The sequence below is a fragment of the Zea mays genome, chromosome 6 (genome assembly GCF_902167145.1).
Source record: "Zea mays cultivar B73 chromosome 6, Zm-B73-REFERENCE-NAM-5.0, whole genome shotgun sequence".
NCBI classification, from domain to species: domain Eukaryota; kingdom Viridiplantae; phylum Streptophyta; class Magnoliopsida; order Poales; family Poaceae; genus Zea; species Zea mays.
This window is the reverse complement of record NC_050101.1, coordinates 65,174,892-65,246,980: the sequence shown is the minus strand read 5'-3', so window position 1 is coordinate 65,246,980 and position 72,089 is coordinate 65,174,892. Positions and strand designations below refer to the sequence as shown.

The following is a 72,089-nucleotide window of genomic DNA, read 5'->3' as shown; positions in this document are numbered from 1 at the left end:
CGCCCTCACGGTGAATGGCGAACACGCCGGTGATAGCCGCTCGGCCACGTCACCGGTGCGAATTACCGAGGGAAAGCGCGGCCACAGTGTCTCGGACCTATCTGCGGCGTGATCTTTTCACCGGCGAGCTCAATCCACAGACCAGAAGCACGAATTGTGGCGAGCAGCACTAATCATAGCGAAGGGTCACCGGCGGCGAGATACTCTGAGCTGGCGATCTGATTAGTATATTGTACCATCGCGCATCCAATTCAGTTAGTCTGACAGAGCATACTTGGGTTCAATTTGCTCTAGATTTTATATAGTGACTAGATCAACTCTTTGTTACAAAGTTCTAGCCCTTTAATCTAGCTACAATCTTGCTATAGTAATCATAGCCAAACAATGACTGGATCATGGTCAAATCCAAGTTCAAAGATTGCCCAATCTCACTGTTAGTCTGAATTCTGACCTAGGGCAGTCTGACAGCCCGACTTTGGGCTCATTTTACTCCAAATTTTGCATGTGACCAAGGCTTAATCCTTATAGCAAAGTTGTTCTCCTTACATAGCTCTACAAATTTGATGTGCTGACTAAGGGCAAAATCCTTATAGTTTTGAAAGTACAGGGCTTCAAAGTTGATCCCATTCACTGAAATTCAGACTTAGTCTTATAAAAGGAATTGAATGGATTTTTGCAAATAAGCCCAATTCACACCTTTTGGCTTGTAAATCTTCAAACATGTGAACCATTTGACATGAGGTACCCTATTTCCATGATTTTTGCACTTAGGTCCAAAATGTGCATATTTTGCACATAACCTCCTAGGGTTTCTATTTGGGGTTTTCCAGGGGTCTATTTAGGGTTTTTGGTACTTCTAGGCTTTGGATACCACTTAAGTCCATTAATGGTGACATTTTATGATCATTACTAATAAGTTTTGAAGTTTTCTCTTGTTTAGGCTTTGTTTATTCTTTTAGGCCCAGTTTAGGGTTAAGTACCCTACTCCAGGGTTTTACCCATAACATGTCACATCAATACATCTCATTTGAAATTTTTGCCTAGTGAATGCATTCTAAGTGTAACAATCACATGATATGCTAATGCTTATGATGTTATGCTCAAATTTTAGTGGCAGTAACACCAGGGGTGTTACATCCTTCCCCCCATAAAAGAATCTCGTCCCGAGATTAAAAGTCCTAGGGCAAGTAATGGAAAAGTAAACACGACATATTTTTATTTCCTTCTTTCTTGTACAAGGTAGGGGTGTCGGGGTTTATTCCTCCTTTATAACAATTGTACATATCTCATAATTTACATGAAGCTAAAAAGTCTGGGAAATTCTTTTCTAGAAAATCTTGAGTTTCCCAAGTAGCTTCATCTTCTATGTGTCGGTTCCATTGTATCTTGTAAAACTTGAGAGTTTTCCTTTGGGTAATCCTGTCCTTTTGATCCAAGACTCGAATAGGATGTTCGGAATATGTCAAGTCTGGTTCTAAGGCAACATCCGTTACTTCAATAGTTCGATCTGGAACCCGAAGACACTTCTTCAATTGAGATACGTGGAACACATTATGCACCGCAGACAATGTTTCGGGTATTGGAGTCGGTATGCCACCAGTCCATATCTTTCAAGAATAGGAAAAGGACCAATGTACCAGGGTGCAAGCTTCCTGTTTACCCCGAAATGAGATACACCCTTCATTGGTGAGACTTTCAGGTAAACATAATCTTCAACTTGAAAGTGCAAGGGTTGATGTCGCTTGTCTGCATAACTCTTCTATCGAGCTTGGGCTTCTTTCAAATTATGAGTTATTTGTTCAACTTTCTCTTCTGTTTTATTTACCATATCAGGCCTAAAAAACTTCTTTCACCTGGTTCAGACCAGTTTAACGGAGTACGACACCGCCGTCCATACAAAGCTTCAAAGGGTTCCATTTTGATACTCTCTTGATAGCTATTATTGTATGAGAACTCCGCTAATGGTAAACAATCATCCCATTTCTGCGGAAATTCTAGAACACATGCTCGCAACATATCTTCAAGTATCTAATTTACTCTCTCAGTCTGTCCACTAGTTTGGGGATGATAGGCCGAACTGTGGAGCAATTTAGTACCCCAAGGATTTGTGAAGTTCTTCCCAGAATTTGGATATGAATTGAGGTCCACGATCCGACACTATGGTCTTTGGAACACCGTGCAAACTGAGAATGTGAGCAATGTATAGTTCCGCATATGCGATTACTGGATACTTTACTTTGACTAGGAGAAAGTGGGTGATCTTTGTAAGTCGATCAATGATAACCTAGATGGAATCATACCCTTTTGTTGTCCTGGGTAACCCCATAATGAAGTCCATACTAATATCCTCTCATTTCCATGTTGGTATAGGTAAAGACTGCAATGGGCCAGCAGTCTTCATATGTATGGCCTTGACACGTCTGCAAGTGTCGCATTTTGCCACATAGCGTGCAATTTCAATCTTCATTTTCGTCCACCAATAATGCTGCTTTAGATCATGATACATCTTAGTGCTTCCTGGATGAATAGAATAGCGACTAAGATGTGCTTCATCTAAAATTTGCTGGCGGATCTCATCATTCTTGGGCACAACTATGCGGTTGTTAAACCATACAACACCTTGATCATCTCTTATGAAGCAGTTGGCTTTACCGGCCTCTATTTTCTCATGAATGTGTTTTATACCCTCATCATTTCTTTGGGCATCAATTATTCTTTGCAGAAGAATTGACTCAAGTTTCAAGTGATTTGAAGTTCCATGCTGAATCATTCCCAGGTTCAACTTCTCCATTTCTTGGCATAACGTAATGTCAGAAGTCTTCATTGTAAGACAATGATAGGGAGCCTTGCGACTTAGTGCATCTGCCACTACATTAGCTTTGCCTGGGTGATAGTGAATCTCCAATTCATAATCCTTAATCAGATCGAGCCATCTCCTCTGCCTCATATTCAACTCTGACTAGGTAAAGATGTATTTCAAGCTTTTATGATCTGTATAAATATGATAGATATTCCCCAGCAGATAATGACGCCATATTTTCAGGGCATGAACCACATCAGCTAATTCCAGGTCATGAGTTGGATAATGTTCTTCATGCCGGCGTAACTGCCTTGAAGCGTATGCTACCACTCGGCCCTCTTGCATTAGAACCGAGCCTAGACCACTACCTAACGCGTCACAATACACATCAAAGGGCTTTTCAATGTCCGGTTGAGCTAATATCGGAGTAGTGGTCAATAATACTTTCAGCTGCTCAAAGGCTTCATTACATCTTGAAGACCAATTAAATTTAATATCATTCTTCAATAAACTTGTGATTGGCTTCACAAGCTTGGAAAAATCTAGACTAAATCTGTTGGGTCTATGCTTCGTCGCCGAAGGTCTTATAGAAGGAAGTGATCCTCGGATGAAGCTGTTTGTATAAGATAGCCGAAGGTTCCTCTTCGTAAAGCTTCGGCATTGCAAACCGACTTAAAGATAGAATGACCTTTTAGTCCATAAAGGTCTGAGTCAATGTTGTAAGTTTTTATAAGGGGCATACTTGTAATTCCTCACAGGCTGCGTCCTGTGCCTATAAATAGTGAACAGTATTCCGTTACTATTCACGCATTCTGGTATTCGCAATTGCATCTCTCGGAATACAACCTTTGCCAAGGCATAGGTATCATTGTATTTATTGATTCAATATATTAAGTGAATATAATATGATACATCTGCGATTCATTCATCCATTTCATACCTTTTATTTTACATTATTTTATAATGTTTGTTGAAAGTTTATTATGAAGGTTCAACTTCGTAATAATACTCTCGTTAACCTTCGTCCAAGACACATTATCCTCAAAGGAATAATACTTCACGGACGAAGGACAGTATCATTTAACATTTTATGTTGCCTTGTTCTTAATTCATAGCATTTGAGAACAAGTCCCCAACATTGGCGCCCACCTCCGGTGAACTCACTTCCACTTTTTGAGCTGATGGCTTCGTTCAACGACCAAGCTGGAGCTGCTTCGGACCCGAAGCTGGTGCTCCCGATCACAGGCAGCTCGTCCTCAGAGCCAGCTAACAAGAAACAGAAGAAGGAAGCACAGAGAAGGGTACAGCATGTTGGGGTGCAAGGACCCTTCATCAAGTCAAGATGGTCTCACATTCCTATTACCTTCTCCCAAGAGGACCTTCACCTCAAAGATTACCCACACAACGATGCCATGGTTATCTCTTGTGTTATCAAAGGATTTCTGGTCCATAATGTCTTGGTTGACACAGGCAGTGCAGCTGACATCATATTTGCTAAGGCCTTCAGACAAATGCAAGAGCCAGAAGATAAGATTCATGATGCTACACATCCTCTCTGTGGCTTCGGAGGAAGACAGATCGTAGCATTGGGTAAGATCACCATGTCAGTAACCTTCGGGTTCATCAACAACACTAGAACTGAGCAAGTTGTGTTTGACATTGTTGACATGGAATACCCTTACAATGCAATTATTGGTCGTGGTACTCTCAATGCCTTCGAAGCAATCCTTCATCCTGCCTATCTTTGCATGAAGATACCTTCGGATCAGGGACCCATTGCTATCCATGGAAGTCAGGAAGCTGCAAGAAGAGCCGAAGGTAATTGGACTGACTCAAAAGCAATCCATAATATAGATGGAGCTGAAGCTTGTGAACAGTACAAATTCAGAAGGGAGAAAGCAGCTTCAGCAGACCAGCCGAAGCCCATGCTCTTATGTGAGGACATAGCAGAGCAGAAGGTGCTGTTAGGCTCTCAGTTGTCCAAAGAGCAGGAGAAAACCTTGATAAGATTTTTGTTCAATAACAAGGATGTTTTTGCATGGTCAGCCAATGATCTCTGCGGAGTTAATAGAGATGTTATCGAGCACTCGCTCAATGTCGATCCATCCTTCAGACCCAGAAAGCAAAGGCTTCGGAAAATGTCAGATGATAAGGCCGAAGGTGCTCGCAACGAAGTCAAAAGACTCCTTAGTGCAGGAGTTATCAGAGAAGTGAAGTACCCAGAATGGCTAGCTAACACTGTTATGGTAAAAAAGGCCAATGGCAAGTGGCGAATGTGCATCGATTTTACAGATCTTAACAAAGCTTGCCCGAAGGATGAATTCCCACTACCAAGGATAGATTCTCTAGTTGATGCAGCAGCTTCTTCAGAGCTCATGAGTCTGTTAGACTGTTATTCAGGCTATCACCAAATTTGGATGAAGAAGGAAGATGAGCCGAAAACTAGCTTCATAACTCCAAGTGGCACATATTGCTATCTTCGGATGCCTGAGGGGCTCAAAAATGCTGGAGGAAGTTTCAGCAGAATGACTGCGAAGGTTCTCCAGTCTCAGATAGGCAGAAATGTGCTAACTTATGTTGATGACATCATTGTAAAAAGCACGAAGCAGGAGAATCATATTGCTGATCTGCAGGAGACCTTCGCCAATTTCAGGCAGGCTGGCTTAAAGTTAAATCCAGAAAAATGTGTCTTCGGAGTGAAGAAGGGGAAATTTCTTGGATGCTTGGTTTCAACAAAGGGAATTGAAGCTAATCCAAGTAAAATTGAGGCTATACTTCGGATGGAGCCACCAACTACAAAGAAGGGGGCTCAAAGATTGACAGGGAGATTGGCATCTCTCAATAGATTCATATCTAGATCAGCAGAGAGAAACTTACCATTCTTCGAAGTGCTGAAGTCAGCCGAAGTCTTTCAATGGGGACCAATCCAGCAGAAGGCTTTCGAAGAACTCAAACAGTATTTAATAGATCTAACAACATTGACTCCACCAATGCCAGGGGCTCCTTTGTTATTATATGTGGCAGCTTCGCACTCAGCGGTAAGTGCAGCGCTTGTCCAGGAGAAGCTTGATGGTCAAGTCAAGAGGCAGGCCCCAATATATTTTGTTTCCAAGGTCCTTAGTTTATCAAAGAAAAATTATACAGAGTTGGAGAAGGTACTGTATGCTGTCTTGATGGCCTCCAGGAAGCTTCGGCACTATTTCCAAGCTTACAACATAATTGTTCCTTCTTCACAACCTCTGAAGGATATTATGAGGAACCGAGAAGCTACTGGAAGGATTGGAAAATGGGCTGCAGAGCTCAATGAATTTTGTATTGAATATGTTCACAGATCTTCGATTCAGTCCCAGGCATTGGCAGACTTCATTGCTGACTGGACGCCAGGGGCTCAGGAGGAGGAAACGAATAAAGACAATGAAGCCTGGACAGTGTTTTGTGATGGATCCTGGGGAACCTTCGGAGCAGGAGCGGCTGCTGTGGTGGTTTCACCTTCCAAAATCAAAACTTGTTATGCGGCAAAGCTTGATTTTAATTGCACAAATAACATTGCTGAGTACGAAGCATTGATTCTAGGTCTTCGGAAGTTAAAAGCAATGGGAATCAGAAGGGCCATACTTAAAACTGATTCCCAGGTTGTTTCGGGTCATATTGACAGGAGTTGCAAGGCTAAGGATCCGAAGCTTGAAAAATATCTGGATATGGTTCGAAGAGTCGAAGCTTCCTTCGAAGGGTTTTCTGTCAAGAATATTCCTCGAGGACAAAATGAGCATGCTGATCTGCTAGCTAAGTCAGCAGCACAGGGGCTGCCTTTACCTTCGGATGTGTTCTTCGAAACAATAAAAGCACCTTCGGTGGAACTTCTTGAAAGAGCAGTTCTTAATATATCTCCTGTTTTTAGCGAAGATTGGAGAACCGAGATCATCTCCTACCTTCAGGGTAAATTTCTTTCAGATGACGAAGCTTATAACAAGAGGATAGAAGCAAGAGCTCGTCCATATGTCATGATAGAAGGGGAGTTGTACAAACATGGAGTTTGTGCTCCGCTGCTCAAATGTTTATCCAGAACCGAAGGTATAGAGTTAATGAAAGAAATACATGCAGGCCTGTGTGGATCTCACATCGAATCTAGGCCGTTACTTGGAAAAGTTTTCCGTCAAGGGTTTTACTGGCCGAAGGCAGCTTCGGATGCAGCAGAATTGGTTCAAAAGTGCGAAGGTTGTCAGAAATGTGCAAGAGATCAAAAACAACCTTCGTCCTTAACACAGCTCATACAACCCACTTGGCCATTGCAAAGGTGGGGCCTTGACTTGTTAGGTCCGTTACCACCGGCCCAAGGGAACCTGAGGTATGTTGTAGTAGCTGTGGAATATTTTTCTAAATGGATTGAGGCGAAGCCTTTAGCCACAATAACTTCGGCTACCGTCCAAAAGTTTTTCTGGCAAAATATTGTTTGCCGTTTCGGGGTGCCAAAGGCTATCACTGTGGACAATGGAACACAGTTTGACTCCGAAGCTTTCAGGGATTTCTGTGACCAAATTGGTACGAAGATCCATTTTGCATCAGTTAGGCACCCGGAGTCAAATGGACTCGTTGAAAGAGCCAACGGCATTATAATGACAGGAATAATGAAGTTAATCTTCAATCAACCCAGAGGAAAATGGCCAGATCAGTTAACCAAAGTGGTGTGGAGCCACAACATGACAACATCAAGGTCTACAGGCTTCACTCCATTCAAGTTGTTATTCGGTGACGAAGCAATAACTCCAGAGGAAGCTAAAACCGGATCAATAAGGATAGTAGCTTCGGCAGAATCAGATTCCGAAACTGCTTATTCTATAGAAAAAGATGCTTTAGAGGGGATCAGACTGCAAGCCGTGGAGAATATCAATAAATATCAAGCTGAAACAGTCAAATGGCGGGATAGAAAGGTTCGGCTAAAAAATATTGAGCCAGGGCACTTGGTGCTTCGGAGGGTGGCCAACCCGAAAACAGTGGGCAAATTGCAGTTGAAATGGGACGGGCCTTTCTTAGTAGCATCTTCGTCGAGACCTGGTTCATACAGATTGAAAGATATGGACGGCAATGACATTCCTAGATCTTGGAATGCGGATGAGCTTCGGCGATATTATGTATAATTCGATGTAATTTTTCATATTTTTTTATTTTTTCTTTCATGGCACCCTTTTCCTTTCCAAAGGGGGAGAAAGGTTTTTAATGGGGCCAGCATATGTAATTTCCTTTTTTAGTCTTATAAGAGCAAAATCCCCCAAAGAATGTAAATGTAAAAGCTGAGAGTGCACCATCGAGTGCCCAAAAGTAAAGACGAAGAAGCTCCAAAGACGTTCCTAAGGGAATGCAGAGCTTACAGCGAAAAGTCAACGCTGATTCCGCCAAAAGTAAAGGCGAAGAAGCTCCAAAGACGTTCCTAAGGGAATGCAGAGCTTACAGCGAAAAGTCAACGCTGATTCCGCCAAAAGTAAAGGCGAAGAAGCTCCAAAGTCGTTCCTAAGGGAATGCAGAGCTGAGGTGTGATTGTTTTTAAGAAAATAATGGCTATGAATATGGTTTCGGATACGTGTTTGGCCATTCATTTGCACATCACATTACATCATAGCATTTGCATTCATAAACATTCATCTAGGCATATGTAGGATAATCATCTTCATCGCATAAAATGGTTGCTTCGGCAAGAAGAGAAAAAAGAAAGGGAAAAATTTCTATGAAGGAGAGCTTCGGAGAAAAGGAAAATGTTGTTTTCTATGCTTCGTTGCGTACGAAAAGAAGGGAAGGTGTTTTTTCGCCTTCGGCTCAAAAAAGGAAATTTCGTCCACATCAAAGCATTTCTCATACATCAGTGAAAGGTTAAGGATATATTACAAGGTATGAACAGCATACATTAAAAACAAGTTTTGTTTACATTTACAAAAGTTATCTCAAAAGTTTTTCAAGTACTGTCTGCAGCCTACTATCTAAATCTCCAAGGAGCTTCGGCTTCGGCGTTATTTTTGATCATCAGCTTCGGCTTCGTCATCCTACATGAATAAGGTCGTTGGAAGTCAGAATCAAGTTTACAAGAAAAGGTAAGCACAAGGTATGATTTCTTACTGGATCAAGGTGGCTACGAGCTTCGTCTCCAGCTTTCTCTCGACCACCTTTTGTCCATATCATTTTTACAAATCGATTCGAGATGCTTCGGGCGAGATCAGGGATGTCATCCAGGATTGATGGTGACAAAGTAAAATTTGGTCTATTGACAATTTTCCCATGATCACAGCCAGCCTTCATGAAGGCTGCAGCAGTCCCTCGAGAAGCCACCCAGGCACAGAAGTCACCATGCCCAGCTATGACTTCGTCGAGCTCGTCAATCTCCCCCTCAATGTGTTCGAAGGTTTTTGGTAGATCTTCAGCTGAGGGGGTAAATTTTTCGCTGCTAGCTCCAACCGAGTAAAAAATCTTTCTTAGTCGTTGAATGCACTTGTTGCTAAATTCCAGGCATTTTTCTTGAAGATTTGTCAGTAGTTTTCTCAAATCCAAATTTTGCTGAGCTTCGGCTTCAAGTTTTGCATTGAGATCTTGTTTTTCTCGTTCGAACTGCTCAGACTGGCGGAGAAGCTTCGTGTTCAGTTCTGATATTTTTGCTTCAGCTTCCGCCAGTAAACCTTCGGCTGCCTGGAGCTCAAAGTTCTTTTTCTCAAAAGCATCTGATTGCTCCTTTATTTTGTTTTCCAAATTTCCAATTATAACTTCATGCTTTTTATCTTCAAGATCTTGCTGCATTTGCAAGGCTTTGCTCAATAGCATACTCTACACAAACACAACCTTCGTCAGACATGTTTTTATTAGAAGCAATAAAAGTTAAGGGACAAGTCATTTACCTTGAAGTTGGAGTAGAATAAACTACCAACGACATGTTGTCGTCGGTAGCGGCTGATGTCTGTTTCTAGCTTCGGGAATCCAATACTCTTGGACAAAGTACTGATAACTTTGGCCCCTGTTTGGTCTCGAATACACTCTAATTTCTCATCATCAACGCCTCCGAAGAGGAGTGCCCCAGGTTTGTATCCACAGGATTGGGCATACTCTTTAAGCTCTTCTATTTCAGTTTTTGTTAGATGTTCTCCAACTAAGTTTTGGAACGCGAAGGCTTCGTTTTCTGAAGCTTCATCAGCAATTTCTTTTCCTTTCTTTGGCGCTGCGGTCACGGCCTCTTCCGCAGCAGTGGTAGCTTCTTCTGCAGCCATGTCTAGTAACATTTGGTCAATATGTTCAATTGTGCTCTCCAAATTCAAATCTTCAGCTGAGGTAACTTCGGCGGCTGCGGCCTCCGAAGGTGCAATTTCAATATCTGCCCCCTCTGCTGCCGCTCGTGTTTTTTGGGCCGAAGCTCTTGGCGGCGTTTTGTCAATTACCTCTGTCACGGTAATGATTCTTTGTTTCTTTGCCTTGATTGTTTTCCTCGATTTCTCGGGCTCCTTGTCCTTCTGAAAAAACTTTGTCAGTTGTGGACCCAGTGGACTTAGCTTCGCAGGTAAGGATTCAGTCATTACCTTCAGAATTTCCTCAACAACAGCAGCAGAAGGTGATGCGGGGGTTTCTTCTGCTTCGGATATTTGTTGCTTCGGAGAAGAAGCTTTCCTTTTCTTTGAAATTTTCTTCTTTATTGGCTCTTTTTCACCTTCATCCAAGGCTTCAGTTCCCCTTTTCCTTTTTTGGCCTCCGGCACCTTTGTTCAGATCTTCGTAGTCTGGGTACTCGAAACCCAAGGCGTCCAATACTCGATTTAGCCTTCGTTTCGGTCGGGTGCCGAAGGCTGCGGTCATCAATTGATCCTCCTTTTTTGAATAATTGCCAAGTATCTCGTTGCACATCACTTCAATCATATCCAGCCACTCTTGGCAAGGAGTCTTAAAGTATTTCTTAAATTTGAAGTAGTAAGGCAAACGTACAAGTTCACCTTTTTTCTTCTCCTCCTTCAGCTTCGGCATTTCCCACTCTTTTACACTAGGAAAAACCTTGAAAGCCAAGAATTCCTGGACCAGGTCCCTTGTACTGATATTCTCTGCAATTATTTTGAATTCATACATTGCTTTTTGAGTCGGACCCTCTGGTAACATGTGACACTGGGGGCGGGTTTCTCCGAAGGTCAGTTCAAGTGGACTTTGCACAAGCTTTTCTTTATCATCATCAACCCTAACATAGAACCATTCCGATTTCCACCCGGCTGCCCATTTGCTTCGGTAGCTGATCACAGGATACTTCGTAGTTTTCCGATAAGCAAAATTGTAGCAACCAAAATTGTCATGTAATCCATCCTTTCTAGCCTTTGTCTGATAGTGCAGTTCGTGAACTCGGCAAAAGCTGTCCGCAAACGGTTCTACCGCCTGGCTTCGGAGTGCCCAGATATAAACACTAAGCCTAACGATAGCGTTAGGGGTTAGCTGGTGAAAATAGATTCCGAAATTCTTCAGTATCTCTGCAATAATCCCATGAAGGGGGAATCTTAATCCAGCCTTTAGGAAGCTTTTAAAAATAACAATTTCATCTTTCTCCGGCTTTGGGGTAGTCTCTTCTCCCCCGAAGCGTAATAGCTTCTTTTGATTTTCAGTAAAATAGCCTGACTTTACCATCTTGGACAGATCAGCCTTCGAAACAGTAGATTTCCCGAAGTCCAAATGGCTGGGTTTGCTTGGTGTGGCAAGGTGATAATCGTCTTCGGGGTCAGTTTCCTCAGCATCTTCTCCTTCTGCTTCAGCGATTGCTTGTTCTGCATCATCAATAGGAATCTTTTCCGAAGTCACTAACCCGGATCGTTGCATGGCTTCGGAGATAGGGACAGTCTCTGAAGCTTCCGTTTCGTCCCCCTCACGTTCAACCCTGGCAGTAGAGCGGATTCTGGCCATTTAACTATGAACTTGTGAAACTCTAATACTTTTCTCCTCCGAAGCAGGCTTCAAGATGGAGCTTCGTTCGATTCTAACAAACAAGCTTCGGTGACGGTTAAAAATTTTGGCAGCAAAACAGTGCAAATAGCAGTAAATGCTGTGGTAACTTCACACCTACTCGTCTGTTTATATAGTGCCGCAGGTAAGAAGGCGAAGCGCCAGAAGTTTTACACCAGGCGGACACCCGCTCACACTCGCTGTACGGTGGACCGCAGAGACCGAACAGTAACTCTGCAAGGTGGGGGCCGCTACGCGCAGGGAAATTGAATCGTTTCTCGACAACGAGCTCAGGGAAGGTGTTTTTGAGACCTTCGGCGCTCCGAAGCTTAAGAAACTTTTTTTTTCACGGATCAAGCTCGTTACGAAAAACGATCTAGCACCGCGAAAGGGGCTACTGTTGGGTCTATGCTTCGTCGCCGAAGGTCTTATAGAAGGAAGTGATTCTCGGATGAAGCTGTTTGTATAAGATAGCCGAAGGTTCCTCTTCGTAAAGCTTCGGCATTGCAAACCGACTTAAAGATAGAATGACCTTTTAGTCCATAAAGGTCTGAGTCAATGTTGTAAGTTTTTATAAGGGGCATACTTGTAATTCCTCACAGGCTGCGTCCTGTGCCTATAAATAGTGAACAGTATTCCGTTACTGTTCACGCATTCTGGTATTCGCAATTGCATCTCTCGGAATACAACCTTTGCCAAGGCATAGGTATCATTGTATTTATTGATTCAATATATTAAGTGAATATAATATGATACATCTGCGATTCATTCATCCATTTCATACCTTTTATTTTACATTATTTTATAATGTTTGTTGAAAGTTTATTACGAAGGTTCAACTTCGTAATAATACTCTCGTTAACCTTCGTCCAAGACACATTATCCTCAAAGGAATAATACTTCACGGACGAAGGACAGTATCATTTAACATTTTATGTTGCCTTGTTCTTAATTCATAGCATTTGAGAACAAGTCCCCAACAAAATCGGTGATAATAACCAGCCAGTCCAAGGAAACTTCGGACTTGATGTACAGTGGTAGGGGGTTTCCACTCCAAAATATCCTTGACCTTGCTGGGATCCACTGCAATCCCGTTAGCAGACAACACGTGTCCCAAAAATTGGATCTCCTCCAGCCAAAATGCGTATTTACTAAATTTAGCATATAGTTGATGCTCCCTTAAGCGCGTTAACACGATCCGCAAATGCCGAGCATGCTCCTCTTCATTCTTGGAATATATCAAGATATCATCAATGAACACCACCACGGATTTATCCAACTCAGGCATGAATACCGAGTTCATAAGATATGTGAAGTGGGCAGGAGCATTTCTTAGTCCGAAAGACATAACCAGATATTCAAATAATCCATACCGTGTAGTGAATGCGGTCTTGGGTATATCTTCGGGTCGGATATGGATCTGATGGTAACCCGACCTGAGGTCAATCTTGGAAAATACCCGAGCTCCGGTTAGCTGATCGAAAAAGATATCAATCCGGGGAAGAGGGTACTTATTCTTGATTGTGACCTCATTAAGGGGTCTATAATCCACGCACATCTGAAGTGTTTGGTCCTTCTTCTTGACAAAGATGGTTGGACAACCCCAAGGCGATGAGCTTGGTCGAATGAATCCCTTTTCTAGGAGATCTTGTAATTGTGTCTTGAGCTCTGCCAACTCATTCGGAGGCATTCGGTACGACCTTCTAGAAATAGGAGCCATACCGGGCTTCAATTCAATAACAAGTTCTACATCTCTCTCTGGAGGCAATCCAGGCAGATCTTCCAGAAAGGCATCCAGGAATTCACATACTACCGGAATATCTTGGATCTCCAGCATGATGGCTTCATATACTCTGCCAAATGGTTTAGTTGTAGTAGCTATGGGAATGGACAAGAGAACCTCTTCTTGGCCATAGCTCAACCTGATGGTTCTCAGATCAGTGTTGAGGATAGCTTTGTGTTGGGCTAACCAATTCATGCCCAAAATTACATCTATATCTTGGCCTTTTAGAACAATCATATTTGTGGGAAAGTCTCGTTCAGCCAATGTTACGGGCACATGGAAAGCCACTTCTTTAGTGAATATTTGTCCCCCAGGCGAATGAATTATAAACCCTTCCCTTGATTCATTGTATGGAATGCAATGTTGCTCCACAAACTTCTTGCTTATGAATGTATGTGAAGCACCAGAATCAAAAAGAATAACTGCAGGGTGATTGGCCACGAGAAACGTACCCATCATGACCGGTTCTCCTTCCGGCGTCGTGGCCACTTGCGTATAATAAATCCGCTCAGTTTTCTTCATATTTTTGCCCGTTGTATTGTTTGTCGCATTTCCCTTGCCTTGATTGGAACTTCCCGGGTTCTGCTGATTATTGGAGTTGTTCCGCTTCGGATATGGGCAGTCTTTGATGAAGTGTCCAGACTTCCCACAATTAAAGCAACCAGTAGACAAACTCGGAAGTGCAGGGAAACGAGTACCAGGGGCACTCGGGTTATTTGTTGGGGTGGAGGCAGTGGTAGGGCGGATAAAGACAGGTTGTTTAAAGGGGTAGGAGGGTGGACATGGTGAAGAACGATTTTGATTAAAAGGTCGGATCACCAACCTTTGTCGCTTCTCAGGCCCCTGGTTGGACCTGTCACCTCCATAGCCCTTTGACTTGCCCAGGCCTACATATTTAGCTTCAACTACGAGCGCCGTGCTGACAGCCCTGCTATAGGAGAGATCGAGGCAGGTGCCATTTTCTGCTGCAGCCGATCATTAAGGCCCCTCATAAAACAATTTCTCTTCTTCAGATCAGTGTTGACCTGATCAATGGCATACTAGGACAAATGGTTGAACTTGTTGAGATATTGTGTAACAGTATCTCCACCTTGTTTAAGCTTCATAAATTCTTCTTGTTTCATATGGAGCACCCCTTCTAGAATGTAGTGCTCCCGAAATGCCAACCTAAATTCGTCCTAGGTAATTTGATGGCCAGCAGGCTGAATAGCCACATAATTTCCCCACCAGGTGCTGGCAGGGCCTCATAACTGTTGCACCGCAAATAAGGGCTTCTGAGTCCCCGTGCATCGGAGAAGCCCAAACTTCTGCTCAATAACCCGAATCCATTCATCCGCTTCAAGGGGATCTTCAGCCTTGACGAACAGTGGGGGACGCGTTTCTGAGAAATCCAAATATGAAGTTTCGCGGGGTCCTTGCGGATAAGCTCGCCCGCCTTGCTGTTGCAGTTGCTGTCCCGCCATTTCGCGAAGAAAACGGGTGTTATTGGCTGTTGCATTGACTAAGGCAGCAATAGCCTCAGCCAAGGTTGGGGGTACTGGTGGCGGGTTAGGAGTAGTTTCCCTCCCACGGGAGGTTCCCGCACCATCCTGTCCACGAGTCCTGGACGGCATCTGAGGCAAAGAACATTTGGAAAATATAATATGCCAAAGCACACCATCCATTTTACATTACTTAAAAGGTAATGATACAGACTCGAATTTACAATAGGACCACACTACTTATTATACATTATCATATCTAAACTACACTACTCTAGTTTCTTATCACTTTTGGTAGCTTCACTGTCGGGTGTAGGAGTCCATTCATCAGCTAGGTTCATTGAAGGAGGGGGCCTGAAAAGGTCCAGTTCCCCACCAAGGGCTTCACTCGCTGTTCCAGAAGGTCCGGCTCCCATTCCGATAGGATCAGCAGGTATGTCAGGGTGCAGTCGCGAATACAATACATGAACTTCCTCATGTAGTGTATTACAGTACACCTGCAAGTTGTCCACGGCTGTGCTAAGCTCTTCCACACGGGCTCGAGCTTTGGTTTCCTTGGCCCAAGCAAGTGAACGTGAGTTAACAGCCCAATCGAGTGCTAAATCTCGTTCAGCAAGTTGGTCTTGCAGATGTCGGATGTCAGTTCTTAACTCGTTTATTCGCTGACCATCCTCGACCCACACATTATTCCTGTGACGAAGCTCCGTTCGAAGCTGCTCTACCTGAGCTTCCAGATATCCGATGGGATCATTGCTACCACTACTACTATCCTCATGCCTTGGAGCTAGTTGATGGCGAGGCACTCCAATTGGTCCAGTAGACTTGCGCGCGGTTTTCCTTGTGCGCGGCGGCATATCTCCATAAGGGGGAAAATCTTATTAGTATAGTTTTTATCATGATGCATGCATAATTACAGAATCAACCTTAGTTGATTCACAACCTTCTATACATTGCACTCTACTATCTGGTCTTAAAAATAAGTACTTCAGAAGGTAGTTAGATAAGAAGGAAAGAAATTTTCTAGATAAGTCTTTGAAAATTCTTTTTGAAAATGCCTCATAACATTTGCAGAGATGGGCTTCACTCCGATACCAGCTATGACGGAACCTCCCAAGTCGCTAGGCCCACCTACAGTTGTCCTTGTCCAACGGACCTCAGACAACCCTGTAGGTGCCTTGATCACTTGACAAGTTCGGTATCTGTATTCCTTACCTTGCCCAAGAGCGTTTCACCCGTCACGCGGACATTACAATACATCGGAGGTACGAGAATGCGGAAGCAGTTACAATAACTTACTTTATTTTAAAGTAAGAAAGAGTAGTATTATTACAGACCAGGGCAAATATAGGAGTGCAGGATTAATATTATTACATAACCTAGGAGGCAAAAACCCCTCCCGATAAATAGTAAAAAGTTTTTCTTAAAGGAGGACACTTCCTCCCGCGGCTTCAGTCTTGATTTTCTTCTTTAGGCACCACCTTGGAACAGAAGCAACAAAAATTTGCTGCTTCTTCACCTCAAACAACATGGGACAAAGCCCTGAGTACGAAGTGTACTTTCGCAAGTCTTACCCGTCAAAATAAAAGACTCTCAAGGATATGCTGGCCTTTAGGAGTCAAGGTATGGCTTATCAATAATCAAAGACGTTGTTTGCAGAAATGCTTACTAATAGTGGATCCTTAAAAGTCCAGTTTTATCAGCAAGTTAAGTCATTACCTGAGTTCTAGCGTTCTTTCTACCCTAGTTCAAGCACTTGGCCTATACTAGCCAATTTCTTTTCAACCCTTCTTATTCACTAGAATGCTACGTGTAGGGCAGTGACCAAGTCTTCATGTCTGCGAAGTTACGGCGATCTGAATTGATTATACTCAGCTGAGGATCTCCGATCACACGACATATGTAGCACTTAACCTTGCATATGTCAACTCACCACCGGGGTTCTTAAGACCAGATCAGGTTCACGCCAACCGAGAGCACAGATACACCACCGTCCTCCAGCCTCTTGCCACGGAGGGTACACGCTACTCTCGCCATCTCTCCACTCCCATTGCGTGTTATCTTATTCTAGTACTACCCCTCTTACTACGGGGCGTTTACCTAGCCAACACTTAGATCCGGCTCTACCCAAACTTTTTTGGTTCACCCCAACATTACCCACTTGTCCGACTGTTGCTAAGCAGTTTTGGGATACCAAACGGACCTCCCCAGATGGTAATCTTAAAGTGGCCAATTTACCCTCTTTTGCAATCAGTTTCGCTACAGCACCTGCTGCTCTAGCTAATTGCCCACCCCTTCCACGTGTAGTCTGCCCGAGGCAAAGCGTACCCATGATGAGGCATGTGACCAGTTAAAGGGTCCTCGATCATCAAGCCTACATCGAAAAGGTCCTTAATTGACTCAGACGTAGACACTACACCGAGACTCTCTTCTCGTGCAAGTCACCCGCCCGGTCTCAGCTTTATCATTTCAAACCCAAAGTTTGGTACCTGACAGAGGTACATCTTTTCCGATGTTGAACCCATCATGGCCATGATGGATCCACCATCAAGTTTTTATTTTTGAAAACACCCACCCACTTGAAGCATCATCTTTTGTCAAAACAAAACATTTTGTTTTTCTAGAGCAAAACTAAGCATAAGAAAAATCTTTTTTGTAACATAGGGGATTAAGGAGAAGAAATCAAATTCAAGGAAGGAAATGCAACAACTGGTTTAGCACACAAATCCTATCACCTAATGCATCAAGCAAGTGAGAAAGATTTTAAAATAGCAAGGAGGTGGCAAATGCACCGAGGCTTGCCTTGTGTGATAGGTGAATCAGGCTCTGCTCCACAGATATCAAAGTAAAAGCAGTTTCCTGCCCGAGGTTCTTCAGGTGGTGGTGTAGTCCTCGCTTCTTCAACTTCTATCTCTTCCTCGTTTTCTATAAATAGCCACATATAATCATGAATGCTCATGTAATGTTCATGAAAATGCAAAGATAATAAAAGTATATTATCTAATGTCTTGAATATAACTTTCCTTCACAAGTCTCTGGGAAACTAGGTTTTTGGAGTCTATAGTGAAGTTCATAGGGTAGGGACTAGGGTTTTGGGTTCTAAACACCAAACATGGTCCAAATCATACTAAATTTTACCTAGGGCTTCTAAATAATATTTAAAGCTTATCTAAAAAGTTTGGTGATTTTTAGAATTATTGATTACTCTCTAAAATTCCAGAAGTATGGTTTTTGGCTGTTTTAAATGTCCCATAATTCCCTATTGGAACTAAAAATCATGAAACTATTTTTATTAAATACTATAAAAAAATCAGGAGCCTAGCAAAATTGGTCTGGTATTTTTAGCATTTTTCTGTACTTTCTTATGGATTTCTAAAGCTTCTTGGAAAAAGAAAAAGAAAAACTTCTAACAGTGCTGGGCCAAAACTGACCCAATCAGCCCAACCAAAATAGAATACGGGGACGCACCCGCGCGCGCGCCCGCGCTGGCAGATTTACACAGAGGCCCCGATGATTTGGATAACTGGTTAAGGGGTCGCGGTGCTATTTCCATGTCTCACTGACACTTGCAAATACACCCCCGCACTTTGATTTCTTCACATCCCGCAGTCCACGATGTCGCACGACGGAGAACCGAGCCTCTGCGAGCCTGGACTGGTCAGGACACGCGATGACCGGTGCTCTACTTCGGCTGAGACCTAATTCAAGCCCAAACAAGAGTTTCCCCTCAATTAATTTTAGTAACGGATCTCTAACTCGCCCTGTCCATGGTGACAGCGGGCACAATGGACAGCACGACGTGTTCTCGATGATCTAAGAGGTCCTAGCCTAATTGGCGGGGTCGGGGAGCATCAGGGACACACAAGGACACTGAAACGAAAGAGCAGAGGGCATGAACGGACCTGGAGTAGGATGACCACGGCGAGGTTGTAAGGTGCGGAATTTTGGACTGAATTGGGGGAAAACCGAAATTGGGGCTTGCTGGTGAGCAATTGGGGGCACAGCTTGGTGGATCAGTGCTTGATTACACCACAGACCCATCGGTGTGCTCAATTTATAATGTGCTTGAGCGGTGTTGTTTAATTTGGACGAATTGCGCTAGCAGCCGAGAGGGGAATGAGTCATGGCGGCAATCTACCGTGGCAATCGCAGAGCGACTGAACTACGGCGGTCACTGGATGGTCACAACAGCTCATGCCGACGCGATAAACTTCCTATGGCGTGGCGCCCTCACGGTGAATAGCGAACACGCCGGTGATAGCCGCTCGGCCACGTCGCCGGTGCGAATGACCGAGGGACAGCGTGGCCACAGTGTCCCGGACCTATCCGCGGCGTGATCTTTTCACCGGCGAGCTCAATCCACAGACCAGAAGCACGAATCGTGGCGAGCAGCACCAATCACGGCGAAGGGTCACCGGCGGCGAGATACTCTGAGCTGGCGATCTGATCAGTATACTGTACCATCGCGCAGCCAATTCAGTTAGTCTGACAAAGCATACTTGGGGTCAATTTGCTCCAGATTTTATGTAGTGACTGGATCAACTCTCTGTTACAAAGTTCTAGCCCTTTAATCCAGCTACAATCTTGCTATAGTAATCATAGCCAAACAATGACTGGATCATAGTCAAATCCAAGTTCAAAGATTGCCCAATCTCACTGTTAGTCTGAATTTAGACCTAGGGCAGTATGACAGCCCGACTTTGGGCTCATTTTACTCCAAATTTTGCATGTGACCAAGGCTTAATCCCTATAGCAAAGTTGTTCTCCTTACATATCTCTACAAATTTGATGTGCTGACCAAGGGCAAAATCCTTATAGTTTTGAAGGTACAGGGCTTCAAAGTTGATCCCATTCACTGAAATTCAGACTTAGTCTTATAAAAGGAATTGAAAGGCTTTTTGCAAATAAGCCCAATTCACACCTTTTGGCTTGTAAATCTTCAAACATGTGAACCATTTGGCATGAGGTACCCTATTTCCATGATTTTTGCACTTAGGTCCAAAATATGCACATTTTGCACATAACCCCCTAGGGTTTCTATTTGGGGTTTTCCAGGGGTCTATTTAGGGTTTTTGGTACTTCTAGGCTTTGGATACCACTTAAGTCCATTAATGGTGACATTTTATGATCATTACTAATAAGTTTTGAAGTTTTCTATTGTTTAGGCTTTGTTTATTCTTTTAGGCCTAGTTTAGGGTTAAGTACCCTACTCCAGGGTTTTACCCATAACATGTCACATCAATACATCTCATTTGAAATTTTTGCCTAGTGAATGCATTATAAGTGTAACAATCACATGATATGCTAATGCTTATGATGTTATGCTCAAATTTTAGTGGCAGTAACACTAGGGGTGTTACAAATTCTGACGGGTTTGATGTACCATCGTACTTCTCCGGCAGGTGTGGCCGGAACTTGGGTGGCCAAGTCGCCGCGCGGAGATGATCCGCTAGTGCGGCACAGCCCACGCCAACCAAAGGGACACCTGCCTGGATTCGGGCGCCCCTTGCAGTGAAGTCTTGGTCGAGGATGCGACCCTCGAAGTTTTGCCGGCGCTCACACGCCCTCTCCAGAGAGACTCGAGCATCCTTGCCCGCATGCCTGCGGTTGAGCTCTGCCCGCAGGTCGTTAGTCCGAGCACCCTTCACTGAGGGTGAGCGCACAGATGCCGACGCCTCGCGTTGATGCCGGAATGATCGAGGCCTAGACCTGGCCGAGCCAGGATGGGCCATGCCGAGGAGACGGTCGACATCTTCGTGCCACTACCTCATGGCCCCCGGCAAGGCCGTGGAGCTTGGAGGGTTACGTAGCAACTCCCTGGCTGTAGACAATGCCCCACCAGGAGCAGCCCCCGACGGAGCTCTGGATGACTGCGCGGGCGTGTGCTGCTGCGCAGCATGCATAGCAGCAGCACCAGGCGCAGGGCGGTAAGAGCCTCATGGCACGGAAGATGCTGCCCCTTCCTCCATCAGAAAGTCCTCGGGAGACAAGTCGCGGTGTTCGACGATCTGAACCATCGTGTCGAGGAAGAAAACAGGAGAAAAACCTAAAGCCAGATCCCCTACCTGGCGCGCCAAATGTCGGAGGGAAATCCTCCGGCTAGGTGGATGCACCCGCCCTAATCCTAAGATGAGGAGGGGGCCTAAGCGCTTGCCTGTTTGGTGAATTTCGCAGGAACACAAGAACACTCAATGGTTTATAGTGGTTCAGGCCGCTGGAGCGTAATACACTACCTCCACTGTCTTTAAGTTGTATTGAGTGTGTCCCTTGTAACGTTGTGTCCCCTCCCTTTTATAGTTTAAGGGGGGTACATACAAGGATGTTGAGCTCCGACATGCGGGCCCAGGAGCATAATGGAAGGAATACATTATGTGAATAATTAATGCTGACAGCACACATGAGTAGAGGCGTATAGGTGGAGCCGTTCAGATTCCATCCGCCTTAGTAACACATGAGTAATCAGCGGGAGTCATGATGACTGCAGTCCATGCAGTATTGATAGGCAGTGACCCTTTTCCTGGTAACGCGGGAGTAATGGTGAGTCATTGTCCTTGCTATGGTAACGTGTGAGTAACAGCACGACCCACACAACATGGACTGGGCGCGTCGCCTGTCACTAGAATGGACAGACGCACGTCTTATCCATAATAAATGCAAAGAAGCACGTAGCCCAGAGGCTTTATGTCACGCTCCGCCCGTTGGCTTACGCCGCGCGCAGTAGGCCACGTGGCAGCATCAGGTCTCCGCCTGGGCGGGGAGCAGGAGTGTATGTGATAAGGTCCGGATCCCACCAGATCAGGTCTGGACACGTGGACGGCCTAGACCCCATACAGGGGGTTCGGATCCCATTCCAGTGGTCCGGTTCGTACACGTGGAGGTCCTGGACCAAACTTGGAGGCCCGGACCGTATATACAGGAGTCCGGCACCTTCCCATGGGGGTCCAGACTCACTGGTGATACCTTAGAGTATGTCACTTTCTTTGGACACGTGGCGGCACCAGACTCGCCCATGTGGTGGGGTCAGGTGCTGTTGCTGGCCCAGAGTAGTCGCCCGAGGCTAGGGCGAGTCATGGTCTGGTCCCACATACGGCTCTTTAACCACGTGACTAAAAATAGCCGCGTGGGTACTGCGTCTTTATACAGTAGTAAGGGGTACCCTAGTTTCAGGGTACCAACATGCTACTTTTTGTTATTTGGACCATGTGGTTTTGGCGCCAGCAAATAAGTGAGCACTTTTGATCTTTAGATTAGGGCTGATTTTTGACTTAGAGAAAATGGATTGTTCTAGGGTGCTCTCCACTTGGGGGCTTGATTTGGGGTTTTTGTAGGACCTTTTTGTAATACCTCCCTTACTATAATTTGTATATATATTAATGTACTTCAACTTTGGTAAAGGGTTCAAGCCATGAATTGATCATTTGCTTAGTTTTCCCCTTAATCCAATGTTTGGGGGTTTAATGGTTCAAGAGGGGAAATTAGGGTTTGAGCATCTTTTTCCAAGGTGGAGACACATGAAAAGCTAGGGTATTCCTTTTTCTCATGATCCTTACTTAATTAAGCCATGGTTCTAAAGCTTGGGTGCCTTCTCTTTCCACTTAAACCCATGTGATAATAGGCCATAGGTGCATATATTGAACCAGGGCCTTGGATAACACCTGGGGTGTTACATCCCTCCCCCCTTAAAGGATTCTCGTCCCGAGATTGGGTAGGGAACCTTTAGAGGGTGCTAAGAAGGTGCGTGCTTGCGCGGTGTGGTTTGTTTTGTCAAGGTTCTCTAGTAAACTTCTCTTTGTATGTCATCCTCTTTGCAACTTCAGAAGGAAGCCCTTCTAGATTTGGTTTCACAACTTACTCAGTTCTTATTAACTATATTTCTCTTATACTTAGATTCAAATGGCAGGTGGGGGTGTTTTGGGATCCGATTTACGTACCGATCTCCTGGGGCAGAAAATCGGGATAGTGCGAGCGCAGAAATTCCTCAGCTTCCCAAGTAGCTTCTTCTTCTGAATGGTGGCTCCACTGGATTTTATACATTTGGATTGACTTTGCTTGAGTTGACCTTTCCTTACGATCCAATATTCTGACAGGGTGCTCTTGATATGACAAGTCTGGTTCTATCTCCAATTCAGGTTCTGGTAGCACTTTTGTTGGTAAGCGAACACACTTCTTTAGCTAAGATACATGGAACACATCATGAATTGCTGACATATGAGGTGGTAGCTTTACTTTGTATGCTATGGGTCCACAAGTCTCCTTGATCTCATAGGGCCCAATATAGCGAGGAGCTAATTTGCCCTTGATCCCAAATCTCTGAACACCTTTGGTGGGTGACACTTTGAGATAAACATGATCTCCCACTTCGAATTGTAGAGGCTTCCTCCTTTTATCATGATAGCTCTTTTGCCTGGCCTGAGCAGCTTCCAAGTTCTTCTTAATGACTCGGACTTTATCCTCAGCTTCAAGCACTAGGTCAGGTCCAAATATCGCCCTTTCTCCAGCTTGTGACCAATTTAGCGGTGTTCTACACCTTCGTCCATACAAGGCCTCGAAAGGTGCCATCTTTAGGCTAGATTGGTAACTGTTATTGTAAGAGAATTCTGCCAGAGAAAGACACTTATCCCAATTCTTGCCATAGTGTAACACACACGCTTTCAACATGTCCTCAAGAATCTGATTTACTCTTTCTGTCTGACCATCCGTTTGAGGATGATATGCTGAGCTTCTAATCACGATTGTTCCAAGTGACTTTTGTAGCTGCTCCCAGAAACGTGCTACAAACAGTGCCCCTCTATCCGACACGATAGTCCTCGAGATCCCATGCAAACGCACTATTTGGTCAATATAGATTTCTGTGTATTTTTCTGTCTTGTGGGTGGTATGCACAGGCAAGAAATGATATGTCTTGGTTAGCCTATCCATAATGACCCAAATGGAATCGTGGTGCTGGCAGGTGTTTGGCAACCCCACGAGAAAGTCCATGCAAATGTCCTCCCACTTCCAAGACGGGATGGGGTGAGGTTGTAAGGTACATGCTACCTTTAAATGACTAGCTTTGATTCTTTGGCAAGTGTCGCACTCGGATATGTACTTAGCAATCTCTCTCTTCATCTGGGTCCACCAATATAAGGATCTGAGTTCATGATACATCTTGTTACTTCCGGGGTGCATGGAAAATTTGGAGAGGTGAGCTTCATCCAAAATCTTCTTCCTAAGTTCTGGATCTTTGGGAACAACCAATCAATCTTCGAACCATAAAATACCCCTGCTGTCTTGACGAAAGCATTTATACTTATCCACCTTTTGATTGAGCATTTCCTTAATGACTTGAACACCCTTGTCACCAATTTGTGTCATGATTATCTGCTCTTGTAAGGTTGGCTCAACTGAGATATAATCCAAGGCACCCGGGGAAACCACTTCCATATTCAGCTTGCGCAACTCGTCGCACAAAGCGGCGACCTTTGAGTCTATGGTTAAACAGTTGCACTGGGCTTTCGACTCAAGGCATCTGCCACAACATTTGCCTTGCTAGGATGGTAATGTACCTCTAGGTCATAATCCTTGATCAATTTTAACCATCTCCTCTGCCTCATGTTAAGATCAGCCTAAGTGAAAATATACTTGAGACTCTTGTGGTCAGTATAAATATTACAATGAGCTCCCATTAGGTAATGTCTCCATATTTTCAGAGCATGAACTACCGCTGCTAACTCCAGATCATGTGTGGGGTAATTCTGCTCATGAGGCCTAAGTGCTCTAGATGCGTAGGCAATAACTCGGTTGTCTTGCATCAAAACACAACTTAGTCCAGTGCCCGAGGCATCGCAATACACATCAAATGATTTGGTGTTGTCAGGCTGTGCTAGCACGAGTGCTGTTGTCAGATGCTGCCTTAATGTGTGAAAGGCATCTTCACATTTTTGACTCCAATCAAATTTTACTCCTTTCTTCAACAATTCAGTCACTGGTTTAGCAATCCTAGAGAAATCCAGAATGAATCGCTGATAATATCCTGCCAAACCCAGGAAACTCTGAATCAGCCGAACGGTTGTAGGAGGATTCCAATCCATCACTTCTTGTACTTTCTCAGGGCCAATTGCTATCCCATCCTGAGAAATGGTGTGTCCCAAGAACTTGATTTCCCTTAGCCAGAAATCACATTTGGAGAATTTGGCGTACAAGCGATGATCTTGCAGTCGCTGAAGTACGGTGTGCAAGTGCTTTGTATGCTCGTCTTCACTTTTCGAATATACCAGGATATCATCAATGAAGATCACCACAAATTTGTCCAACTCTAGCATAAATACTGAGTTCATCATATACATGAAGTATGTCGGCGCATTGGTCAGCCCGAAAGACATCACCAAGTACTCATAAAGCCCGTATCTGGTAGAGAAAGTCGTCTTTGGAATATCACTGGCCCTGATCTTGATTTTGTGATAGCCAGAGCAGAGATCTATCTTGGAAATTACCTTGGCTTCAACCAACTGATCAAACAAAACATCAATACGAGATAAAGGATACTTGTTCTTAATAGTCACCGCATTGAGAGGGCGGTAATCGACACACATCCTTAAGCTCTCATCCTTCTTCTTTACGAACAAGGATAGACATCCCCATGGTGAAGTACTTGGGCGAATGAACCCCTTGTCCAAAAATTCTTGTAACTGCTTCTTCAGCTCTACCAACTCCACTGGAGGCATCCTATAGGGTCTCTTTGATATAGGAGCAGTCTCGGGTTGCAGCTCTATGGCAAACTCTATGTCTCTATCGGGTGGCATCCCGGGCAGCTCGTCTGGGAAAACATCAGGGTACTCACAGACTACTGGAATCCTCTCCACAGGTGATTTTACCTTGGTGAAGGCACAAGAGCGGGTACAGCCTTGGTTAGGTAGGTACAAGGTGATTTCTCCGCAAATTGGTGAGTGTATTTCAATGGCTTTTGCTGCGACATCAATCAAAACATGATGCCGTGATAGCCACTCTGTTCCCAAGATGATGTCCACACTCTCCAATCCCATAATAAGGAGGGTGGTTCCGACTATGATACTACCCAATCTTATTGGTACTTGTCGGTTTAGTTGATAGGTGGCAACTCTACCTCCTGGTGTTGCAATCATAATAGCCCCCTTTGTGTGGTGAAAAGGTAGCTGACACTTGGCACTAAAATTTGCACTGATGAAGTTGTGTGATGCACCAGAATAAAAAAGAATGACTGCAGGAAAAATCAAAACAGAAAAGATACCAGTCATGACGGGTGCTCCCTCCGGAATGTCAGCCAATGTGGTGAAGTTCAGCCCGCCTTGCCTTACTTGCACCTTCTGCCTCTTGCCTTGGTTCTGATTTGCATTATGCCCCTACCTCTGCTGGTTCCTAGGACAAGTCTTGGCATAATGTCCGGTGTTGCCACAAGTGAAACACCTGTTATCATTGCCCTGACGGTACTGCTGTTGTGGCTGGTTGCTATTCCTCTGAGCTAGGAGTTGAGAGCGGTTGGGTGCTTGTTGCTGCTGCTGCTGTGGTCGGATCACCCATCGCCCCTGCTGCTGCTGAGGTCCTCTGTTCTGAGTATCGGACACTATTCTGAAGCGCTGAGGCTGAGCTGACGGTCCTGCCATAGGGGTCTTCCTCTTCTTCTCTACCTGACGAGTTGTTATGCAGTCCTCCTGGGAGATGGCCATATTGACTAACTCATTGTAGTTGTTAGCCCTGACTGTGTTGAGACGATCATGGAGCTTAGTGCTGAGGCCCCTCCTGAATCTATCTCTCTTCTTCTCATCAGTGTCAGCATGGTAGCCTGCATACTAACACAGATCATTGAAAGCTTGGGCATACTGCAGCACGGTACGACTCCCCTGAGTGAGTGCCAGAAACTCATTGAGCTTGTGGTCCATGATGCCTGCTGGTATGTGATGCCCTCAGAATGCTGCTTTGAACTCTCCCCACTCAACCACGTGGTGAGCTAGTTGTATGGCGAGGAAATGGTCCCACCATGTCCGAGCGGGCCCACGAAGCTACTGGGCGGCGAAACGGAGCTTGGTCGCATCTGAACAATCTCCATTAAGCAGTGGGAACTTTGATTCCACCACCCTGAGCCAAACATCGGCATCGAGTGGATCTTCCGCCCTGGTGAACAATGGCGGCTGAGTGCTGAGAAACTCCTGGTAGGTGGCCGCTGCCGGGGCACGCTGGTGGTGATCACCACCACCATAGTGCTGAGGCGGTGGCTGATGCTGAGCGAGCTGCCGCAGAATCTCATTTTGCTAAGCCATCAACTCCTGCATGGTAGGAGGCTGCGGCGGAGGTGGAGGAATGCACTCGTTCTGTCCAAGGTGCAAAAGCTAAGCTAGTTTCGAGGAGTTCTACTGCTACACACTTCTACCCTAACCCTAGAATCTAATGAGCAAACGAGGCAACACTAGACTCAGGGGAAGGTGGTCTTCCTGAGCCAGCAGTGTCTAAGCTAGATGCAGGCTCCGGCTCCTCTCCTCCCTCGATATCTACGTACTCATCAGCCCCTTCTGCCTCCATGTCCTCAATCTCTTGATGGTGCAGATCCAAATGTTGGTTGGCTTCCTCAAGCTGTTGCTGGGTGGTCTGGAGCTGGTCTTCCAAAACCTCAATAGTATTCTCCCTGGCTTCCACCTGATCCTCGAGCTCTTGTATGTGGTTGGCCATCTGCTCCACCTAGAGATCCTTCTCCACCAGCTTAGTGGACAAGTCTACCACAAGGTCCTCCCAGTTATCTAGAGTGATCTTGGTAGACTCCACTAGGCCCATAAGCTGGGACATCGCCTCACCTCGCAAGGCCTGCAGACGATACAGAACACTCATGCACCGAACCGTCAGGTGAGCGGTATGCCCAGGGTAGAGAGCCCACACATCCTTGGCGTGCTCAAACCAATCCTTCCACATTGGGTCGTCCTCCTTTTCAATGGGGAACAAGCCAATGGGGTGGGTTGACAGCTCCAAGGGGTGGAATCCACAGAAGGTCGTCAGCACGTGCAGAGTCGTGGACTCAATAGTATCATCGCCCCTGAAACCGAAAGACTCTGAGTCCAAGGAACACCAGCCTGGCTATAGGGGATGAGGCTCCAAGGTCATCCTCACCCTACAACGAGGTACCCGGTGCTCCTCGAACAGCTGCACCACGTACTGGGGAGGCGTAGCGTAACCTGCTCCCTGCAGTACCTCCCACAAAATGCGGGGAAAGCCCTCTCGTGCAAGACCGTCTGTGTGGGAATGTGTGTTTCCTCCGTCTGTGGGTACGTGGGAAGTCATCTGTGCAAGGGCAAGTGTAAGAGAAAGAAAAAGAATCCCAAAAATAAAAGGAGCTAGTGCAAAAGATTAGGAAATTTCCACGGGCTTGGCTTTTCTAGGGTTAAGTTGAAATCTTTGCTATATATTTTAAATCTTGTTATGGATGTTTCTTTATTTATACATCTTACTGTTGGTAATGACATTTTACTAAGATGACAGATTTTAAAAAGGATGCATGTATGCTCATCCTAAGCGTCCTCACATCAAACATGGGGTACAGAATATCCCTATTTATATCGTAGTAGCCTGTAAGGCATTTTCAATTAGCAACCTAGCTACCCATCTAGTATCCTAAGGCTTCACGTCCTAGGTCTATCCGTATCGTCCTAACAGCTATCCAACTTGGTTTCTAATCAAGTTTTACCTTTGTAAAAGGTCGAAAATTATGATTTATTGATTTCTCTAAGGTGGTACAAGCTCCGATACCAGCTGTGGCGGAACCACCCGAATCATTCCAACTTAAGTGTCTAAGTCCTGCCTTAAAGGCTAGACCACACTTAAATAGGAATAAATCATCAGTCCCTTGGATCTAGTCCGATGAGGCCACTAATAGGATCAAGTACCACATACTCACTCGAAGGTGAGGGATAGAGGAAATACAATAAAGCATAAACCATAAGTTAAAGAGGTACTTAATGTTATTACATCATCATCGGAGTTTTGCAAAAGTAATAACCATTGTTCTCAGTGCAACGGAAATTAACTAACGGTAAATAAAAGGGAGGATGGGGAAGCCTGGCCCATCACTCCTCATGCTCCTCTCCTGCTGAGGTAGTGTCCCACTCGATTGTCCAGCCTGGTGGCAGGATGGACGGCCAAGTCACTCTAGCAACCATATCCTCCAGAGAACCTATAAAAATTATGCCACAAGCAAGGCTGAGTATACTAATACTCAGTTAGCTCCTCTCCGTTGTACACTTGCGTTGGGCACGAATCATAGCGGCGGGCGCGAATCCGGGCGCACGGCTCACTGGTGGCGAGGTTCTCTGAACCTGGGATATTTGTAAAGCATTATACCATCAGATTCCTTATTCAGAGCGCCTGACAGCCAGAATTGTAGTGCCCAGATTTCGGATTTTTGTGTGAGAAACTTACTAATCTATCTGTAACAAACTTGTAGCTCTATTATACCATCTACAATTCTGTTATAGGGATCTTGCTCATTTGCATATCCCCTTGAGCAAGAATCGAGCCCAAAGTTCCTCAGAACTAACTGCCACTCAGTATTCAGTCTCAGGGTGGTATGATAGCCAGACTTTAGGGCTAGTTATCTCCACTTTTTGTATGTCAATAATGCTTAATCACTTAAGCAAAGTTCTACTCCTAAAATAGCTCTACAAGTTTGATGTGTTGACCCTAGGCAAATTCCTTGTATTTTAAAAAATACAAAGCTCCAAAGTCAGCCCTATTCAACTGATTTTAGACTTAGGCATATGGAGTGCAGAAGGGGCTTTTTGCACTTAAGTCCAAATCTCATCTTTTGACTTGGAAATCCTCAAATGTGTGAAGCATATGATTTGAGGTGCCCTAATACCTTGGTTTTTGCACCTTCGTCCAAAAGTGCACCAATTTTACACTTAGCCCCCTAGGGTTTTAATTTAGGGGTTTTCAGGGGTCTTTTTAGGGTTTTTGGCACTTTTAGGGTTTGGATGCCACTCAAGTCCATTAAATGTGATATCTTATGATCATTTCTAATGAGTTTTGAAGTTTTCTCATGCTTGGGATTTATTGTCACTCCTAACCCTAGTTTAGGGTTAAGTACCCTACCCTAGGGTTTCACACATAACAAGTCACACCAATACAACTTATTTGAAATTTTTGCCTAGTGAATGCACTCTAAGTGTAACAAACACATGATATGCTAATGCTCATGATGTTATGCTCAAATTTTAGTGACAGTAACACCAGGGGTGTTACAAATGGATTGGTAGAAAGAGCAAATGGAATCATAATAATAGGAATAATGAAGTCAATCTTCAACCAACCCAAAGGAAAGTGGCTAGACGAATTAATAAAAGTAGTGTGGAACCACAATGCTGCTGCATCAAAGTCAACAGACTTACCCCTTTCAAACTTCTGTTCGGTGACGAAGCAATAACACCAGAAGAAGCAAGAACGGGTTCAAAAAGAACTCAAGCTTCGACAGAGGACGAAGGTGATTGCCAAATAACAAAAGACACCATAGAAGGGACCAGACTACAAGAAATAGAGAACATCAATAAATACCAGGCCGAAACAATCAAATGTCATGATAGAAAAGTAAGATTGAATAATATCAAGCCAGGTCATTTGGTGCTTCGAAGGGTGGCTAACCCTGATACAGTGGAAAAGCTTCAGCTCAAGTGGGAGGGTCCCTTTTTGGTGGTATCTTCGTCAAGACCCGGGTCCTATAGACTTAAAGACATGGACGATAATGACATAGTGAAAGTCGCCTAGAGGGGGGTGAATAGGCGTAATCTGAAATTTACAACTTAAAACACAAACTACAAGTCGGGGTTAGCGTTAGAACTTAAATCGAGTCCGGGAGAGAGGGGAAAAGCAAATCAACCAAGAAATAAAGCGGATCAACACAGTGATTTGTTTTACCGAGGTTCGGTTCTAAAGAACCTAGTCCCCGTTGAGGTGGTCACAAAGACCGGGTCTCTTTCAACCCTTTCCCTCTCTCAAACGGTCACTTAGACCGAGTGAGCTTTCTCCTTAATCAAACATGTCACTTAGACCCCGCAAGAACCGCCACACACTTAGGTGTCTCTTGCTTTGATTACAAGTCACTTGGAAACAAGAATGAGGAAGGAAGAAAGCGATCCAAGCACAAGAGCACAAAAGAACACGAACAAACACTCTCTCAAGTCACTAGGTGGTTGGAGTGAATTTGGGACTTGGAGAGGCTTTGATCTTTTGATTTTGTGTCTAGGAGTGAATGCACTAGCTCTTGTATTGAATGAAAACTTCAGAAGACTTAGATGCTTGGAGTTGTGGTGGTTGGAGGTATTTATAGCCCTCAACCACCAACAAGCTATTGGGAAAGGCTGTTGTCGATGGGCGCACTGGACAGTCCGGTGTGCCACCGGACAGGCACTGTAGGCTGTCCGGTGTACCGCCACGTCACCCAACCATTAGGGTTCTGATGAGAATATAACCCGCATAGATATGACCATGTTAATGGCTCCTGCTACAAAGACATTGAGGAACAAAGAAGTTGATTGGGGACCAAGTAATGATATTTCCAACAAAGCAAGCACATCATCAAATTTAAAGATATACTTGGGTGAGGAGCATACACTAGAGTCGAGGACAACTCTATTACAAGAAGGGGAGGATGAGGAGGACATCACTGCCATCAATACACCACACCAGCGACCCCTTCACCATTTAATCATGGACTAGTGAAACGAGTCCGTGCACGTAAATTTAATTATCAGGTGAACTTGTTCCTTGTTGTTGAAGCTAATCATTCCTTAAATGAGGTACTAATACCTTGTGATTACTTTATTATGCTAAGGTGTTTGGGAGGTGAACCATCTAGAATTTGAGAAGGCAACAAGGCAATAAAAGCTGCTCCACTTGAGGGGATTTCGAAACTACAACAAGTGCAAGTTTAAGAGGGCATATCTTTCAGCTCCCAAAGTTGTTTAATGCAAATAAGCACTTGTTGGAAAGGTCTCTTTGTCTACTTTCTAGTAGATCAAGAGTCAAGGAGAGAACGCATCCAAGGCGTCCAATAACGGCCGAGACAACTTCATGACTCCACCAGTCCGAGTGATTTTGTAACTGCAAGCACTAAATTAAATGGAGCATATCTTTCAACTCCCAAGGTTGTTTAAAGCAAATAAGCACTTGTTGTAAAGGTCTCTTCATCTACTTTCTAGTGGATGAAGAATCAATGAGAGATCAGACACTAAGCATCTAGAAACTGCCGAGTGAACTCTTGCTCTACCCAAGTCAATTTCGTAACTGCAGCATGCACCAAATTAAATGGAGCATAACTTTCCACTCCCAAGGTTGTTTAGTGCAAATAACTACTTGTTGGAAAGCTATCTTCGTCTACTTTTAGGTGCATCAAGACTCAATGACAGAAACCAAATGAGGCGTCCAGAAACTGCCGAGAGAGTTTCGTTCTCCATTAGAACTCCTTTCTATTCCTCTATTTAAGCAACTAGCAGCCACCAAAGAACTTGGGTTTTTGTTTGATGTAAGTTTAGCCTTTGCTACTTCCTTGTAAACGCATGTGTCGGCTAGACCACCCGGATACTTGAAACAAAACCCCAACTCTATCAGATCCGTGAGCGTCTGCTTTTTATCTTGTTCTTGCTAGTTCTCGATTGCTTGCAGGTTCAAGGCTGTTCTTGGCACGACAAGAGCGGCAACAATAGGAGCCGGTGTAACTATCGCTAAGGCGCAACACCCTTGTGGTTGTTGTAGTCGGATAGCACAACGTTGACCTCCACCCCAAATCGTAGTTATCAGGAGACGGTGTACCTGTCGCTCAAGGCGCCACACCATCTTGGTTGTGGTAGTCAGGCAGCCAACGTCGTTCTCCAACAAGTTTTCCACCTCCATCATCTCTCATCGAAAGATCGGGCACCCTTCTACCTGTTGGGTTTATCAAGTGGTATCAAATTTCAGGTTGCTCGGTGAGAGAACTCAATCTTCCTTGTTTTATTTACCTACAGTCCACTTTTGCCCAAAGATATATTTAGATCAGAAATTCACCTAAAAACAGTTTGAGCCTTTGCTTTACTACTTAGTTTTCGACTTGTTGAATTCACGGTTGCTGCATTTGGGTCGAGTTGCTGGTCTAAAGTTTTCTTACCGCTAGAGTTTTAAGTTCGCGCCACCTTGTTTCAATCACCAGTTTAGACCTCTTGCTGCAATTCAACCAAAAAGAAGAGAAAGCAAAAGGCGAGTGCATAAAAAAGCCGCACTAATCAGCAAAACAAAAAAAAGACACGTGCAAAAAAAGAGAGAGAGAAAAACCAGTTCTGAATTTGGTAAATAAAATTTGTAAGTGCAACAAAACAAAAGGCAGTTTGTGTGCCTTCTTTTTATAGTTTCAGAAATCATATTGTTGTTCTCAGCTTTTGGTGATACTATTTGTGTAACGGCTCGCGTCTCTATTACGGTTTGGACTAGGACCAGCACAACACCATTGTAGAACGTTTATTCAACTTGTTGTGGCTAATGTGGTACTAACTATTCCTTGGAACTATTGAAATTGCAACTACCTATGAATCCACAAAATTTTCTACAACACCACCAGGTTGTGCTAGCTGCCACCGTTGTTGTTGTTCTTGCTGTTTGTCGGCACCTTCTGTATTGTGTGGTGAGAATTTGTAAGAACTTGCTTAACCAGTTTGAGAATGAGAGATTACAACAATGATTCCTAGTAGTTTATAGGAGCAAAGATATTTTTATTGTTTTCTTGTCTTTACTAAACATGGCAGGTGATATGGAGATTTTTGAGCCAACCGAACATTATATTCAAGGCATCATTCGACACTTGCCTTCATATACCGGTAAATTCAATCCTCATGCATACATTGATTGGGAGCTAAAGGTAGATAAGGAATTTGATAAGCATGATCTATCTCAAAAACAAAAGATTTATACTGCCTCTAATTTGTTAACTGGGCACGCATTGATGGAATGGAAATATATTTGTAGGCACAACAAAGTTCCACAATCTTGGGAAGACTTCAAACTTCATTTTAGAGATGCATTCATTCCTGCATACTATGCTAATCATTTGCTTTCTAAATTAGACACCTTAAAGCAGGGTGCTAGGACTGTGAAAGATTATTATTATGATTTTAAAATTTGTACCATGTTTGCTCGTTTAGATGAATGCATGGAAGATGTAATGACTAGGTTCATGAAAGGACTCAATTCTGAAATTCAGACTATAGTCATGCATGAAGCATACAAACACATTTCTCACTTGTTTTTGCTTGCATGTAAAGCTGAAAATGAGATTCTATTATACAATTATACAAGCACTGAACATGTGAGCCATAGTTCCTCTTTTGCATCTGCTCTACATGCTGATCAAGAACACAAAATAATGAAACAAGTTGTTGTTTTTCCATCATCACAAGAAGAATTGATTGCTGACACTTGTGATAGTGAAGATTTGTGGGATAATGATTCACATGTACTAAGACAACAGCTAGTAAATGAACATGTTACATCTGTTATTGAACCAAACATTTTGGCTAAAAAGGAACATGTAATTTGTATTGCAAACGAAACTGAAGAAATAAATTTGCTCTCTTCTTTAAATATTTGGGGCTATATTGAGTTTGATGATCTTTTTGAGCTCGGTAATTTGGAAAATGTTTTATTTGCTAGATCAACTATACCTTGTCCTTCTCATGTTATATTTTATATTGCTGGCAAGTACAACAACATAGGACAATTTCTTGTGCATAGAATTTCTATTTCATCTAGATATGTTGTTTCTTCACTTTGTGCAAATAAGATATTGGTATGTTCTCAAGAAGAAAATAATCTCTTGTTTCCATGTACTTTAGTAGAAGTTTCAGGTTTATATTTGAAAGACATCAATAAAAGCTTAGTCATCAACATCAATCATGATGCAAAACCGAGGACGGTTTGCTGTCAAGAAGGGGAGAATGATGAGAACATAACCCGCACAGATATGACCATGTTAATGGCTCCTGCTACAAAGACATTGAGGAACAAAGAAGTTGATTGGGGACCAAGTAATGATATTTCCAACATTTCCAACAAAGCAAGCACATCATCAAATTTAAAGATATACTTGGGTGAGGAGCATACACTAGAGTCGAGGACAACTCTATTACAAGAAGGGGAGGATGATGAGGACATCACTGCCATCAATACACCACACCAGCGACCCCCTTCACCATTTAATCATGGACCAGTGAAACGAGTCCGTGCACGTAAATTTAATTATCAGGTGAACTCGTTCCTTGTTGTTGAAGCTAATCATTCCTTAAATGAGGTACTAATACCTTGTGATTACTTTATTATGCTAAGGTGTTTGGGAGGTGAACCATCTAGAATTTGAGAAGGCAACAAGGCAATAAAAGCTGCTCCACTTGAGGGGATTTCGAAACTACAACAAGTGCAAGTTTAAGAGGGCATATCTTTCAGCTCCCAAAGTTGTTTAATGCAAATAAGCACTTGTTGGAAAGGTCTCTTTGTCTACTTTCTAGTAGATCAAGAGTCAAGGAGAGAACGCATCCAAGACGTCCAGGAACGGCCGAGACAACTTCATGACTCCACCAGCCCGAGTGATTTCATAACTGCAAGCACTAAATTAAATGGAGCATATCTTTCAACTCCCAAGGTTGTTTAAAGCAAATAAGCACTTGTTGGAAAGGTCTCTTCGTCTACTTTCTAGTGGATCAAGAATCAACGAGAGATCAGACACTAAGCGTCCAGAAACTGCCGAGTGAACTCTTGCTCTACCCAAGTCAATTTCGTAACTACACCATGCACCAAATTAAATGGAGCATAACTTTCCACTCCCAAGGTTGTTTAGTGCAAATAACTACTTGTTGGAAAGCTCTCTTCGTCTACTTTCAGGTGCATCAAGAATCAATGACAGAAACCAAATGAGGCGTCCAGAAACTGTCTAGAGAGTTTCGTTCTCCATTAGAACTCCTTTCTATTCCTCTATTTAAGCAACTAGCAGCCACCAAAGAACTTGGGTTTTTGTTTGATGTAAGTTTAGCCTTTGCTACTTCCTTGTAAATGCGTGTGTCGGCTAGACCACCCGGATACTTGAAACAAAACCCCAACTCTATCAGATCCCGTGAGCGTCTGCTTTTTATCTTGTTCTTGCTTGTTCTCGATTGCTTGCAGGTTCAAGGTTGTTCTTGGCACGGCAAAAGCGGCAACAACAGGAGCCGATGTAACTATCGCTAAGGCGCAACACCCTTGTGGTTGTTGTAGTCGGATAGCACAACGTTGACCTCCACCCCAAATCGTAGTTATCAGGAGACAGTGTACCTATCGCTCAAGGCGCGACACCATCTTGGTTGTGGTAGTCGGGCAGCCAACGTCGTTCTCCAACAAGTTTTCCACCTCCATCATCTCTCATCGAAAGATCGGGCACCCTTCTACCCGTTGGGTTTATCAGGTTCGAGAGCAGTCTACCATTGGAGGCTTTGTACTCTTGCGGCACCGGACAATCCAGTGCCACACCGGATACTATCTGGTGCCCCTCTGACTTCTGCTCTGACTTCTGCCGCGCACTGTTTACGCTGTCAGCCCTTTTGCAATCAACCGTTGCGTGCAGATAGTCGTTGCCCGCTGACTCACCGGACAGTCCGGTGGCACACCGGATAGTCCGGTGAATTATAGCGGAGCGCGCCTGGAGAAACCCGAGAGTGGTTGGTTTGAGGTGTATGGTCCTGGTGCACCGGACACTGTCCGGTGGCACACCAGATAGTCCGGTGTGCCATTCCTCAGCACACTTCGGTTTCTTTTGCTCCTTTGTATTTGATCCCTAACTTGAATATTTATTGGTTTATGTTGAACCTTTATGCACCTGTAGAACATATATTCTAGAGCAAACTAATTAGTCCATATATTTGTGTTGGGCATTCAACAACCAAAATTAATTGTGGGAAATGGTTAACCCTATTTCCCTTTCAATCTCCCCCTTTTTGTGACTGATGCCAACACAAACCAAAGCAAATATATAAAGTGCAAAAATGAACTAGTTTGCATAAGGTAAGTGCATAGGTTACTTAGAATTAAACCAATTGATAATCTTACTAGATATGAATGGATTGCTTTCTTTTATTTAATGTTTTAGACCACATTTGCACCACTTGTTTTGTTTTTGCAAATCGTTTTGGAAAATCTTTTCAAAGTATTTTGCAAATAGTCAAAGGTATATGAATAAGATTGCAAGAAGCATTTTCAAGATTTTGAAATTTCTCCCCTGTTTCAAATGCTTTTCCTTTGACTAAACAAAACTCCCCCTGAATGAAATTCTCCTCTTAGTTTTCAAGAGGGTTTTAATGGATACTAATTTTGAAAATCTTCCTTTAATCATATCAATTAGATACCAATTTGAAATATACCAATTTAAAAATTTTCAAAACATAATTAAAATTAGGTGGTGGTGCGGTTCTTTTGCTTTGGGCTTAATAATTTCTCCCCCTTTGGCATTAATCGCCAAAAACGGAGACTTTGAGAGCCCTTTATACTTTCTCCCCATTAGTACAAGTAGATAAAAGTGAATATTATACCAATTGAGAGTGATGTGGAGGGACGGCGAAATGATATCGTTAGAGTGGAGTGGAAGCCTTGTCTTCGCTGAAGACTCCATTTCCCTTTCAATCTACGACTTAGTATAGAAATATACTTGAAAGCACATTAGTCGTAGTCTTGGTACAAGAATAATAAGAGATATGCATTTGTACCAAAGTGAAAGAGATATGATCAAAGGTATATAAATGAGCTATGTGTGCAATGTTTCAATCAAAATTCCGAGAATCAAGAATATTTAGCTCATTCCTAAGTTTGCTAAAGGTTTTCTCATCTAATGGCTTGGTAAAGATATCGGCTAATTGTTCTTTGGTGCTAACATAAGCAATTTCGATATCCCCCTTTGTTGGTGATCTCTCAAAAAGTGGTACCGAATGTCTATGTGCTTAGTGCGGCTGTGTTCAACGGGATTATCCGCCATGCGGATTGCACCCTCATTGTCGCATAGGAGAGGGACTTTGCTCAATTTGTAGCCATTGTCCCTAAGAGTTTGCCTCATCCAAAGTAATTGCGCACAACAATGGCCTGCGGCAATATACTCGGCTTCGGCGGTAGAAAGAGCTACAGAGTTTTGTTTCTTTGAAGCCCATGACATCAGGGATCTCTCCAGAAACTAACAAGTCCCGATGTGCTCTTCCTATCAATTTTGCACCCTGCCCAATCGGCATCGGAATATCCTATTAAATCAAAAGTGGATCCCTTGGGGTACCAAAGTACAAACTTAGGAGTGTAAACTAAATATCTCATGATTCTTTTTACGGCCCTAAGGTGAACTTTCTTAGGATTGGCTTGGAACCTTGCACACATGCATACAAAAAGCATAATATCTGGTCGAGATGCACATAGATAGAGTAAAGATCCTATCATCGGCCGGTATACCTTTTGATCTACGGACTTACCTCCCGTGTCGAGGTCGAGATGCCCATTTGTTCCCATGGGTGTCTTGATGGGCTTGGCATCCTTCATTCCAAACTTGTTAAGTATGTATTGAATGTACTTTGTTTAGTTGATGAAGGTGCCGTCTTGGAGTTGCTTGACTTGAAATCCTAGGAAATACTTCAACTCCCCCATCATAGACATCTCAAATTTTTGTATCATGATCCTACTAAACTCTTCACAAGTGGATTTGTTAGTAGACCCAAATATGATATCATCAACATAAATTTGGCATACAAACAAATCTTTTGCAATAGTTTTAGTAAAGAGTGTAGGATCGGCTTTTCCGACTTTGAAGCCATTAGTGATAAGAAAATCTCGCAGGCATTCATACCATGCTCTTGGGGCTTGCTTGAGCCCATAAAGCGCCTTTGAGAGTTTATACACATGGTTAGGGTACACACTATCTTCAAAGCCGGGAGGTTGCATAACATAGACCTCTTCCTTGATAGGTCCATTGAGGAAGGTACTTTTCACGTCCATTTGATAAAGCTTAAAGCCATGGTAAGTAGCATAGGCAAGTAATATACGAATTGACTCAAGCCTAGCTACGGGTGCATAAGTTTCACCAAAGTCCAAACCTTCGACTTGTAAATAACCTTTGGCCACAAGTCGGGCTTTATTCCTTGTCACCACACCATGCTCATCTTGCTTGTTGCGGAATACCCACTTGGTACCTACAACATTTTGGTTAGGACGTGGAACTAAATGCCATACCTCATTCCTCGTGAAGTTGTTGAGTTGCTCTTGCATAGCCAACACCCAATACGAATCTCTTAGTGCATCCTCCACCTTGTATGGCTCAATAGAGGACACAAAAGAGTAATGTTCACAGAAATGTGCAACTCGAGATCTAGTGGTTACCCCCTTATGAATGTCACCAAGGATGGAGTTGATAGGGTGATCTCGTTGAATTGCTTGGTGGACTCTTGGGTGTGGCGGTCTTTGACCCTGAATTTCTTGATCATCTTCCTTATCTTCATTTTCTTCATCTCCCCCTTGGTCATTGTCCTCCTCTTGAGGTGGCTCATCCTCTTGATCTTCATTTTCATCTTGAGCCTGATCCTCATCTTGAGTTGGTGGAGATTCCTTAGGACACACATCCCTAATGGACATGTTCCTTAGCACGATGCACAGAGCCTCTTCATCATCTAGTTCATCAAGATCAACTTGCTCCACTTGGGGGCCATTAGTATCATCAAACACAATGTCACAAGAAACCTCAACTAATCCAGTGGATTTGTTGAAGACTCTATATGCCCTTGTGTTTGAGTCATATCCTAGTAAAAAGCCTTCTACAGCCTTAGGAGCAAATTTAGATTTTCTACCTCTTTTAACAAGAATAAAACATTTGCTACCAAAGACTCTAAAATATGAAACATTGGGCTTTTCACCGGTTAGGAGTTCATATGATGTCTTCTTGAGGATTCGGTGAAGGTAGAGCTGGTTGATGGAGTAGCAAGCAGTGTTGATTGCCTCAGCCCAAAACCGGTCCGGAGTCTTGTACTCATCAAGAATGGTCCTTGCCATGTCCAGTAGAGTTCTATTCTTCCTCTCCACTACACCATTTTGTTGAGGTGTGTAGGGAGAAGAGAACTCATGCTTGATGCCCTCGTCCTCAAGAAAGACTTCAATTGTGAATTCTTGAACTTCGTCCCATTATCGCTTCTTATCTTTTTGATCCTTAATCCGAACTCATTTTGAGCCCGTCGCAAGAATCCATTTAAGGTCTCTTGGGTTTGTGATTTTTCCTGCAAAAAGAATACCCAAGTGAAGCGAGAATAATCATCCACAATAACAAGACAGTACTTACTCCCGTCGATGCTTATGTAAGCGATCGAGCCAAATAAATCCATGTGGACTAGCTCGAGTGGCCTGTTAGTCGTCATGATGTTCTTGTGTGGATGATGAGAGCCAACTTGCTTTCCTGCTTGACATGCGCTACAGACCCTGTCTTTCTCAAAATGAACATTTGTTAGTCCCAAAATGTGTTCTCCCTTTAGAAGCTTGTGAAGATTCTTCATTCCAACATGGGCTAGTCGACAATGCCAGAGCCAACCCATATTGGTCTTAGCAATCAAACAAGTGTTGAGTTCAGTTGTGTTCTCATTAAAATCAACTAAATATAGCTGACCCTCTAACACTCCCTTAAATGCTATTGAATCTTCACTTCTTCTAAAGACAGTAACACCTACATCTATAAAAAGACTGTTGTAGCCCATTTTGCATAATTGAAAAACAGAAAGCAAATTGTAATCTAAAGAATCTACAAGAAAAACATTGGAAATAGAATGGTTAGGTGATATAGCAATTTTACCAAGTTCTTTGACGAAACCTTGATTTCCATCCCCAAATGTGATAGCTCGTTGGGGATCTTCGTTTTTCTCGTAGGAGAAGAACATCCTTTTCTCCCCTGTCATGTGGTTTGTGCATCCGCTATCTATTATCCAACTTGAGCCCCCAGATGCATAAACCTGCAAAATAATTTAGGCCTTGTTCTTAGGCACCCAAATAGTCTTGGGTCCTTTGATGTTAGAAACAAGCACCTTGGGTACCCAAATACAAGTCTTTGACCTCTTGTGTTTGCCCCCAACATATTTGGCAACTACTTTGCCTGATTTATTAGTAAGCACATATGAAGCATCAAAAGTTTTGAATGAAATTTTATGATCATTTGATGCAGCAGGAGTTTTCTTTTTAGGCATTTTAACATGTGTAGAATGCCTAGAGCTAGAAGCCTCATTTTTATACATGAAAGCATGATGAGAAACAGTGTGAGGTTTTCTAGCATGAATTCTCCTAATTTTGTGCTCGGGATAACTAACAGGATATAAAATATAGCCTTCATTATCCTGAACCATGGGTGTCTTGCCCTTTACAAAATTAGACAATCTTTTAGGGGCATTAAGCTTGACATTGCTTCCCTGTTGGAAACCAATGCCATCCTTAATGCCAGGGCGTCTCCCATTATAGATCATGCTTCTAGCAAATTTAAACTTTTCATTTTTAATTTCATGCTCATTAATTTTAGCAGTTAATTGAGCTATATGATCATTTTGTTGTTTAATAAGAGCAACGTGATCATTTATAGCATCAACATTAACATCTCTACATCTAATACAAATAGTAACATGATCAACAGTAGATGTAGAGGATTTGCAAACATTTAATTCTTCTATCTTAGATTTTAACATGGCGTTTTCATTTCTAAGACAGGAAATAGAATCATTGCAAACATTTAAAATTTTAACCTTAGAAATCAAACTAGCATTTTCAGTCCTAAGGCTAGAAATTGATTCATTCAATTTATCAATCTTAGCATTTAAACTAGCGTTTTCACTTCTAAGATTGGTAATTGAATCATGGCAAATACTAAGCTCTTTAGTCAGATTTTCACATTTCTCTACTTCCTGAGCATAAGCATTTTTCACTTTAACATGTTTTTTATTTTCTTTAATAAGGAATTCCTCTTGGTTGTCCAAGAGTTCATCCTTCTCATGAATGGCTCCTATCAATTCATTCAATTTTTCTTTTTGATCCATGTTGAGGTTAGCAAAAAGAGTAACTAAATCATCTTCGTCTTCACTAGAACTACCCGCATCACTAGATGTTGTGTACTTGGGGTGGTTCTAGATTGTACCTTCTTTTTGTCGTCCTTCGCCATGAAACACTTGTGGCCGACGTTGGGGAAGAGGAGGCCCTTATTGATGGCAATATTGGCGGTGTCCTCGTTGGAGGAGGAGTCGGTGGAGCTCTCATCGGAGTCCCATTCCCGACACACGTGGGCAGCGCCGCGCTTCCTCTTGTAGTATTTCTTCTTCTCCTTCTTCTTCCCCTTCTTGTCGTCATCCCTGTCACTTTCACTAGACATAGGACATTTTGCAATAAAATGATCGGGCTTACCACATTTATAGCACACCCTTTTGGAGCGGGGTTTGTAGTCCTTCCCCCTCCTATGATTGAGGATTTGGCGAAAGCTCTTGATGATGAGCGCCATTTCCTCGTTGTCAAGCTTGGAGGCGTTGATTGAAAGCCTACTTGGTGTAGACTCCCACTTCTCTTCTTCCGTCGCCTTGAATGCGACAGGTTGCACCTCGGGTGTAGAGGTGGCGCCTTGCTCCAAGTTGACAATGTGTTTGGAGTCTTTGATCATTAGCTCAAAGCTTACAAACTTTCCAATAACCTCCTCGGGAGACATTAGCTTGTATCTAGGATCCCCACGTATTAATTGAACTTGAGTAGGATTACAAAATACAAGGGATCTAAGAATAACTTTGACCATTTCATGGTCATCCCATTTTGTGCTCCCGAGGTTGCGCACTTGGTTGACCAAGGTCTTGAGCCGGTTGTACATCGCTTGTGGCTCCTCTCCCTTGTTGAGGACGAATCGACCGAGTTCTCCCTCGATCGTTTCGCGCTTGGTGATCTTGGTCACCTCGTCCCCTTCGTGCGTTGTCTTGAGCACATCCCAAATTTCTTTAGCGCTCTTTAACCCTTCACCTTATTATACTCCTCTCGACATAAGGAAGCGAGGAGTATAGTTGTGGCTTGGGAGTTAAAGTGCCTAATTTGGGCGACCTCGTCCGAGTCGTAGCCTTCGTCCCCCACCTTAGGTACCTGCGCTCCAAACTCAACAATGTCCCAAATGCTTGCGTGGAGTGAGGTTAGGTGATGCCTCATTTTATCACTCCACAAACAATAATCTTCACCATCAAAATATGGTGGTTTGCCTAAGGGAACAGAAAGTAAAGGAGCGCGCTTTGAAATACGGGGATAACGAAGTGCCATCTTACTATACTTCTTACGCTCATGGCGATTAGAAGCGACGGACGAGTCGGAGCTTGAAGAAGTGGAGGGTGACGAAGAGTCGGTCTCGTAGTAGACCACCTTCTCCATCTTCTTCTTCTTGTCACCCTTCTGATGAGTCTTGTTGGAGGAAGAGGATTCATCGTTATGCTTGTGGCCGGACTCTCTCGAAAGAGTTCTCCCCAAGCTTGTGGGCTTGTCGCCAGTCACGATCTCCCTCTTGGCGTGTTCTCTCGACATCACTTCGAGTTGTTAGACTCTTAATGAAGTACCGGGCTTTGATACCAATTGAAAGTTGCCTAAAGGGGAGTGAATAGGCGTAATCTGAAATCTACAACTTAAAACACAAACTACAAGCTAGGGTTAGCGTTAGAACTTAAATCGAGTCCGGGAGAGAGGGGGAAAAGCAAATCAACCAAGAAATAAAGCGGATGAACACGGTGATTTGTTTTACCGAGGTTCGGTTCTAAAGAACCTAGTCCCCGTTGAGGTGGTCACAAAGACCGAGTCTCTTTCAACCCTTTCCCTCTCTCAAATGGTCACTTAGACCAAGTGAGCTTTCTCCTTAATCATACAGGTCACTTAGACCTCGCAAGGACCACCACACACTTAGATGTCTCTTGCTTTGATTACAAGTCACTTGGAAACAAGAATGAGGAAGGAAGAAAGCGATCCAAACACAAGAGCGCAAAAGAACACGAACAAACACTCTCTCAAGTCACTAGGTGGTTGGAATGAATTTGGGGCTTGGAGAGGCTTTGATTTTTTGATTTTGTGTCTAAGAGTGAATGCACTAGCTCTTGTATGAATGAAAACTTCAGAAGACTTGGATGCTTGGAGTTGTGGTGGTTGGGGGGTATTTATAGCCCTCAACCACCAACAAGCCGTTGGGAAAGGCTGCTGTCGATGGGCGCACCGGACATGCATTGTAGGTTGTCCGGTGCGCCGTCACGTCACCCAATCGTTAGGGTTCGGGAGCAGTCGACCGTTGGAGGCTTTGTCCTCTTGCGACACCAGACAGTCTGGTGCCACACCGGACACTGTCTGGTGTCTGTCTGACTTCTGCTCTGACTTCTGCCGCGCACTGTTTGCGTTGTCAGCCCTTTTGCAGTCGACTGTTGCGTGCAGATAGTCGTTGTCCGCTGACTCACCGGACAGTCCGGTGGCACACCGGACAGTTCGGTGAATTATAGCAGAGCGCGCCCGGAGAAACCCGAGAGTGGCTGGTTTGAGGTGTACGGTCCTGGTGCACCGGACACTGTCCGGTGCGCCATTCCTCAGCACACTTCGGTTTCTTTTGCTCCTTTGTATCTGATCCCTAACTTGAATATTTATTGGTTTGTGTTGAACCTTTATGCACCTGTAGAACATATATTCTAGAGCAAACTAGTTAGTCCATATATTTGTGTTGGGCATTCAACCACCAAAATTAATTGTGGAAAACGGTTAACCATATTTCCCCTTCACATACCTAGGTCTTGGAATGCGGATGAGCTTCCACGATATTATGTGTAAACAATGTAATTTTCTTATTTTTTTTCCCTATGGCACCATTTTCCTTTCAAGAGGGGAGAAAGGTTTTTAATGGTGCCATAGGTTGTAATTTTTATTTTTTGTTCAACCCTCTGCAATACAAGGGCCAAATTCTCCCACATGTAAAATGTAACATCAGGATTTGCACCATCTAGTGCAAGAGATCATGGAGAAGCTCAAAAGTCGTCCATAAGGGGATGCAGAGCTAAAATGCCACCTAAATCAAAGGTGAAGAAGCTCAAAAGTCACCCCTAAGGGGATGCAGAGCTTAAATGCCACCTAAGTCAAAGGTGAAGAAGCTCCAAAGTCGTTCCTAAGGGTATGCAGAGCTTAGCTCAAAAGTCGTTCATAATGGGATGCAGAGCTGAAATGCCACCTAAGTAAAAGGTGAAGAGACTCCAAAGTCGTTCCTAAGGGGATGCAGAGTCTGGGTGTGTTCTTGGCATACATTTGCATATTTCATCACATCATCTTTTGCATTCATACAGACATTCATTAGACATTTGTAGGATCATCATCATGACATAAAGCACAGACATTAACAGGAAAGATAGAAGATGCCTGTCTCCAGTGACAAAATGCTTCGTTGAAAGTGAAGTTGCTTCATCTCAGAAAAACTTCATGGTGTATGGAGGTACTTCGTCTTTAATAAAAAAATGCTTCGATGTGAACGAAAAGAAGGGAAGGTGTTTTTCGCCTTCAGCTCAAAAGATTGCAAGCATGGGTTTCGTCCACAACAAAGCAATTCATACAGGAGCGAAAAGGTAAAGTTATATTACAAGGTTTTCACAAATAAGTACAATATTTTGTTCAACTGACAATTACAATTTTTTTCCAAAAGATGCAAAGAATTCCTAAGTCCTCTACATATAGTTCTAGGATCTTCAGTCCTTCGGAATAGGCTTCGGCTTAACGACTTTCGGCACCATCATCCTGCAGAAAGATGAAGGTATAAAGTAATCATAAATATAATAATGGAAAACCAAGGTAGAGAAGACAAAGGTAAAAGTTTCATACCGAGTTTAGCAGTTTCCGTGCTTCATCCCCGGCCAGTTCACGCTCGCCCCTTGCCCAAATTTGGGTAATGAATCTGTTCCCTATGCTTCGGGCTTCAGCTGGAATGTCAACCAAATCTGATGTTGAAAGATTAAAAGTTGGCTTATTAACAGTTTTGGCGTGGTTGCACCCAGCCTTCATAAATGCCACAGTTGTGCCGCGTGAAGCCACCAGGGCACAGAAATCTTCGTGCCGGGTTATAACTTCATCAAGGGCTTCAACTTCATTTTCAATATGTCCGAAGGTCCCGGGGATATCTTCGGCCGAAGGAATAATCTCTTTAGAAGTAGCTCAAACCGAGTTAAATATTCCCTTCACGATTAATGCACCGAGCGGCAAAGTCGGAGCACTTGTTCCGAAGGGTCTCAATAGCTTCGTGCAGCTTCGTATTTCTTTTAGCTTCGGCTTCGACCTTTGCTTTAAGCTCCTTTGTCTCGTGGTCAAAGTGCTGTGAACTTTCATTCAAAATTGTTCGAGCTTCGTCTAGCTCCTCACTCAGCTTATTATTCTGAGATCGTGCTTCTGCGAGGGAGCCTTCGGCTGATTGCAGCAGGATGTCTTTTTCCTTTAAAGAAGTTTCAAGTTCCTTGATTTTATCCTCTAAGCCTTTAATTATAACTTTGTTTCTTCTATCCTCATTATCTTGCTGCATTTTTAAGGCCTTGCTTAATAACATTCTCTGCAAAACAAGTTAGAGTTAGAACACTCAATCACTACAAAGGTAATAAAAAATCTGGACAAAAGTCTCACCTTGATGTTGGAATAAAATAGGCTACCGACAATATGTTGACGTCAGTAAAAACTGATGTCGGTCTCCAACTTCGGGAATCCAACGCTCTTGGATAGGGTGCCGACTATCTTCGCCCCAACGCGGTCCCAAATGCATCCTAAGATTTCCTCATCGGCCCCGCCAAAGAGCATGGACCCCGGTTCGTAACCACAAGATACATCAAATTCTTTTAATTCTAACTTATCCTCCTCAGAAAGTTCTTGGTCGCCCAGGTGCCGAAGATCAAAATCTTTTTCGTCCAAAGGGGTATTATCAATTCTCTTTCCTTTATCTGGCACTACGGCCATGTTTTCCTCTGCAACCACATCTGCAACCACATCTGATATAAGCCTGTCAACTTCTGACATTGTGGCTGCAAGTTCTTCAGCTTTGGCTTTGCCAACATCTTCGGCATCCGCAGGAATTGGTGCTTTCGTCGCCGAAGCTGAAGGCGGCGTTTGCTCAATTGCTTGCATTACATTCATAATTCACCGTTTCTTTTGCCCTTCAATCTTCTCTTCTGTGGCTGAAGGCGTTTCTGTCCTCTGTAAAAGTTTTGTCAGTTCCAATCCGAGAGGACTTAGCAGCTTGAATGGCGGAGATTCAGTCATTACCTTCAAAATTTCGACCACTTCGACAGCAAACGGCGACGGAGGGATTTTCTTTGCTGCTTCGTCTTCCTTCGGTTCAGTAGAGGGTATCTGGTCAAGCTTTCACTTCTTAGAAATTGTCGCCTTCAGCTCTAGCGTTGTTTTTACTTTCTTCAGAGCCTTTTCATCTTCTTTTACGGACCAGGCAGCTTGCCTGCTTAGGATGCTAACAACCCTCTTTCTTTTCACACCCTGACCCCTTCATCAAGCTTCTCATAATCTGGGTATTCGAGGTTCAGTGCATCCATTACTCGATTCATCCTTCGTTTTGGCCGAGTACCGAAGGCAGCAGTCATTAGCTGGTCCTCCTTCTTTGTATAATTGCCAAGAATCTCATTGCACATTGTCTCGATCATTTCTAGCCACTCATTGCATGGTTTCTTGAACTGTTTCTCAAATTTGAATCGATAAGGAGCCGAACAAGCTCATACTTTTTCCCCCTTCCTTTTTCTTTAGCATCCCCCAGCCGCTAGAGGTTGGAAACATTCTATTCGCCAAGTATTCCTGCACTAAATCCCTAGTGCTAATCTCGGTAGCTACCACTCTAAATTCAACTTCGGCCAGCTGGCATGGGAGCCAAGTTGCATGTGGCATAAGGACCTTGTCATTCCAAAGTTTAATATCATTGGACTCATGACCATAGTCATCAGTTTCTCCCTCTTCTTCTCATCAGCTTTGATATAGAACCACTCACTTGTCCACCCAGTCGGCCACTTGGTATGGTAGCCGATTACCGGGGCTTTGGTATCCTTTCGATACGCAAAATTATAGCAACCAAAGTTCTTGTGAAGGCCATCCGCTCTGGCCTTCGTTTGGTAGTGCAACTCATGCACCCGACAGAAAGCTTCGGCATTAGCGCTCATGCCCTAGCTTCGAAGAGCCCATATATAAACACTGAGTCTGACGATGACATTTGGTGTTAATTGATGAAGATATATCTCAAAATTCTTTAGAACTTCTCCTATCATGTCATATAAAGGGAACCGAAGCCCTGCCCTAAAGAAGCTCTTGAAAACAACAACTTCGTCCTCTTTTGGCTCCGGAACCACTTCCTCCCCAGCAAAGCGCACAAGTTTGCTCTCAGCTTCTCCAAAATAACCCAGCTTCTTCATCATAATCATGTCCTCTGCCATCACAGTAGATTTTCCAAATTCGACGTGGCTTGGCTTCGACGGGCTCACAATACTATAGTCTTCCCCAACTTCATCATCACTCCCATCTTTAGCCACAATCTGCTCAGCTTCAGCATCTTCATCTTCGGAAATAGCTTTTTCTGTTATCACTAGACCTGATCGTCTCATCATTTCTGAAATCGATGATGTCTCTGTTGTCTCAGCATCATCCCCCTTGCGGGTAGGACTGGGCGTTCGGGTTTACCCGAAATTTTGGGTCGGGCTTTTCGGGTTTTTTATATTTCGGGTTTTCAACAGTTGAACCCGTACTCGTACCCGAAATTTCGGGTACCCGCAATTTCGGGTACCCGTAAATTCGGGTTTGGGTTTGGGTAAAATTCGGGTACCCGCTATTATAAATCATACACAATACTTATCCGTTATTATTACAAAAATCACATGGTCTGCTCGACTGTAGGATCACACTGGCTTGTACTTTAGTACTTCACAGTTCACACTTCAGTATTTTATCACCAAAGTCATAAACAACATCACAAACAACATTACAGCAACCAGCAGCTGTAGGCCTGCTCGGGCACTGGCTATCTGGCTCACTGCTCAGACTTCAGCACTTCACAACTTCATGAGGTCTGTAGCTCCAAGGTAGCAACTAGCAAGGCTGGGACCTGAGATTAACGAGCCGTGGAGGCTTGACGCCTTGACGGTAACTGGACGCGTGACTGGTGTGTCGCGTGGCTGACCGCCAGGGAGGCTGGGACTAGCTGGCCCGCCTGGCCGGCTGGTGGCTGCGCCCCTGCGCCTGACGCCCTCCTGCAGAGGACTGGTTGGTGCGCGAGCGTGACTGCGCGGTGCCGTGCTGCGCCTGCAGTCGCCTGGTCGGCTGCGCCTGCCGCCTGGGATAGCCGGAGTGCTGGATAGGGATTAGGGACTCACGGTCAGGGAGCCAGGGTTGTGTAGTAGGCTATCAACTAGGCCGTGGCCCGTGGGTTGTGCCGCAGTTAGGCTAGCGGCTAGCGCTTGGCCAGGCACGTGCTGACTAATTTCGGGTAGAATGGGTACTTCGGGTACCGCGGGTTAATACCTGATTAAGCCCGAACTTAGTTCGGGTATTTAGTTTCGTTACCCATTAGAGCTGTTCGGGTAACGGGTCTCGGGCTAAACGGGTACGGGTTCGGGTATTTTGGGTAACGGGCTTCGGGCTCGGGTTTTATGCCCAGTCCTACTTGCGGGACACACTAGCGGTGAATCTAACTCAAGCCATCTCAAGTTTTGCGATTCCTTAAGCCGAAGTTGATTTCGAATGATGAAGCACATATTTGCATGGAACAATCCGGAAAAGCTTCGGCTTTGGTTAAAATTTTTAACAGCGCAACAGTGTAATGGCAATGAATGCTGTGGTAACTCCTCACCAACCTGTCTATTTATATAGTGCTGCAGGGGAAGAAGTCGAACCACCACACAGCCTACACTGGCTGAGCGGTGGACCGTTCGACGAGCGGAATATTTTAATCGTTTTTCGACAACAAGCTCGTGGAAGGTGTTTTTCGAACCTTCAGCATTTCGAAGCCTTCGTGTTTTTCGCGGATCAAGCTCGTTACGAAAAACGATCTAGCACCGCGAAGGGGCTACTGTTGGGGGTATTCTTCTCCGTCGAAGGTCCTCAAGGAAAAACACCTTCGGCAAAACGATACAAAGGATCGCCGAAGCCACCTTCAGCCTCGATTTAGCTCCTCAAGACGAAGACTCTGTATAGAGGCGACAACGCAAGATACCGAAGCTCAATGGCCTCAGCCCAGATCAAGCAAGGAAGGAAAAATGACTAGATATGCCTTATTGGTTTTAGTTACTTGTAAACAAAAGTTCGAGGGCATGGATGTAATTTTACCTGGGCTGCGTCCCGTGACTATAACTAGATGAACAGTACCCCCGTACTGTTCACGCTAGATTGTAATCACTCTCTCGCCATCCTCGTTCTCTTACCTTTTGGCAAGCCGAAGGTATCAATGTAATATGAATATTATTGATGTTTATTCATGTTTATGGAATACGATAATAAATGAATCATTGATACATAACAATTATTATCTTTATTCTTTTTGTATTCCTTCGCTTTCTTATTTACATTCACGATTATATGTTAAAATGATGAAGGTGTGTCCTTCATGACCTTCGTCTGAAGTTCATTATATCCGAGAGGAAATAATGCTTCGAAGGACGAAGGTCTTTAACCATTAACAATTGTGTTGCCTTGTTCTTGATTCATAGCATTTGAGAACAAGTGACCAACACTAACTATATTTGGAGGTTAATAATATAAAAAATGTTGTTAATAGGAGTAGAGATAGAGACTTATAGCGTACCTGTTTTCGCTGACACCCCAGACGCAGGGTTCTATAGAAGACGCAAAAAACATGTCTGGATTCGTTGCCATCTACAGCACAACATATTATACGAACTGAGCGTTGGTAGATCCATCACCGTTTCACCAATGCTAGAATGCAAAGGTGTTGAGGTTTGACGAACATATAAAACCTATAACATGTCGTTCTGAAAAAATCAATAAAATAATTTCTATTGAACCCTCCAAATAGCGCCAAAAGCTTTAGAAGCATTACACGACATTCCAAAACATAAACATGTAATCCAGCATAAATATGAGTTGAAGTAGTATAATTCCGTGAACAGAACCAACCAGGAGCAAGACATCACAATACAAAAAGATTAGCAGGTTAGGATAAACAATTTTAGATCTTTTTTCCTTATATTTCCAAAGCCATTTGTTTCGAAATTCCTAGTATTCCTTCTTTTCTTAGTAAGTTTTACTGCTGCATTCTTTTTTCACCAAACTATTTCATAATTTTCTATAGGACCTATATCAATCGGTTAGTGGGAGAAGCTATTTTTAAGTTGAAAACAGATGAGTTAATAAAGTCTATGTAGTAAGCGGCATTGCAAACGAGTATGTCCAGCATTTTTTATACAATACACAAGAGAAAAAGAAGAAGAGGCACTGAACAAATTAAAACAAGTAGTGCACCAAAACCAACCTGAGAGCTGTAGCTATTGGCACAACTGGCGATCCAGGAGCAGATATGCATGACGAGCTTCAGGAAGTGCTTCGGCAAGTATGTAGATTGTCAAAGATCTATGGAAACATGACGAAATGAAATAGCGACACAATGACTTGAGTGAAATTATGTAAATAACTACTGATAGATGATCTCGATTCAAAATCCTAAGTGATGATGCTGAATAGCAATTGCAGCATAGTGTTTGTTCAATTGCTTCGATAACCTTGACGACCTCAGTTCCTTATCCATGTTGTCCATTTGCATGCTATAATGTGGAAAATCGGCATAAGAATTGCTTGCTAATAGGAGCAAAGTAGAGATAGTTGTGTCAGTATCAGTGGCATCATGACACGCTTGGTGACATTAAAATTTTAGGTTATCAACCACTCACACTAAGTGCATTATCTTTGTAGGACGGTGTGAATGCTAAAAAATAAAACAATTTCTATGTCATACTGATCCATTATAAAATAGCTTGTGATTTATAGTCTCCACAGGATGTGTGGAATAGATGTGAGAGGTGGGAGAAAAGTTCCTGCCACGACCCCTTCTCCTCGATGAGGTAGCCCCAGTAGCTGTTCTTGCTGCCGCTAGACTCGGACGTAGTGGGGGAGAGCTTCAACAACGACAGTACGACATGAACACCCATTGCACGACCACGAAGGCGGTGCCGATGAGGAGTTGTTGAAGCCCCGCTTATGTAGAGGCCACCGACGAACCCTCTACTGGCTACCGGAATGACAAAAACAACAATGATGAGAAATCAATAGCCGCTGGTCAAGATCTGGGGGGAAAGGATAGAGGAGTTTGTGGCGGGATGGGCCGCGTACGTTGGCCGACGTCGAAGCAGATCTGGTCGGCGGGGGGGAGGTGATGAAGTCGCTAGCCTCGGACATCCTCACCGTCTTTGGCCTTTGCAGCGGCGAGGAGGAGGAGGATGCGTGGAGGGGAAGGCGAGGCAAGGGCATGGCGGGTCGGGCAGCCTCCGAGACGACCGACCACACCGCGACTGCGCTTCTACGTGGAGGGGAAGGCGAGGCGGGGCCACATGGCAGACTTTGACAGGGAGGCGAGCGGGGGCATTGGCCGCGCCAGACGCCCACTTTGTTGTCTTAATAGTAGTAAGGATGTGAATAAGAATGCAAAATGATGAAGACAATAACCGCACCTTATTAATTTATTCATATTCATATTCCATAAAACACGTATGAATATCAACATGATTAATGTTACACTAATACCTTCGGCTTGCTCGGAGGTGAGGATGCGAGAGAGTGATTACAATCCAGCGTGAACAGTACGATGATACTGTTCATCTATTTATAGGCACGGGACACAGCCCGAGTAAAAGTACATTTATATCCCTGACATTCATCTATTATGATAACACGAAACATTAAGGACTGAATAGTCTTTATTCCTTTTCGATCATCATCATACTTGGTCTTCATCATCCCATCAAGCCGAAGCTCTTCAACTATAGCTTCGACGTCCATTTTTATCACCTTCGGGCTACATCTTCACCCTGATGAGGGAGGACCTTTATCCCGAAGCCAAAGTCCCCATGTAATAATCCATGTCATACTAAAAATATATGGTCAATCACATTTTTGAGGATATTCGGAGGAAGAAGACCCCAACAAAATCATTACTGTGTCCATTTATATTAGATTTCGTAAACAAACGACACCTACGTGTATACATATACATACTGGGCAGACAGAAGTAAAAGGCCATGGTTAAATTTGTTCATAATAATATACTAGATATGTGCCCGTGCGTTGTCACGAGAGTTAAAATTTCTAAGACATTAATAACCGCACGCAGATAGTTAAATTTCTAACCTGTTATGTTGCACAAGCTGAAGCACATATTCATGCACAAATCATATATCGTTTTATCACCCGTCGTACCTTCAGCCTTCAACTCCATCTAGTTGAATAAATTTGGTCGTGGTTGTGGTCGTGTTCTACGACCGCGCCGGGGCGGGGAACGCGCATAGGCAGAGGAGTAGCAGCAGCGCGCAACTTTAGTGCATGCACAGGCGGCCGCCGCATCGTGTCTTTCACTGTGGAGCGGCACGAGCAGCGGCTGCCCGTTGGCCAGCGCGGCCGTCGTGGAGAGGTTGTTGGCGTGCGCGACCATGAAGCGGCTGACGGCTAAGAGGTCACTGATGGCCGCGAGATCGAGCGGCACGCCCACGAAGCCGGCGCGGTAGAGCGCGTACGCCTGGCATGGGTACGTGCGGTTGGCGGTGCAGTTGAACCCCTCGACGGACGCCGGCGCGGCCGTGGCCATGGTCGTGTTCTGCGACCGCGCCGGGGCGGGGAACGCGCATAGGCAGAGGAGCAGCAGCAGCGCATTCAGCCTCAGTGCATGCAACAAGACAACGACGATCGCAGAGCCTCAGAGGAAACACGATGGGTGGCGCCTCGCTAGGTTCCTCCCGCCCAGCCCTGTCAGTGCTTGCATAGTGTTCCTTAGTGCATAGTGGTTGATGACCTAAATTAAAAAGTATATATGGCTAATTATTTTTGTGCGAATACATATTAGATTTTGTTGGATTTGTGGTTTTTATCAAGCTAATTTTATTCTCGAACTGGAAATTGTAGATTGTATGATGCTACCAGCGGCTGCGGCCAGCGGGTAAGAGTAATATTTCGAACCGGGCCTCGAGTCCATAGGGCTAGCCGGCTAGCGCTGCCCGGGTAGGGGAACCGATCGAGCCGACAACAGCTGAGCAGCACTGCAGGCTTGCAGCTGAGGGACAGGCGGACAGCAGCCAGCCACCAGGCCAGCCCCCTCAATTTCTATGACGCTTCATGAGTGGAGGGAGACACGATGCTTGCAGCTTGCATGCAGGTTCTGCAGCAGCTTGTGCGGCTTGCATGTGGCTTGCATGCAGTGGAGGTTGAGCAGCTTGTCTCGCTTGTATGCGGCGCGAGCGGTGGCACGGCAGTGGTCTACATTAGAGTCTTAATAGTTGTAGAGATAAAAAAACCATATCATATGCCTAGGCTGCGCTTATCTTGTATTGTGGATAAAAAAATCTATACTACCTATTAAGAAGGTAAGAGTAGTCGGCTGGCTCAGGAATCGAACCTTAGATCTATTGAGCAGAATGCCTAGCCTTCCACCCTCTAGCCAACATGACTCATGTTGAATTGTGTACAACTTCAACTAAGACGTCTTTTGTGTTTAACCCGTCGTCCACTCTATATGCTCACTGAGTCTAGAAAAACGTTTATAGCTTGGCCCCTGATCTTTCTGGAATTTGGGACGCAGTCCAGGAAATAAAGAAAATATGGAAAATGAGTTTAGAAATTGATTTTTAGTTTAAAAATAATTGCAGAAACCCATTTAATTCATGAAAATTTCATATTAAATCCAAATAAGTTCAAACAACAATAAAATTGATTTCCTAATTAATCCTATATCAAATACATAGAAACTTTGGAAATTCGTAACTTCCCCATTTTAATTCCAAATTGAACCGTTCCAGTTGTGTTAGTCTCGTATGAATATTTACTACTCAGTAACAACATTGATTATACCATGTTTCATACTTTTATAATTAGATATTTATTTATCCTATGTCAATTGGGTTAATCTATGTCTATTGCATTAATTTATTTAATATATTAATATAGTATTCTAACTTTATGGTTATACGATGTTTGACCATTAGTCTTGCAAACACACACTTACCTTTTTGTTTAAGCAAAAGCGTATGGTGGTACGTGTCCGATGACTAACGATGTACGAGGAAATTTCTTCCGGTATGTGTGAAACGTGCTCTCCAATAATGAGACCATGCAAATCGTGACATATATCGAAGTCTGCATGATACTGATGGTTGCAATGTAGTGATGAAACAGATAGATTATAAATAACAAAATTTATGTATGGTCAGAATCACAAATTGATTATCTATACTACTTATCCCTACTACTAATTAAGCATGGAGAGTGGCGCTTGGCGCGTCCATGCCCCCGCCTCCCAATCTCTACTGTCCTGGTTCCACCAACCTCACAGGCCACCCACACCGCGAGCAGGATAATCCCCTCCACCGCCATCAGCGCTCGCCCGCGCAGATCCCGCTCTCATCGCTCGCCCGCCATCCGCGCTCCATGCTTAGGGTCCGCCATCAGTGCTCGCCTGGCTGCTCGACACATTCGCCAGCGCCACCTTCGACCAGATCGACTCCGCCTACCGCGAGGCCGGAGGGGACCCTTTTGTGGCCGCCAGTATCCTGTCTTCCACGCAGGACATGCACCCGCCGCAGCCCCCCGCCGCCACTGGATCTCTCGCCGCACAGTGGATCTGGTGGAAGAAAGGCTGGTCGGAGGCCCAAGTGGGTTGCGGTGGCCGCTACGGGCATGGTCGCGGACGTGATTGGCAAGGAGTACACACGATCCACGGCTAATTCTGTAGTAAGCATGCCAAATGCTTGGAAGGGTCGGGACGGGGAGAGCGATGGCGATGGGTCTGGTGGCCGCAAGGACAGTGTTGAAGAGGCAGAGTAGTTCCTGTGCTCCATGCTCGGGGATAATTCCGAGCTTGGCATGGGTGTTGTTAGAGACGTGCCAGGTGAGCCTGTGAGGCATTTTTTCACTTGCTGGTCTATAGTTGTCCGTTCAGAATTCTTCATTTTGACCAATCGGTGCCATGCCGCCGTTTTCATGACTCGACTGAATTCTGGAATATAGACCTTTAATTTGTAAACCCTATGCCCTTAGATGCAGCGAATGTTCAAAAGATATATATACAGATGTTCTATTAGGAGCAACATATTACAAGAACATGAAAATGGATCCTTTAGATTAAATATTCAGTGATTTTTTAGCAAAGATCTTATGAAAAGAATGAACTTCTGGCTTATTGTTGCCTACTATTTGCTCATGCTCCAGCCTCCAGCTAATTTCAGTGCCCGCCACAGAAGATGAAGCATGGGCTATTCAAGCTCAAGAGTCAAGGTGGAAGAGATTTTGACATATCCGTAGAAATGAAGTTCTACTAATTTCACTTACATACATAGGCATATGACTGGTGCTTGTTTTCTACTTGAACTTAGGTAGCAGTCGTGGTTCGTTCTCGATAATACTACTTGCTTTTTTTACACAATTGGCGTTAATGACACAGGTTGTATGGTCCTTGATGAACAAACAATATCTGGGGTCATAGATTGTCTGCATGCATGCTAGATGAGAAAAAAAATAGTTGGCCTAAAACAACGTGTTTCTGTACTGGTTGATCTGTTTTTGCAGGGTAGCTAAGAAGTTTCGCAACTAATCATTTGCCTTTTGGACAACCGTGTTGAAACAAGGATCGGTCCCGCATCTATACATGTCATTAGCCACACAACTCAGGAAAACCTTAGTCCCCCATTTGGTTCTCCTAAACATACATATTTTTTCTTAGAAATATCTTAGAATTATATTTTTGGGTGTATCAGCATGAGCATGAGCATGAGGTGTAAAATCATTGCAGATCCGTAAAAAGCTAGAATGATGCTTGGATCGAACTTATCCTTGATCATGATTTGTGGTGCTAAGGGAACAGTGATAGATTGATTTGAGGTTTGCAGGTGTAATCATGTGTATAATAACCTTTTTTATTTTTCCTCTGTCCGTGTGGTGTAGTACCTGAAAAGCAAAATGATGCCTGCATTTGTTGTGCTTATTGCTGTTAAATATTTTTCTAATTCTAACAGGTCAGTGCCTTGCTTCCTAGCTGTAGCTAGAATGCATGGCCTTATACTTTTATCTGCTTTGCTTGGCCTCTACATCAGACAGAGCCTTGAGGGCATTCATTCATGTGGCCAAGTATTGGTTTGTAATCTCCCTTGCTGGTGAATTCCTAGAGACAATTTGGGGATTTGTTGTGATGAGAAGGTTTTATTGGGCTTTTGGGCCCGGGGAGTCACGTGTTGTGATCTCATCACTCCTCAAGTGCCATCTTGGCGTTCTGCACTTGAATGGTGATGGTTCGTGAGATGTGATTAGGAGTGGTAATGGATTATGTCTTTTCACAATTTGTTTGAATCCTTTAATTAATTTTAGTTCAAAAGTGAATAAAAATAAAACATGATTCTGATCCGATCTGATCCTTAATTTTATAGTGTAAAATTTATAGATCGTTACCACCCTATATGTGATTGAGAATTTAAGATTAATGGATTTGACTTCTGACCAGTTGTTGTCTGCTAATGTCCCGTTTACTGGAATCCTAAGAGAGGACTGAAGAACAAACCTAACAACATGGTACATACAATATTTGTAGCCTAGACGTCGCTCTCCATGCTCCTCACCTCGTGGCAACACACGGACACATACCTATTTATATATAAGTTATCATGGTATTATATGTCTCCATTGCAATGCACGGGCACCCACCTAGTTTACATTATAAGAGTAAAGATATGACGAAAACTCGATCATTTCCACTGTATTTTTTACACAAAATTTTCAAATAGCGGATTAGTGATGAATTTTCTTAAATAAGTATTAGCGTGCTAGATCGGGTTATTTAACAATCAAATCTCTACAGACACCTCTAGCGGATTAGTGACGTCAGCGCGCGCATCGCACACGCGTCTCCTCCCTCTGCTCCCAGTCTCCAATCTCCTCCCTTCCCCACTGCGGCGGAAGTCCACCAAAGCGAAACCAAGAGCGGCCCGACCAGATCCACCTTCTTCCTCCCCCCTTCATGCAACCAAACCCTAGGGACTAGGGCTAATTCCCCTCCTCCTCCTACTCCATGGCCTCGGATTTCGACGAGACCGACGAAGCCTTCTTCGACAAGCTAGTCAACTCCGACGACGACGACGATCCCCCGGCCGCCGCCGCCGTGGGGGGGCTCGCTGCGCTATCGCTGACCGATCAACCCGACGCGCCGCCGCCTCGCGAGTCCGAGCCTCGTGACCAGCCTGCTGCTGCTGCTGCGGCGGCAGCGGCACCGACGGAGGATGCGGAGCGTGAGCCCTCGCCGGAGGTGTATCCTGCGGCCGTGCTGCTGCATCCGCCCCCCGACCTCGCTGCCACCGTCGGGGCAGATCCGGCCGGGGACCTCCTGCCGGAAGACGGAGAACCCTTCTCCGGGGCCGCGGCTGTGCCAGAGGATCATCAGGGCCTGGAGCCGTCGCTGTCGTCGTCTCTCTCAGCAGGCACCGGCGATGGCAGCGCGCCGGATCGCACCGTCTCTGGCCACACGGAGAGCAATGCCAGTTCCCAGTTGGATTCCAGCACAGCTGCGGAGGGGTCTGGGCATCAGAGCGCCAAATCGCAGCTGGAGTACACGGATCCCAGGTATCTAGAGAGCCTCTACCCTGGCTGGAAGTACGATGACGCTACGCAGCAGTGGTATCAGGTAGATACTCTCAGCGCGCAGAGCTATGCTGCTCAGAATACTGGTGCTGCTGTGGCAGACCATAGGAGTGATGGTGACCTTCAGCAGAAGTTTGGTGGTTCTTACCTGCAAAACACTTCACACGCAGGGACTGGGCTTGAACACAGGCAGACGGCTTCTCAGCCTGAGACTGAGGCTGGCAATCAGCCTGCAGTGGCACCACAGAAAGAGGGGGAGGCACAGTGTGAACCCAAGCCGATGCATACAGAGGTGGGATATGGGGAGAGCAATGCCACTTCCCAGTTCGATTCCAGAGCTACTGCTGAGGGATACGGGGATCGGAGCGCTGATGCGCAGGTGGAGTACACTGATCCCAGATATCTAGAGAGCCTCTACCCTGGCTGGAAGTACGACGAGGCCACACATCAGTGGTATCAGGTAGATACCCTCAACACACAGACTTATGCTGCTCGTGATACTGGTGGTGCTGTGGCAGACCTTGCGAGTGGCGGTAGTGTTCAGCAGCACCAACAGTTTAGTGGTTCGTACATACAAAACACTTCACATCCAGAGCCTGCTCTTGAGCTTACAGAGCCGACTTCTGAGTCAAAGCCTCAGCTTGAGCCTGCGGCGGCCCCTCCTCAGACCGATGCTTATCCTGCGGTGGCATCACATAAAGAGGAGCAGAAAGAGCATGGATCTGTACCGGTGCATACTAAGCCTGAAGCTCAGGAGATTCCTGCCAATGCTGGTGATACTGCCACAGTGACAGAGGGTGGGTCCCCAGGGTCAGAGAAAGGCATCCATACCGCCGTCAAGCAAGTGCAGTGGAACGACTTTGGTGCCAGCACTGGTGGGGCGGATCTATTTGGTGACCTCCTGCCCGATGGAGCTGAAGATGACTTCTTTGAGGGCACCGTCCCTGTCAGCCAAGACGTCTCATCCTTGGTAGGTGCTACAAATGTTAGCGCACCAGATCACAGCTTCTCTGCAGGAGTGTATAACACTGCCATGATTAGTGCTGGACACAGCTTCTCTGACGGAGTTGATAAAAATGCTAACTCTCATTTCGGTCCCAGTGGAAGTAGTGCAGGGTACGGGGATCAAAGCACTAATGCACAGTTGGGCTCCACTGATCCCAAATACCTGGAGAGCCTCTACCCGGGGTGGAAGTATGATGAGGCGACACAGCAGTGGTATCAGGTAGATACCCACAGTGCACAGAGTTACGTTGCTGATAATACTGGTGCTGTTGTAGCCGTTGGGAGTGACAATACACAGCAACATCAGCAGCAGTTTAGTGCATCGTACTTGCAAAACAATTTACATGCAGCACTTGAAACCATTGCGGAAGAGAGCAGCACCAATGCCATGAGCTGGGTCCAGGGTGGGACCAACACAGGACCCCCAGAATACCCACCGAACATGCTGTTCTACGCAGAATACCCAGGATGGTACTTTGACACCAACACTCAACAATGGCAAACACTTGAGTCATACCAGCAAAGTGTTGCACATGTTGCAACTACTGCAGCAGCCTCAGATGGGTTCGCAGGGACATGCCATAATGTAGCTCATTACACTGAGGATTCTTATGCAAGTAGCTATAACCAGCAGAGCCAGTGGCAACCGGATTCGTTCGGTAATACCATGCAGGCTGATGTTTTGGGGGGCAAGAGCTTGCTAGGTAGTTCCTATGGTTCTAATCAGCAGGCTGGGAATCAGATTGGGCAACAGGCCAATGTGGACTCTTTAAATCACGAGCCTCATGTAAATACATTTATGCCTTCTACAGGTCAATCCACTGGTAGTGAGGGAAATCAGGCTAGCTATAAGAGTTTCGGATCTTTTACAGGGAATCAGAGTTGGTACAGTGGTTTGGAGCATTCTACAAGTAAGGAATTAAGGTACAAAGGATTTGAACCTTCAACAGGTTTCCAGACTAGTCGCAAGGAATTCCAGCCTCCTAAAGATCACCAGGCTGGTCACATGGCAGATGAACCTTTGACAAGATATGGGTATGGTAGTTCAAATGGGGTCGTCAATACACAAAATTTCGTACCAAAAGAGGGTATGCACAAGACACAAATGCATGATGACTCCACTGCGCATACTTATGCTGCAAGCAACTATTGGGGTACTCAGACCTCCATGGGCAGTGCTCAGCAGCAACTGACTGGTACAAATGGTCCATCCCAACAGTTTGGTTTCTCACCACATGAGCAGAGATCATCAGCTGGACGCCCACCACACACTGTGGTATCCTTTGGATTTGGGGGGAAGCTTGTAGTTCTTAAAGAAACCAGCTCTATGGCTGCAAACTTTGACAGCGGAAATCAGGTACCACAATTATTTTCTTGTAGCATTCTTGCTGTAATGAGTTGTAACTAAAAGTTTTTTGTTGCTGCAATCCAAGGGCAATTCTGGTCGAACGGTATCAGTTCTTAATATTCCAGAGATTGTTGCTGATAAAATTGATCATTCAAGCATCGCTAACGGTGGTGCATTTAGCTACTTCCATGCTTTGTGTCGCCATCCTATTCCTGGCCCTCTTGTTGGTGGAAGTGCTGCATCAAAGGATCTGAATAAATGGCTTGATGATATGAGTGGCGTATATGAATCTTCTCAGACAGAATTCCAGGGAGGGGATGTTCAGAAGGTGCTTATTTCGTTGTTGAAAATATTGTGCCAACACTATGGAAAGCTTCGTTCATCCTTTGGGTCTGACCCGTCACAAGAGGTATTTTTTGCCCGTCTTGCTTGACTATGTTAAACTATTGATCCTGTATGCAGATAATTTTTCAATAGGGGTAAAATCGTCTTTTCACATGGAAGTTGACACCGTTAGAGATCAGAACTAATGTTTGTGTCATATAGGGAATCAAATTTACATCAAGTGTCAAATATGGAAGATTTATATTTTGAGGGTCATGAAATGAACCATGAATTTTTCTAGTGTCAAATAAGGAATTGTCTCTTTTATGAGTTGTGATCCAAATAAATGTGATGAATGGATAATCAATAGAGTACTGCATAGAAATCTGAGAAGAAAATTGTCGGGGGCGAGTGCCTCGTGTATGACACGGCGTTGGATGATTGAGATGCGACGAGTATCCAAACAATTGGATCTGTCCGACCCTCGTGGGACCGAGCTTGTCTCGTCCGACCACTAGGCGCAGGGAATGGCTGTTTTCTGTCTCGCCCGACCCGCGACCCTCAAGGGTCTGGGGGATGAATAACCCGACCTAACACGTCCAGTGTCCTGCATGAAGTTTGCTCACCCATGCCAACGGAAGACGTTATTAGCATGTTCCTATTCTCCGTTCTATCTTGCATGGCGTTCATTAGGTCATGTGGCAATTGGGCCTTGGGTTTGTCGACGATGTTCGTCCTCGATCCCAACATCACGTAACAATGGTGCTTTAGTGTCTTCCAGGCGACATCGCACACACGATGTATATAGACCTCAAAATTCCAATCAGTGGCCTTGGAGGTTACTTTTGGCGTATAGACATTGCCTGAGAGCTACACCAACAGGTGGATGACCATGCCGTCGCTCTTGCAGACATTGTGGATTGGATGAGATGTCAGTAGTCAATGCCTCATATCGAGGATGATCCTCTGATCATCTGAGTGTCTGGGGTGGATTGGAGATAGACAGGCAGCTTGGGCTCAATGTGGACGATGGAACTTGAACTTGCTGCCACTTGACGATCTTGATGGCGATGAGGCGCATTATGGCACCCACTGCATCTGCACAGCCGATGCATTCTTTATTGATTGTAGAAGGCTTGGAGGGGTAACTACACAGTGATGGTGGGTGCCTTGCGAGCAAGCTGTGGTCACGAAGATGAGGCATGAGTCACGAGCGTTGATCATGGAAAGGGTAGGAACCATGATCATGGTGCGGAGGAGCAGATCGTGACAGGCAACGCGTGGCCGTGGCTGAGACGATTCACGTGGAGGCTAGTACACCGGTGACCTCGTGGGAAGCGCGGGCGCCGGGCGGTGACACCGTGGGGCCCTAGTCGGCGGTAGCAGCCCCATCTTAGGGAGCGCTGGCCCTTGGGGAGGAGCGAGTAGGTAATGGCGGCTAGGCGTGGTGGTGGACATGAATTTGTTATTTCCTTTCTCTGTTGCGGTGATTGTGCGAGACTTCAGCGTACATACGGGATCCAACTGCGCGTGTGATTAGTGGAAGGAAGGGGCGTGGAGCGCCGTATGGTGCCGCGGGGGGCAGCACGATGTGAAGCTGGGTGCACGATAACCTCTCATGTTCTTTAGTTGTAGAGATATTTTGACATGAGAGATGAAAAGATTTGTTACTCTCTTTAATATCTTAATTAGCGAAAGTGCCTCTAGCTGAGTTGGTTAGGTGGCTTGATTAGCACTCCTTAGGTCCTAGGTTCGACTCCGCGTGGGAGCGAATTTCAGGCTGCGGTTAAAAAAAATTCCTCGTCTGTCCCACACCAAAGCACAGGTCTAAGGCCCGGTCCCGGTCGCAGTCGTTTCTCACATGAGCTACGATGCCACTGTGTATGGGTGGGCAGGGGTTCGGAGGTTTTCTCGACCTGTGTGAGAAGGTCGTCTTATTAATATAATACCCGGGGGCTGTCTTACCCCGCACAGGTCGAGTTTTTTTAATCTCTTAATTAAATCCAGTTTGATGAATCATGTTGTGGAAAGGGTTCTTTTCAACAGGATGTTTCACTCTATCATGATTATTTTTCTAATGGAATACTGATTTTGTTTGAACTATTTACTAAAGGGTATAGATGGCCCAGAGATGGCAGTGACGAAACTTTTCTCATCTTGTAAGAGCAGTGCTAATATGAAAGGGTATGGAGCTGTTGTCCATTGCATGAGAAATCTTCCCTCAGAAAGCCAGATTCAGGTAATTCTAATTTCTCTTTGCCTGTGGTGTGTTATTTACCCTTGCTTAGACAAGTACCCTATTGCAGACTACTGCCCAGGAGGTTCAAAGTCTCTTGGTTTCTGGTAGAAGGAAAGAGGCCCTTCACCAGGCACAAGAAGGTCACCTTTGGGGCCCTGCACTGATCCTTGCTTTACAACTTGGTGATAAGGTCTGCTCTCTGCTGCAGAGCTGAAATCTTCACGCTAGTTAGTTGGATGGCATGTGCATTTCTCTTTCCCGAGTTATTTCTCATTTTCTTGCTACCTGATGATGCAGTTTTATGCGGATACTGTGAAGAAAATGGCCCACTGCCATTTTGTTTCTGGATCACCCTTGAGGACACTGTGCCTTCTTATTGCTGGACAACCTGCAGATGTTTTCAGTTTTGAGAATCCTGTTAACAGTGGTTTGTCTTCTCCCCAACAGCCTGTAGAGGTAATATTATATTATAATGCTCCCTATATGCTGTTTTGGCATCAACGTGGTTTCTAGTACTATACTTTGCTCACTAGTTTTATATGACCTTTTTTTCAAATATTATAAAACTGCTTTATTATAATTTTTTTTGTTACAAATCCGCTGATACTATATTCATTGACCTATCAGATTAGTTCTTCCAAAACTATAGGTTAAAGCTAGAGAGGTTTGATCAATTACTTGCATATGGAGTTATTGTACTTCAAATATTATTAAGTACAATGATACATGTCTCAATGGAAAATAAACTTCTCATCTATGACTAGTGATTCTTTACGTTGAAGCAGGAGCATCTATATTCTACATCTGTTATATTATACCATGATACTTTACTTATATTTCTGTATTATAATCATGTGTTATCTAAAACTATAGTCACATCTCGTATTTATCCTGAAATGATTTTTTGATTCACCGCTTTCCAATTCTTTTGTCTTGATTCTCAGATTTTGAGAAATATTTTTTTTCTTGAACACGCAGGAGAGCTGCGTATCATTATATTAGAAGGAGAAATCTTGTTAGACACGCTCTTACTTTTTCACTGTAATATTTGAAACTCGTTTCTGGGTTTGTGCAGGCTGCTCCTAAAGGTATGCTGGATGACTGGCAAGAGAATTTGGCTATTATAACAGCAAACAGGACAAAAGGTGATGACCTTGTAATTACCCGCCTTGGGGATTGCCTTTGGGAAGAGAAAAATGAGGTTCGAGTCTTGTGTGATGAATACAGCCTCTTTTTCAGTTATAAGGTCGAGTCTAATGGACCATTTATTTTATGAAGGTTGCATCTGCCCACTCGTGCTATTTAGTTGCTGAACTAAATATTGATTCGTACTCTGGAAGTGCAAGGATGTGCCTTATTGGTGCGGACCACTTGAGATGTCCGCGCACATTTACCAGCCCTGAAGCAATCCAGGTCTTTTACATCTGGACCTTTGTTTCCAAGTCTACTCTAAAGATTATCTAATTGTGGTAGTACAAGAGTTAGGTTCTGACTGAGGGTGCTACGGTGTCAATTTTAATGGCATGGATCATACTAGCTCTTGGGGCTTGTTTGGCTACACACCACTCTACCCGAATCTACATGGGGTTGCTCCCAACCCATGTGGATTCGTGTGCAGGCAAACAAGCTGTTAGGCAATCACGCAGATGCATGCAAAGGATGTTGTCATGTCATGACATAATGAAATATGAGCATTTCTGTATTTGCTTCAAAGTTCAAATTCTCATTACCTGCAGGCAGATATATTACCTGATTTGTCAAATAGGATTTATCATGTACTCCAATAACTTGTAGTGATTTTTTATTTTACTCTTTTGTTCTATTTTGGGATTCTCCTTTTGGCTGTATCTTTATTTTTCCCTATTACTTGGTTTCCATACTCTTATGTTTTTCTTGTTTTTTCGTTGTCACTGATTAATACCCTCCTTATGCAAGTAACAGAGAACAGAGGTTTATGAGTATGCAAAGGTTCTTGGTAATTCTCAGTATATCCTCTTGCCATTTCAACCATACAAGCTGATATATGCATATATGCTTGCGGAGGTTGGGAAGATTTCTGATTCACTAAAGTAGGTTGTTGATTGTCATTTCCATATTTGTACTTGGTTCATTTCCTTATTTCTCCTGGGTTATTAGTTGACATTGAAGTGCATTATGAAGGTACTGTCAAGCATCTCTGAAGGTGCTCAAGTCCTCTGGTCGTGCACCTGAACTAGAAGCATGGAAGCAACTGTTTATTACCCTGGAGGACCGGATACGTACCCATCAACAGGTTTGAGTGTACTGTAGTTATTTTTAATTGAACATTTCTTTTCTTTTCGCTGATAGTTGACTCACTGCTATTTAGGGCGGTTATGCAACAAATCTTGCCCCTGGAAAGATTGTTGGAAAGCTTTTCACATCACTTGATAAATCTTTGTCCCGAATGATGGGTACACAATCTGCACCGTTGCCTCAACTGCCGCAGGGTGCTGCAAATGAGAGAGGTGTTTATTCTTCTCCTGATACAAAAGTAGTAAATAGTCAGTCAGTGATGTCCATGGCACCATTAGTGTCATCTGCTTCAGAGCAGTCTATGAGTGAAATTGGAGGAAATAGTGTCTATGGCAGGGAAGTTGCACATAACAGAAGTATTTCTGAACCAGACTTCGGCAAAACCCCCCAACAGGTACTTGTCTCTTGATGTTGTTTTCTGAAGAATTTTCAATTTTTTTTATACCTATGCATATGATAATGCAGCAGGGTGCTGCTGTATCAAGTAAGGCACAGAGCACATCAGGTTCAGGCAGTTCACGCTTTGGATGGTTGGTGCAGAAGACAATAGGGCTTGTTTCAAAATCTCACCGCCAGGTACTTGTTAGCACATTAAGTACAATGTTCTGTTGTTGTCTATGCTTTTGGTTCTCCGCAGTAACATGGTTACCCTCCTGATATTCTGAAGGCAAAGCTAGGGGAACAGAACAAGTTCTACTATGACGAGAAGCTGAAGCGGTGGGTTGAAGAAGGTGCTGAGATCCCTGCCGAGGAGCCCCCACTTCCCCCACCTCCAACAAAAGTGCCATTCCAGAACAGCGTTCCAGATCCCAACTCCAATGCTCCTCCCACTGGTGGAGGTTATTCCTCAAATCCTCCCGAGCCTAGTTCCGGGATGCCACCGATGCCACCCACCCAGAACCAGTTCTCAGCACGTGGAAGGATGGGTGTTAGATCAAGGTGATTTATTTAGTTATTTCCACTAATTCCTTTCTATATCATCCTGTTGTAACTGGATAACATTTCCTTGTGTAGATATGTGGATACTTTTAACAAGGGTGGCGGTGGTGGTGGCGCAAATGCCTTCGGAGTAGCAACATCTTATAGCAAACCAGCAGCTCCTTCAATGTCCGGTGCGAAGTTCCTTGTGCCAACTCCAGTCAATGTTGCTTCAGAACAGATGGCTGAGCTAGGTGCCCACAGTGAAACCGCCCGACAGGATGAATCGTCGTCCTCACCAGCGATGGAAACATCATTTAGTTCGCCGCCATCACTGATACAGATGCAGTCAAGCATTCCGCGGTACCCAAGCGGTGACAACATTCCACGGTACCCGAGCGGTGACAACATTCCGCGGTACCCGAGCGGTGACAACATTCCGCGGTACCCAAGTATGGATAACGTCAGCTCCCCCACAGGCAGCATTAACAGCTCGATGTCAAGGTCAAGAGCGTCATCATGGAGCGGAACGTACCCAGAGCAGTTGAGCAGCACTGCCGCTTCCAGGTCACCTGATGGACAGATGACGCAGTCACCATCGATGCCTGGAAGAAGACCTCCGCACAGCCGTTCCAACAGCGCGTCTTCTTCCGCCCAGCTCAATGGTTTGGGTGAGGATCTTCACGAGGTGGAGCTCTGACACCTGGCCGCAGATTTTGACCATAATGTGATTTATATTAATAGCTGCATGTGTCTAGAGAGCAAAGCAAAGGAAATTAAAGTGCGGTGTCCCTTTTTCAATTTTTTTACATGTGAAAGACTGTGGATGCCGCTGCATTGTACAGATAGTTGACTCGTTCGCCAGATGAAAAATGTATAACAAGAGTCGTAGGTTCAAGATAGGGAGAAGATGAAACCGTGATGATTCATCATTGTTAAAAAGATGGACTGTCTGTTGGAAAAATAAAGCTGATTAATAACCGCAATAATGTCGGTCCGCATCTTGGTGTTCATATTCTTATTTGTGTGTATGCATTTCTTTGTTCCTGTGTATTATATTACTTTGTTATTTTGCGAGTCACTGGAGCACCAAGTCATGTCCTTATCTATGTGAAGTTAAGGAGATGTACCTCCTTCAATAATGCAACTCTAAAAAAGTTGCCAGCAAATGAATGCATCAGCCTGCCACGAGATCGTGTTCTTGTCTGTTTGCGGTGATTTCTGGCTATAAATACTCCGTGGTGGTTTAAAACATCCATTTGTTGTACGTCCTAACTCTTAGTTGACATTGTAATACCCAAAATGTATACAGGAATACTATATCGGATTTCCTCATTTTATGTGCCTTATTTACATCATAAAAAGAGCATACCTATAATTAAGAGATGAATTAAAACAAATGATAAAAAAATATATATATGCATCATGTTGGTGTTTATATGTTTGTGCATTAAATAAAATAATAATGTTAATAATAATAAGGTAATAATTACTAGAAGTTGGGTTAAACCCTAAAATTGGAATTAGGGTTTTGAAAATGAGAAGAGAAATGATATAAATATAAATAATATAATTTTATACCTAGAATTAATATTCTTAATTTAACAAAAAATAATAAAGAATAAATTCGAATTTAAATTCGAATTCAAACTAAACTTAGGAATGAAGGAAATAAAAAGAAAATAGAAAGAAAGGATAAAAAGATAAGAATAAAAGCTTCGCGGGCCGCCTGCCTCACTTTTGGCCACCACGACAATCGCTCCGCGCGGCCCATGTGAATTTCTCCGCGCGTGCGTGCAATGCCTGGCCAACTCGCTGTGCTGCGGGCCCCGTTACCTGACTCTGCAAACGCGCGCTTCGTCCCACTGCTCCGCGGGTCCCGCTCGTCAGGGCACGTTCTCCTTCGCAACGGCGTCCGCAGCTGTCGCCGCCATTACCGGGGCATGGGCGACCTTCCCCTCCGCCTGGACCTGGATTCCAGGAGATAAAAGGGAGCCTCTCCGTGACCCGTGCTGACCCCTGCCAACTCCTCGCCCACTCGCGCCACAATCTGTTGCAAACCAGTGCTGCTACCGCCGCCACGAGTTCGGATCTCGTCGCCGTCGTCGTCTGGCAAGTGTACGAGTGCTCACGCCTCGGAGTGAGGGTCGGCGTGCTTGCGGCGTGGCCCCAGTGGTGTTCGCAGACTCCCCTGCCCCAGAACTTAAGCTACCTCGCCGTAATTTCTCGCCGTCGTCGCGCGCTCCGCCTGGATCCGCACCGCGCCGTCGCCAGGGGGTCTCTACGCCTTAATTCTTGGTGAGTAACCATTCCACGTGCTCACGCGATAGTCGTAATCGTCTACCGCTAGTAGAATTAGGGTTTGGTGCCTAAGAACGCCGGGCAGGGAGTTCACCGGCGCGTGGGTGTCCGCCAGGGCGGCGTCGCCGTCGCCGCGATCCACTGGGGAAAGAAGAGGGCTCGTGGGCCGTCTGATCCTTCTCGGTCGACTGCGATTAGAAGTCAAGATAACCTTTCGCTTCGTTAAATCTTAACCGTAGGATGCAAACCGTTCGGTAGAGATTGGATCTAGGCGTAACTTGATATTAGCTATCGATCTCAGATCCGTCGGCTAGGGGAGTGCGCGGGTTAGTAGAGCGCTCGGTTTTAATCTGGAGCGTCGCTTATTGATCCAACGGCCCAGATCTGCAGATACTGCTTCGACCGCACATTTCACAGAAAAGACCCTCTGTTATTTTAGAATAAACCCGCAGTCCTGTCTGCAGGATTCTGAGTCTTAGTAACATTTGCGCCAGAGCCCTCGCGCTTTCTGAAATTTGACGCCCAGTCCAGAGGGGAATAAAATAGGGAAATACATGTAGAAATTGGTTTTTAATACAAAATAAGTTCTAGGAACTTGGAAAATTCATATCTAATTCATTTTAATTCCAAATTGACCCATTCCAATTTCTATGATTTTATAATATTATTGTTTATCACCTAGAGTCTCTGTTTTGACATGAAAACAGTAATAAAATTAATTTCTGATTTAATCCTATTTCAAGCACATAAAACCTTTGGAAATTCATAACTTAAAATCTATAACTCCAAAATTAATGATTCATGTTCCTAAGTTCTTATTTTAATGTGTAGATTTTTATTGTATATTTTATTTACCTGTTTGGTGTGATGTTAATTTTTGCTATACTATGTATGTATTGTGTTGATGCGAGTAGACGAGCAAACCACTGTGGATCCTGAGGTTCAGCAGGTAGAAGTTGCTGAGCAGGAGCTCATTGAAGGCAAGTTGTGCCCTTGATCACTTACTTTTCCCAGCCATGTTCTTATTAATTATAATGATCTGCATAGGTTAATTTTGATGGGATCCAATAGGTTACCCCAGTTTTGGTTATCTTTATACCTTGTTTTACCACTGAAATATTTTTGGGTAGTACTTGCTATTGCTTTATGTGGATTTGGGTATGGAGATACACTATTCATGATTACACTTCTATTATCTTTTTTATTATTACTGTTCATGTTAAGATCATTATGTTAATGGGAACATGGAGTGACCACCCGAGAAAACAGTGCTACCACAAGGGTTTAATGGGACGCCCTTGGCTGATTAACTAGGAAAGCTAGTGGATGACTTCCTTACCCGAAAGGGGCAAGGGCAGTAGGGGAGTGGTCAGTGTAGGGAGGTCCTTGGGTTGATTTTGCTGCAATGGCGGTCAGACAAGGGATTCCTGCACTGGAGCTTCCTATAAACTGTAGCGGGATTTCTGAAGCTAGTGGAACTTTGTAAAGGCGTCGTAGTGTTACCCTGCCTCGCCTCCTCGGTAGAGATGTATGGGATTGGCCGTCTCTTGGCAGATGGGTAACATGACTTGTGGGTAAAGATGCGCAACCTCTACAGAGTGTAAAACTGGTATACTAGCCGTGCTCACGGTCATAAGCAGCTCGGACCCTCACATGATTAATCTATGGAATTAAAACTCAATTTGACATTTGCATCGCATTTGGGATTATTTTATTATTACTTTTATTTATTACTAAGGTTTGGTATTTACTTACACTTAGTAACTGCTAATAAAATTTTGACCAACTTATAAAATCAATGTTCAGCTTTAGCCTTTACTTTGTTGATCAGCCTTACACTTCACATGAACTCCCACCTTTGGTGAGTTCATGCACATTATTCCCCACAACTTGTTGAGCTATGATCGTATGTGAGCTCACTCTTGCTGTCTCACACCCCCACAGGAGAAGAACAGGTGGTCGAAGAGGAGCCGCCTAGCACTGAGGCTTTCGACTTGATCTAGGTGGCATCTCCTAGTCAGCTTTGTGGCGCCAGGGAATAATAATTAGTTCGCTTTATTTTATCATTTATTTTTGTAAGACTTCCGCTATGTAATAAGTACATTTATGATATTTATGACATTTATCTCTATGCACTCTGTTATTATATGTGTTGTCTTCTCTGGCGCATATATGAGATGCACCCGGCTTTGTTCCTTAAATCCGAGTGTGACAGACATATACTTTAGATTTCACATAATGAATATGATAATCTTTGAGATGCTTGAGCCTCCAAACACAGTTGAAGTAGTTGCACTAGCCTTGTAACTAGGAGAATTCTTGTGACAGGGTTCAGCCCAAAGTTGAATAGTTATCAAATGTAGCTAGGAGAAGCCTTTTTATGGGTAAATATTTGCTACTTGGTTTGTCTTAGAGGTTGGGTGATCATTGACACGACTAGAATATATCTTGATAGATCGTCAGTGATGATATATTTGTTTTAAGCATCCTGAAGCTCTTCCACTCTCACACCTAATTAGAGTCCTGCTCATTCTCTTGTGCACACTTCTCTAGATATGATGCGTTCTCCTCCCATTAACCACTTCGACAAACCTTGACAATTGACACATTATTTTCGTCGTGTAATACTTGGCCGGTAGGGGAAAGACCCCTATGGTATTATCATATTCTGACCGAAAGCTACCCCTGTGCAGTATGAGGATCTGCCCCCTATAGGTCAGATCTTTACTCGTGCTTTCAGCCATGCCAACATCTACATGAGGATCCGTTGGTGCCCCCATAGGTAATAAGTACATTTATGATATTTATGATCTT

General features: G+C 44.2%; 1 protein-coding gene across 3 annotated transcripts; it reads left to right on the top strand.

Annotated features, from left to right (window-relative positions):
* Positions 1-58,074: 58,074 nt before the first annotated feature.
* Positions 58,075-67,989, top strand: LOC100383190 (uncharacterized). 3 transcript variants are annotated; one of them, XM_035959702.1, is made up of 14 exons: positions 58,108-58,848; positions 59,266-61,228; positions 61,305-61,628; positions 63,657-63,782; positions 63,850-63,972; positions 64,080-64,238; positions 64,858-64,983; positions 65,061-65,195; positions 65,724-65,851; positions 65,943-66,054; positions 66,130-66,450; positions 66,525-66,632; positions 66,724-66,995; positions 67,071-67,987. In XM_035959702.1, exons 1-14 carry the CDS (start codon positions 58,301-58,303, stop codon positions 67,672-67,674), a joined length of 5,049 nt encoding a protein of 1,682 aa, XP_035815595.1. In that variant the 5' UTR covers positions 58,108-58,300; the 3' UTR covers positions 67,675-67,987. The 3 variants fall into 3 exon arrangements, with proteins under 3 accessions (XP_008648102.1, XP_035815595.1, NP_001348882.1); XM_008649880.3 differs by having other exon boundaries at positions 58,075-61,228; positions 67,071-67,989; NM_001361953.1 differs by having other exon boundaries at positions 58,159-61,228; positions 66,522-66,632; positions 67,071-67,975.
* Positions 67,990-72,089: the final 4,100 nt, after the last annotated feature.

Coding starts and splice junctions, on each gene's coding strand:
- LOC100383190 (NM_001361953.1), top strand. CDS start 58,301: ATGGCCTCGGATTTCGACGAGACCGACGAAGCCTTCTTCGACAAGCTA. Junction 61,629..63,656: donor GGTCTGACCCGTCACAAGAG/GTATTTTTTGCC, acceptor TATTTACTAAAG/GGTATAGATGGCCCAGAGAT. Junction 66,451..66,521: donor TCGGCAAAACCCCCCAACAG/GTACTTGTCTCT, acceptor ATGATAATGCAG/CAGGGTGCTGCTGTATCAAG.